Genomic DNA, 64,509 nt, shown 5'->3' with positions numbered 1-64,509 from the left:
CCAGTTGTCCACTCCCAGGATAAAGACCACCGACACCATTGCATGTTTTTCCGCCCAGAGGAGAATTATTGACACCTCTGACATTGCGGCTCTGCCCTGTTGGTTTATGTACGTCAATGCCGTCACATTGTCCGACTGGACCTGAATAGCCTGATTCTGAAAAAGAAATGCAGCTTGCTGAAGAGCGTTGTATATATCCCTAAGTTCCAGGATGTTTATTGGAAGGATGACTTCCTGACTTGACCACCTTCCCTGAAACTGTACCTCCTGGGTGACTGCGCCCCAACCTTTGAGGCTTGCTTTTGTGGTTAGCAGTATCCAATTCTGAATCCCAAACCTGCGGCTCTCGACAAGGTGAGCAGTCTGTAGCCACCACAGGAGGGAGATCCTGGTTTTAGGGGATAAAAGAATCCCCTGGTGCATGTGAAGATGTGATCCAAACCATTTGTCCAACAGATCCAGCTGAAAGCGTCTCACATGAAACCTCCCATACTGAATTGCTTCGTAAGAAGCCACAATTTTCCCCAGAAGGCGTATGCAGAGATGCACTGAGATTCAAGTCAGCTTCAAGACAGCCCGAACCATCGACTGGATTACAATCGCCTTTTCCAAGGGGAGGAATACTTTCTGAGATTCTGTGTCCAGTATCATTCTAGGAACTAAAGCCTCTGATTTGGTTCTAGGTGAGATTTTGGAAAATTCAGAATCCACCCATGAGCCAGAAGTAGTCTGGTCGAGAGGGCAATGCTCTCCAACAGTTGTTCCCTGGACAGTGCCTTTATCAGAAGATCGTCCAGGTACGGAATTATGTTCCCTCCTTGTTTGCGGAGTAGTAACATCATCTCTGCCATCACTTTGGTGAACACCCTTGGTGCCGTGGAGAGAACTGATAGTGACAGTCCTGCAGTGCAATCGAAGATAAGTCTGGTGAATCGGCCAGATCGGAATATGAAAGTACGCATCCTTGATATCCAGAGATACTAGGAATTCCCCCTCCTCCAGACATGAGATCACCGATCTCAGAGACTCCATCTTGAATTTGAGCACCCATAAGTATGGGTTCAATGACTTGAGATTCAGAATCAGTGTTACTGAACTGTCTGGCTTCGGTACTACAAACAAGCTGGAATAGTAACCCTTGTTTTGTAGATGAGGTAGAACTGGAACAATGACTTGGGTCTGTAACAGTTTTTGAATGGCATCCTGTTAGGTTATTCTTGCACCTTGTGAATCTGGTAAGCCTGATTTGAAGAATCTGTGAAGTGGGAGCTCCTGGAACTCCAGTCTGTAGCCCTGGGATATAAGGTCTATGACCCAGGGATCCTGGCACTATCTTGTCCTGATGTGACTGAAGAATTTTACCCGGGCTCCCACCTGACAGACTTCCAGGCATTGCGGTCCACCGTCATGCGGAAGGTTTTGAGGAAGCAGAGCCTGAACTCTGTTCCTGCGACCCTGAAGTAGCAGGTTTCCGTGGTTTACCTCTAGCACATCTGGCGGCGGCAGAAGAACCTCTGGCCTTGCCCCTATACTTGGCCGTCCGAAAGGACTGTAGGTTGGGTGCTGAAGAGGTCTTCCTAGCTGGGGGAGCTGCAGAAGGAAGGTATGTGTACTTACCCACAGTAGCTTTGGAGATCCATTTGTCAAGTTCATCTCCAAATAAAGCCTTGCCTGTGAAAGGTAGGCCTTCCACGCCTTTCCTGGAGTCCACTGGCGTAGCCATAAACCCCTGTGTACCGACACTGCCATAGCTGTAGTGCATGCATTAAGCAGGCCTATCTCTTTTATGGCTTCCACCATAAAGTTTGCAGAGTCCTGTATATGTTGCAGGAGCAAAATAATCTCCCCTTGAGGCAAGGTATCTAACCCCTCAATTATGTTACCTGACAATTTATCAATGGCTCGTGTAATCCACCCATATGCTATAATGGGTCTCTGGGCCACCCCTGAAGCTGTATACAAAGATTTAAGTGTAAAATCAATTTTGCAATCAGACGTTTCTTAGGGAGGCTGCACCCAGGACAGGCAATACAATTTTTCACGAGAGCATCTACTATTGGTGGATTTTCCCATTTTTTCCTATCCTCAGGAGGAAAAAGAAAAAGATGATAACAACCGTTTAGGGATTTACCCATGGTTCTTCAAACAGGGTATTTAGTTCCTTTGACACAGGAAAAGTGGCTGAGGATTTCTTCTTTATATTAAAATGAGATTCCTCAATCTCATCCGTCACCTTATCAGGGATATTCAGAACTTCTCTGATAGCTTCTATGAGAGCCTCTATTCCCTGTGACAGAGTACCCTCCACCACCTCTGAGTCCACCTCACCCTCCTCCAAGTCCGATCCCTCATCATCAGAGGCAGACTGCAGTATGTGGACCAAAGTACGTTTCTGCGGACAAATGGCAGGGGACTGAGACGCTGATTTCTCTTTTCAGAAACTCAGACATGGATTGTCTTAAGTATTGTGTCTCTTTCTCGTTCCGATGGGGTGATTCGGGTGATGTGCTAAATTTTTAGCCCAACTACGACCAGCTTCTCTGACATGCGAGGGAATGCCCAGCACAGGGCTAGTCCGCCCAGCATGTCAGGCCCGACCCTGTCATACAAGTACAAAAGCATCGCACAGCGGCGATGCTTCTGTACTGTAGGAGTAGCTCTCAGCCAGCGCAGTTCCCGCGCACTGGCTGGGAGTTACTCATCGCTGCTCGGGTCGCAGCGGTTGCGTATGACATCACGCAGCTGCCACTGCCCGCCCACGGCACGATCCGGGCATGCCTGCGTTGCACGGACCACACCCCCTAAATGGCTGCTAAATGCCGCTGGCCCGCACAGCGACCGCCTCTGCCTGTCAGTCTCTGGGCAGTTCAGGCCTGATCGCTGCTGTGTCAACATGCACATCACCGATCAGGACTGAATTAGTCCCCGAGATAACTTCGTATAAATGGAAGAAATCATTCCCCTATAAAGTCCAGCCATGCTGGTTCAGCCCCACTAGCCTGGGAAGGGACACTACACTGAGTGCACACTATTGACCCCTGGGAAAGAGGAGCACTGTGCCTTACATATAACACACTCTTTGCCTGACATACTGTATAGTGACAGCATACACACACACACACACACACACACACACACACACACAGGAAAAGGTTAAATGCACAATTAACCCACAAAGAGCCCTTCCAGGGAGACACAGAGATTATGGAACCAGCACACGGCGCCCTTATCGCTGATGTCAAGCTTAGCCGGGTCGCAGACTAATAACCTAGATTAGGGACTTCGTACACTAATAATCGCTTCACCCTGCTATAACCCCCGGGTACCGCTGAAGTAATCTGTAGTCTCTCCAGAGGAGCTGCGCTTCCCTGTCAGTCAGCGTCTGTATAGCTGCAGTAGGGAAAATGGCGCCTGTGAGCTGCTGGATCCGCTCATGCTGAAGCCCCGCCCCTTCAATGGCACGCGGTCTTCCCGTTCTTCTTTATACTAGCTGTATGTCTTATGTGCATAAAATGGATACCAACTCCTTTTATATCTTTGTTGCCAGTCTAGGTACTGTGTCCGCTGCTCAGCCATAATGGCCGGCGAACCACTAACTAGGACGCAGGCTTAGTACTCACCACTCTTCATTCTTCTGGCTCTGTTAGGGGTGGCGTCATGCTGCGGGAATGTACGCTCATCGTGGTGGGGCTTGCAAATAGTTCCCTCAGGAGCTAGTGTCCTGTCAGCGGGGAACGGGACCATTAACCCTGAGAGAGGTTGGGCCATTAACCCCCCTAAATCCCACGAAGCAGGCAGGCTGGTGCCAACCAGTCCTGCCTGAAAATAACAAACTCAGAAACTAAATGTAGAAAACTCTTCAGGAGCTTCCAGAGATGTGACCGTCTCCTTCGGGCACATTTTCTAAACTGAGTCTGGTAGGAGGAGCATAGAGGGAGGAGCCAGTGCACACTATCATTTTCTTAAAGTGCCCAAGGCTCCTAGTGAACCCGTCTATACCCCATGGTACTAATGTGGATCCCACTATCCTCTAGGACGTAAGAGAAATCAGTTCCGCTATTACGTCTGTGAAGACCCTCGGGGCTGTCGAGAGGTCAAAGGGCGGTGCCTGGATCCGACACTGAGAGTTCTTTGGGGCAAACCGTAGGAGTACCTGATGTGTAGGTCAGATTGGGAAGTGGAGCTATGCGCTCTTAAAATCAAATGACACCAAGAACTCAGACTCTTCCAAGGCCACGATTACCACCGTTAGTGAATCCTCTTGAATCCGTAGACTATTAGGTATGGATTCAGGGAATTCAGTTGCAGGATGTGACTGACCGAGTTGTCCGTCATTAGGGACCACCAATAAATTTGAGAAGAACAGTTCCTTTGATGTGTTGGAACTGGAATAATGACTTCTGCTTCCAGGAGCCTATGAATAGCCGCTTGCAGAGTTACCTGTTTTTCTAGGGAAGCTGCCAACCTGAGTGGAAAATTCTGAGAGGAGGAGTATCGAGCTCTAGTTTGTAACCCCCCCAGATCAGGTCCGAGGCATCTCAGCAGGTGCCTTCCCAGATGTGACTGAAAATTCTGGGACACGCTCCCACCTTGGGATCCCTGAGAATAGGGGAGGGAGTCCTGCTGCAGGTTCTGATGGGTAGTAGTGGCTCCCCGACCTCTATGACCTCTGGCACCTCTGCGTTTGAGGCTCCCCTGGCTCTACCTCTAAACCCTGTAAGCTGAAAAGGACCAGTGTATGTGCTCTTGGAGGTGGAACTGCAGAAGGGAGATAAGCAGACTTACCTACCATGACCTGTGATAGCCACTTATTCAATTTTGATCCAAACAGGGCATCTCCTGCGTATGGAAAGCCTGCTCCACCTCTCTTTGACTCTGCATCCGCTGTCCATTGATAGTCACAAAATCCTATGCGCCGAAAATGCTTTCGAGGATCACCTGGAGTGAGCAGTCCTACATCCCTGGAAGCCTCAGAGATAGACTGCTGATTTTATGTATAAGGATTTCTTTAAGGAAGAGAGTTCCTGGGATCAAAAGTACGATCGGCTTTGATAACTGGGTAACCGAAGGATCCACTGTTGGTGGATTTTTCCCTAGTTCCCTACTGTCAAAAGGAAAAGGAAAAGAAAGTAGAATTGTCCTAGGGATTTGAACTTCTTATCCGACTTTGAACTGTGGCTATCTAGTTCCAGTGATACCAGAAAGGTCACACAGGGACTCTCTTGTCTACCAAATAGGAAGGCTGCTGCAGCTCACCTTTCTTCTTGGGTAATTGTGAGACTCCCATCACAGTCTCTAGTAGAGATTCAAGCCCTTGTGAGGAAGATTCAATCTGTTTTCTCCTCAGCTTCCACAAATGTGCCTCTCTCTAGAGGTGGCATATCACCACGATTTTAGTACTGCAGGGAGTGACCGTTCTTTTGTTACCCTGTCCATGACTAAAAACCAAAACTCTTTGCCGCATTCTGCTCCCAGATAGGCTCAGGGGTGTGTAATGTGTGCGAATGAAAGATTTCCCTATCTCTCCTGGCAATTGCCAATTCTGAGGATAGGTCAGCCATAAATCCTGTTAAAGCAGACACCCAAATCGGTATGGTCTCCTGAGTTGTGATGGCTGGCTGTGAAGCAGACTGCTGCCGACACTGCTCAGTCTGATGATATATCTGCATTGGCTGGCTGTGAAGCAGACTGCTGCCGACACTGCTCAATTTGATGATATATCTGCAGTGACTGTGAAGCAGACTGCTGCCGACACTGCTCAGACTGATGATATATCTGCAGTGGCTGGCTGTGAAACCGACTGCTGCCGACACTGCTCAGTCTGATGATATATCTGCAGTGACTGTGAAGCAGACTGCTGCCGACACTGCTCAGTCGGTTGATATATCTGCAGTGGCTGACTGTGAAGCAGATTGCTGCCGACACTGCTCAGTCGGTTGATATATCTGCAGTGGCTGACTGTGAAGCAGATTGCTGACAACACTGCTCAGTCTGGATTCCACAGGGAATAACATTGGGGTGCAGGTAAAAGAGATGACAACAGTAAGTAGCCACAGACACCACATTCTCACGACAGGAGAAAGTACCAGCAGCTAATGCCATACAAACCCAAAGAAGCTAAGTGCGTCAGGGTGGGTGCCTTGTGGAATCCAGTGTACCTCGCAGAAAGAGATTAAACAAAGGTAAGTTCTTACTATAAACCTCCTTTTCTGCAGCGGGGTACACTGAATACCACAGGGAATAACATCGGGGATGTCCTAAAGCAGTTCCTCATGGGAGGGGATGCACTGTAGTGGGCACAAGAACCCGGCGTCCAAAGGAAGCATCCTGGGAGGCAGAATATAAAAGGCATAGAACCTAATGAACATGTTCACTGAGGACCACGTAGGCGCTTTGCACAATTGTTCGAGGGACGTGCCACGGCGGGCCGTCCAAGAAGGTCCAACAGACCGAGTAGAATGGGCCTTGATAGTAGAAGGAGCTGGAAGTCCAATCTGTAAATAAGCTTGTGCAATCACCATACTAATCAATCTAGCCAAGGTCTGCTTATTCGCAGGCCAGCCATGTTTGTGAAAACCAAAAAGAACAAAGAGAGAATCAGATCTCCTAAGGTAGCGGTTCTCTTCACATAGATACGGAGAACCCATACCACATCCAAAGACCGCTTTTTGGAGGACAAATCAGGAGAGATAAAGGCCGGAACCACAATATCTTGGTTAAGGTGGAAAGATGACACCACCTTAGGTAGATAACCAGGGCGAGTTCTTAGAACCGCACGGTCACAGTGAAAAATCAGGAAGGGAGACCTACAGGATAAGGCACCCAAGTCTGAAACCCATCTAGCAGAGGCAATAGCCAGCAAAAACAAGACCTTAAGTGTAAGCCATTTAAGGTCCACAGGCTCAAGAGGTTCAAACGGAGACTCTTGTAGGGCATCCAGAACAACCAACAAATCCCAAGGAACCACAGGAGGAACATAGGGAGGTTGAATCCGTAAAACACCCTGAGTGAAGGTATGAACGTCAGGCACAGTCGCAATTTTTTCTCTGAAACCACACCGACAAGGCTGAGACATGAACCTTGAGAGAGGCCAGACAAAGGCCTGATTCCAGGCCCTGTTGCAGAAATGCCAAAAGGTTCGCAGTACTGAACTTGTATGCATCAAAATTCTTAGCCGCGCACAGGGTGAAGAATTCCAGACTCTATAATAAATCCAAGCCGAAGCCGGTTTACGGGCTTTCAACATCATTTGAATGACCGCCTCAGGAAAAACCTTTGGCCCTCAGAACTGAAGCTTCAAGAGCCACGCCGTCAAAGCCAGTCGGGCCAAATCCTGGTAGAGACAGGGGCCCTGAATGAGGTGGTCTGGGCGTTGCGGAAGCAGAAGAGGATGCTCTATCGAGAGACCCTGTAGGTCTAAGAACCAATGCCGTCTGGGCCACGCTGGAGCGATCTGAAGTAGTATTCCTCCTTCTTGCTTGAACTTCCTTATCACCCTGGGCAGAAGTGACACCGGAGGGAAAACGTACGGCAGTCGAAAGTTCCATGGAATTGCCAGTGCATCCATGAACGCTGCTTGAAGATCCCTTGTTCTTGCACCGAAGACCGGAACCTTGTGATTGTGTCGAGACACCATCAGGTCTACATATGGTAGGCCCCACTTGTACACTAGGAGTTGAAATACTTCTGACTGAAGGGCTCCACTCTCCGGTGTGTACATCCTGACGACTGAGGACGTCCGCTTCCCAGTTGAGGACCCAGGAATGAACACTGCCAATATGGCTGGCAGATGGTGTTCCACCCATTGAAGAATCTTTGACACTTCCATCATTGCCATGTGGCTTCGCATGCTGCCTTGATGATTTATGTACACCACTGTGGTGGCATTGTCCGACCTTACTTGAACAGGCCTGTTCTGTAACAGAGGCAGGGCCAGTATCAAAGCATCTCTAGAATATTTATTGGAAGAAGAGATTCCTCCCTGTTCCACCGACCCTGAAGAGAGTGTTGCTATAACACCGCGCCCCAACCCCGCAGACTGGCATTCATCTTTAGAAGGACCCAGTTGGAGATCCAGAAGGAATGACCCCTGCTCAATTGTTGGTCCTCTAGCCACCAGCTCAGTGGCAGATAAAGTTCCGGAATCAAGGAGATCGTGTTAGATCTGATCCGGTGAGGTAGGCCATCCCACTTGACCAGGATTAGCTTCTGCAGAGGACGAGAGTGAAATTGAGCGTACTCTACCATGTCGAAAGCCAACTCCATGAGGCCAAGTACTTGCATCGCCGAGTGTACCGACACTCACGGACAAGAAAGGAAGTATCTTATCTTGTCCTGAAGCTGCAGGACCTTCTCTTGGGACAAGAACAACCGTTGGTTGTGTGTGTCCAACAATGCCCCCAGGTGCACCATGCTCTGAGCAGGCACCAGGGAGGATTTCTTCCAGTTGATGAGCCACCCATGTTCTTGTAGGAATTGGACCGTCAGTTCCAGATGATGGAGGAGAACCTCTGGGGAGTTTGCCAGGATCAACAAGTCGTCCAGATACGGCAGGATCCCGATACCCTGACGGCGGAGCAGAGCCGTCATAACCGCCATGACCATGGTGAAGATTCGCGGAGCCGTGGTCAGTCCAGAAGGTAAGGCCTGGAATTGATAATGTAGGTTGCCAATAGAAAACTGCAGGTATTGCTGATGTGACATGGCAATAGGTATATGTAGGTAAGCATCCTGTATGCCCAGGGATACCATATAGTCCATGGGCTCCAAGGCCAGAACAATAGAGCGAAGAGTTTCCATACGGAACTTGGATACCTACACAAATTTGTTCAAAGACTTGAGGTTGAGAATGGGCTGGGAGGAACCATTCTGTTTCGGAACTAGGAACAATGTTGAATAGTACCCCCTGCCTCTCTGAGCCAGAGGCACAGGCACTATCACTCCTGTGTCCAGGAGGGATTGTACCACCAAATGGAGAGTTTTTGCTTCACCGGATCCGAAGGTATATTTGTCTAGGAAAACTGGCGAGGGGACGTTTCTTGAAAGAGATGGCGTATCCATGAGTGACGACTTCCCTTACCCAGGAGTCCTAAGTGGTCTGTAACCATACCTGGGCAAACCGTAGTAGTCGGCCTCCCACCCTGGGATCCCCCAAGGGGAGGCCCGCCCCGTCATGCAGCAGGCTTATCTGGTTTGGAAGCAGGCTGATGGGAAGCCCAGGAACGTTTAGGTTTGGGCTTAGAGGTTTTGGAAGTGCGTGCCTGTTTCGGGTACGCCTGACCCTTTACTTTACTTAGAGGTCGAAAGGAACGAAAGATGGTACTTTTAGCCTTCGGAACCAAAGGATTAGTACGACGCAGACATGCAGTTTTAGCAGACGCTAAGTCAGCAACAATCTTGTTCAGATCTTCCCCAAAAAGGATGTCTCCTTTAAAAGGGATAACCTCCAAGGTATTTTTAGAGTCCAGATCCACAGACCAGGACCACAACCACAGAACCCTGCGTGCCATAATGGACGTAGTAGACGCTTTGGCCGCCAGGACACCGGCATCAGAGGCCACCTCCTGAATATAATGAGAGGCTGTGATAATATATGAAAGACACTGTCTGGCAATATCAGAAAAATTAGAAGGTAGCTTCACTTCAACTTCTTGAATCCAGGCTTTAATAGCCTTCGCAGCCCAAGAAGCCACTACAGTATGCACAGCACCCGCAAGAGTGCAAATAGACTTTAAGCAAACCTCCATGCACTTATCCGTCGGTTCCTTCAGAGAGGTGACAGAAGTGACAGGCAGAATAAATAACACCACCAGACGCGCCACTTGTGAATCTACCGGCGGCGGTGTTTCCCAATTTTTACTTAACTCTGCAGCTGTCACGATCCGGGTTATTAGCCCCCATTATTTACCTGCTAAGTGCCTTCTGAGACTGGCCCAGCGTTCCAGGCCTGGGTTCTACCTGCGCTGTCTGCGGGCAGCGCGCTGCATATCTGTATCTCAAGGTGCTCCTCGGGTGATCGCAGCAGCGCTGACATGGCAACATTATATTAAACATCCATCTGTTTAAAGTATGGCGTCTCCTGCCCTCTGCGGCCTCCGCCGCCATTACTGCCGATTCTCACACATTAAATACAAACAGACTTTCCCTCCAGTTTCAAACATGGGCGCAGCCATGTTTGTTTTGCATCACATGTTGTTTTCAGCCTATCCACTGCAGTCTGGGCTCTGTATAATTATCCAGCCAATCCCTGCTCACCAGCTGGTATAAATATCCTGCTCCAGGGCTGGGTAAGGGTCAGTGCTTTGGTTGTCAATCCTGCATACATGCCTGTCCTGTTTGGTGAATTCTCAGCTTGACTTTCCAGGGATTCCAGCTCCTGTGATTCAGCTTCTCCAAGAGACCGGCACCAATCCCCATCTTGCGGTGCAGCCTGACTCCTGCAGTGTTCCAGCTCTGCTTCCTGGCTTTCTACTGCGGTCCTGACATTGGCTTCCAGCGTTGGTTCTATTCTGCCTCCAGCTTCCAGCGGTATCCTGGTATCGTTATTGCTTCCATTATCTACAGCATCGCTCACTAGCTTCTGTGGTGAAGTGTCACTGGCTTCCAGCTTCCAGCGCGTCACTTACATCACCCTCAGCTTCCAGCAGTGATTGGTGTTACCATCTGCCTACAGCGGTGCTTCACGTCATCTCCAACGGTATTCATATATCGCTCTGCATATTATTCCACACAACATCGGACCACAGTATCCATCGATGCTCACCATTGAACTGTTGCTCCAGTGGTGAGTTCAGCACATCTTTCCTCACACCGGGTCCGTCCAGTAGTCTATGGCAATCCTATCTACATCTCTTCAGCCTCAGTGTATCAGTGCCTATCCCAGTCTTCTGTCTACCACCTACTGGGCGGTACTTGCTCGTTCCTCATTACAGCGGTTAGCTGTGGCCACAGACTTTCCAACTCCGGATTTTGGCAAGGACTTTACCATCTTGTTCTGCATAGCCACAGTCACAAATACCAGTTGCATTCCCAGGAATGTTGAAGATATCTCATTGCCAAGAGTTATACTGTGTGTTCAATAAACTGACTGTTATATTTTACTCCGTTGTTGTGATCACGCCTTTGGGTTCTAACATCATGTATGTCTAGGAACCAAATCTCACCTCCATGGTTCACTTACACGCCAGCCCCTACATCTGAGGGTTCATGGTGTTCTAATCATCCAGTATGTCTAGGAACCTAATCTCACCTCCATGGTTCACTTACATGCCAGCCCCTACATCTGAGGGTTCCCTCAGTCAGCCTCAGCCCTCAGTTGTGACAGCAGCGAGGGGATAATGAGCTAGTATTTTCTTAGACAGAGAGAATTTCTTTCCTGGAGACTCCTAGGATACCTGACGTATGTCAACGAAATGGTCAGAATGGGGCAAAATTAATTTAGTGACCTTCTGACGTTTGAACTTATCAGGTTTCTTAGACGTATGCGGAGGTTCAGATTCATCATCAATCTGAAGAATCAGTTTGATAGCCTCCAAGTGGTCAGGAACATCCTCCTGTGTAATAGATTCCCCATCAGAAGCATCTGCATCAGTGTCTGAGGGGTCAGTGTATACGCCATCTTCATCGGATGAAGTACCCGAAACATGCGTGGATTGTGAGGTAGTAATGGCCCGCTTAGATGACCCTTTGGTCCTAGGAGGGTGAGGGTTAGGTTTATATTTAACCAAAGACTGATTTAATTGCTGTAACTGAATTGACAGAGTATCTGCCCATGGCGTACTAACTGCAGGGACAATATGTGGCTGCAATAGCACAGGAGGTCCCATAGGGGGCTTAAGTCTCGTTACTAGCGTAATCAGTAATTGGAAAAAGCAGACCAAGGTGGGTTTTCGTGTGCCCCCAGTGCTGCAGGCTGACTGGGGGGTATAGAACCCCCAATACCTGAACCCTCAGCTGCAACGTTTTCCTCCGAGCAATCCGTGGCATCAGCTTAAGGACATCCCACCTACCACTAACTTTGTCGTTGGTGCCAACGTGCACCAAGACCACCGGGTTGTTCCCGGCCCCTCCCAACAATCTTTCTACCCGGTCTGCAATGTGCCGTACCCGAGCACCCAGGAGACAACAGACTGTACGACGATCCCGGTCCCGGTAGCAGATTGCCCTATCCTGTGAAACACTATATAGGACCCTGACGCACTTAGCCCCCCTCAGGGTACAGAATATAGTGATAGCAATGTGTGTGAGATACACAGAATTGGAACCACACAGCAGCTATAGGCACACACAGTCACATGTGCAATGCAGGAATTATTACAAACAATAATAAAACTGCACTGGACTAGCAATACTAAGTAAAGCTATGTATGTACGTATACAGATACAGGTTGAGTATCCCATATCCACATATTCCGAAATACAGACTTTTTTGAGTGAGTGTGAGATAGTGAAACCTTTGTTTTCTGATAGATGAATGTACACAAACTTTGTTTAATACACAAAGTGATTAAATATATTGTATTAAATGACCTTCAGGCTGTGTGTATAAGGTGTATATGAAACATACATGCATTCTGTGCTTAGACTTAGCTCCCATCGCAATGATATCTCATTATGGTATGCAATTATTCCAAAATACGGGAAAATCCATATCCAAAATACCTCTGGTCCCAAGCAGTTTGGATAAGGGAGACTCAACCTGTATAACAATGCACAGTAACCACTGGGTGTATATCACAGGATACTTGTATTAAATATCCCTGAATGTATGCACTGTCTAAACGACTTGTAGAATACTTAAGTGTCTGTAAATGGACAGCGCTGATGAGACAGGCGGCTTTACAGAGAAGACATCGCCCAGCAGTCCCAGAATCAGCGCAGCTCTGTGTAATGGCGCCCAAACGCTGACAGGGAGTGAGGGAGACAGAGAGATGCAGCTCCGGGGCGGGAACATTTACTCTTAATGGCGCCTGGGGCTGGGGCTACAGGTCAGAGCATTATCCCCTTGCTGGAATTCACCACCGGTACTGCGGGGCCTATACTAAACGGATTTAGTAAATCCGACCTGTGCCTCTTGCCCTGGTGGATATAGTGGGGTCCCTGCACGGCCACAGTGTCCACACCAGCAGTGCAGACTGTCTCCGGAGACTGCGCTGGATCGTGATTTCGGTGGGTCCAGCCTCGGGGACCCTCTTACCTCCTCCCGATGATGCTGCCACGCGATCCAGGAGTGCAACGGCGGTATGTGTGCCTGATGGGACGGGAGCGCCCCCGCTGTAAGTACCCGGCAACCAGGGCACAGGAGTATACAGCGCCGCTGGGGGAGGTGAGGGAGCCGCAGCACGGAAGGTCAGCATGACATATAGCACCAAGTGCCTGTGCTGCGGACCTTGAAGTCTTCTTTCTTCTTAAAAAGCTCTTTTCAGGCTGCCTAGCGCAGCCCCCCCCCCCGTTAGCTGCCTGCACTGCAGGCACCAACTTACAGACTGCACTCCAATGCCTGGAGGCGGGGTTATAGAGGAGGTGGCGCTATGCATCCTGGGAACAGTCAAAGCTTTAGCCTGTTGGTGCCTCACATCAAGATCCAACTCTACACCCCAATGTTATTCCCTGTGGAATACCAGTGTACCCCGCTGCAGAAAGGGAAGATCTTTAATAGCCTCGCTCATAAAATTTGCAGCATCCTGTATATGTTGGAGCAGAGTAATGACCAGAGAGTATAAACTCAATAACCATATCAGACCACTTGACTACCGCCCTGGAATTCCACCCCTGGAGTGTTGTGCTGCGCCTGCTGCTGTATAAATTGCCTTGAGCATGGTCTCAATGTTATGGTCAGCCGGCTCGTTCAGGTATATAGCCCCTGGATACCGACTGACGGGAGGAGGGGGGGGGGGGGTGTTCCATAACTTCTTGTCCTCAGCTGGGAGGGGAAACGTAGTTAAAAACCTCTGAGTAATTTTACATTTCTTAGTGAAACCACTAGAGGGAGCTGAGAAGCCTTCTTGGTATCTGTCTCTCTCTTTTAGCTACCGATAAAATCTTGCCGTGTGTACACACCATTAGCCCCATGAAGCAGGTGGTCTGTCTGCCAACCAGAGCTACCTGAACATAATAAAATACAAGAAAAATAAAGGAAACTCTCTGGAGCTCCAGAGAAAATAACCTGGTTCCTTGGGCACATTTTTCTACACTGAATCTGGTGGAAGGGGCAAAGAGGGGAGGAGCCAGCACACACATACACACTAAAAGTTTTTAAGTGCCAGGCTAGAGTGCACAGGTTCTCAAACTCGGTCCTCAGGACCCCCACACAGTGCATGTTTTGCAAGTCTCCTCACAGAATCACAAGTGACATACTTAACTCCACCAGTGGACCTTTTAAAAGGTGTCAGTGATTAATTAATACACCTGTGCACCTGCTGGGTTACCTGCAAAACATGCACTGCGTGGGGTCCTGAGGACCAAGATTGAGAACCACTGCTACAGTGGAACCGATCTATACCCCATGGTACTAAAGTAATAGACCCCAGTATCCACTAGGACGCAAGAGAAAAGCTTTTCAGGGCTGCCCAGTGCTGCCCTCCTGTTCGGTGACCTGCTACTGCAGGCACCAACTCGAAACTGAGATGATCCCCCTGTATACTATGACAGCACAGGCCACTCCACCTGTATATAATGACAACACAGGCCGCTCCCCCTGTATATCATAACAAAACAGTCCACTCCCCCTGTATACTGTGACAGCACAGGATGCTACCCCTGTATATTATACTGTATATTATGACACATTGGCCACTCCCCCCTGTATATTATAACACTGGCCACTCCCTCTGTATATTATGACAACACATGCCACTCCACCTGTATATAATGACAACACAGGTCGCTCCCCCTGTATATTATAACAAAACAGTCCGCTCCCCCTGTATATTATAACAAAACAGTCCGCTCCCCCTGTATACTGTGACAGCACAGGATGCTACCCATGTATATTATGACAGCACAGGATGCTACCCATGTATATCATGAAAACACAGTCCACTCCTCCTGTATATTATGACAGCACTGGCCACTCCCCCTGTACATTATAACACTGGCCGCTCCATCTGTATATTATACTACATATCATGAAAACACAGGCCACTCCTCCTGTATATTATGACAGCACAGGCCACTCCCCTTGTATATTATAACACTGGCCGCTCCCTCTGTATATTATGACAACACAGGCCACTCTACCTGTATATTATGACAACACAGGCCACTCTCCCTGTATATTATGACAACACAGGCTGATCCCCCTGTATACTATGACAGCCCAGGATGCTACCCCTGTATATTATGACAACTCAGACCACTCTCCCTGTATATTATGACAACACAGGCCGCTCCCAATTATTATGACAACAGAGGATGTTACCCCTGTATATTATAACAACTCAGACCACTCCTCCTGTATACTATGACAGCACAGGATACTACCCCTGTATATTATGACAACACAGGCCGCTCCCCCTGTATACTATGACAGCACAGGCCCCTCCACCTGTATATTATGACAGCACAGGTCGCTCCCCCTGTATATTATAACAAAACAGTCCGCTCCCCCTGTATATTATAACAAAACAGTCCGCTCCCCCTGTATATTATGACAGCACAGGAAGCTACCCCTGTATATCATGAAAACACAGGCCACTCCTCCTGTATACTATGACAGCACAGGCCACTCCGCCTGTATATTATAACACTTGCCGCTCACTCTGTATATTATACTGTATATCATGAAAACACAGGCCACTCCTCCTGTATATTATGACAGCACAGGCCACTCCCCCTGTATATTATAACAGTGGACACTCCCCCTGCATATTATGACAACACAGGCCACTCTCCCTGTATACAATGACGGCACAGGATGCTACCCCTGTATATTATGACAACACAGGCCGCACCACCTGTATACTATGACAGCAGATGATGCTACCCCTGTATATTATGTTAATACAGACCGCTCCCCCTGTATACTATGACAACACATTATGCTACCCTTGTATATTATGAAAACACAGGCCGCTCCTCCTGTATACTATGACAACACAGGCTGCTACCCCTGTATATTTTAGCAACACAGGTCGCTCCCCCTGTATACTATGACAGCACAGGATGCTACCCCTGTATACAATGACAGCACAGGCCACTCCTTCTGTATAGAATGCCAATACATGCTGCTCTCCCTATATAATAACAGTAACAAGACACCACAGGGCCCTCCCCCTGTATACTATGACAGCACAGGCCGCTCCCCCTATATTCAATGACGGCACAGAATGATACCCCTGTATATTATGACAATACAGGCCGCTCCCCCTGTATACTATGACAGCACAGGATGCTACCCCTGTATATAATGAAAACACAGGCCGCTCCCCCTGTATACCATGACAGCACAGGATGACAACACAGGCCGCTCCTCCTGTATACTATGACAGCACAGGATGCTACCCCTGTATATTATGACAATACAGGCCGCTCCCCCTGTATACGATGACAGCACAGGATGCTACCCCTGTATATTATGACAACGCAGGCCGCTCCCCCTGTATAGTATGACAGCACAGCATGCTATCCCTGTATATTATGACAACACAGGCCACTCCCCCTGTATACTATGACAGAACAGGCCGCTCCCCTGTATACAATGACGGCATAGGATGCTATCCCTGTATATTATGGCAATACAGGCCGCTCCCCCTGTATACTATGACAGCACAGGATGACAACACAGGCCGCTTCTCCTGTATACTATGACAGCACAGGACGCTACCCCTGTATATTATGACAATACAGGCCGCTCCCCCTGTATACGATGACAGCACAGGATGCTACCCCTGTATATTATGACAACACAGGCCGCTCCCGCTGTATACTATGACAGCACAGGATGCTATCCCTGTATATTATGACAACACAGGCCGCTCCCCCTGTATACTATGACAGAACAGGCCGCTCCCCCTGTATACGATGACAGCACAGGATGCTACCCCTGTATATTATGACAACACAGGCCGCTCCCGCTGTATACTATGACAGCACAGGATGCTATCCCTGTATATTATGACAACACAGGCCACTCCCCCTGTATACTATGACAGAACAGGCCGCTCCCCTGTATACAATGACGGCATAGGATGCTATCCCTGTATATTATGGCAATACAGGCCGCTCCCCCTGTATACTATGACAGCACAGGATGACAACACAGGCCGCTTCTCCTGTATACTATGACAGCACAGGACGTTACCCCTGTATATTATGACAATACAGGCCGCTCCCCCTGTATACGATGACAGCACAGGATGCTATCCCTGTATATTATGACAACACAGGCCACTCCCCCTGTATACTATGACAGAACAGGCCGCTCCCCTGTATACAATGACGGCATAGGATGCTATCCCTGTATTTTATGGCAATACAGGCCGCTCCCCCTGTATACTATGACAGCACAGGATGACAACACAGGCCGCTTCTCCTGTATACTATGACAGCACAGGACGTTACCCCTGTATATTATGACAATACAGGCCGCTCCCCCTGTATACGATGACAGCACAGGATGCTACCCCTGTATATTATGACAACACAGGCCGCTCCCGCTGTATACTATGACAGCACAGGATGCCATACCTGTATATTATGACAACACAGGCCGCTCCCGCTGTATACGATGACAGCACAGGATGCTACCCCTGTATATTATGACAACACAGGCCGCTCCCGCTGTATACTATGACAGCACATGATGCTATCCCTGTATATTATGACAACACAGGCCGCTCCCCCTGTATACTAGGACAGCACAGGATGCTAATATAGAAAGCCAATACTTGCCGCTCACCCTATATAATAATAATAAGACACCACAGGACCCTGCCCCTGTATATTATGACAGTACAGGCCGCTACCCCTGTATATTATGACAAAACATGCTGCTCCCCTGAATATTAATACAACACAGGCCGCTCCCCCTGTATAGTACAATGCCAAAGGACACAACACCTGTAATGTTCCGTTTATGGAAATACAGTAACGGCGGAGTCTGCTCCACCCGTATTACGGCAACGGCGGGGTCTGCGCCACCTGTATTACGGTAACGGCGGGGTCTGCGTCACCTGTATTGCGGTAACGGCGGGCTCTGCGCCACCTGTATTACGGTAACGGCAGGGGCTGCGCCACCTTTATTACGGTAACATCAGGGGCTGCGTCACCTGTATTACGGTAACGGCGGTGTCTGTGACGCCTGTATTACGAAAACGGCTGGGTCTGCGCCACCTGTATTAAGGTAACTCCGGGGTCTGCGCCACCTGTATTACGGTAACTACGGGGTCTGCGCCACCTGTATTACGGTAACTACGGGGTCTGCGCCACCTGTATTACGGTAACGCCGGGGTCTGCGCCGAATGTATTATGGTAACGGCGGGGTCGCGCCACTGTATTGCGGTAACGGCGGGGTCTGCGCCACCTGTATTACGGTAACGGCAGGGGCTGCGTCACCTTTATTACGGTAACGGCGGGGTCTGCGACGCCTGTATTACTGTAACGGCGGGGTCTGCGACACCTGTATTATGGTAACGGCGGGGTCTGCGCCTCCTGTATTACTGTAACGGCGGGGTCTGCACCACCTGTATTACGGTAACGGCGGGGTCTGCACCACCTGTATTACGGTAACGGCGGGGTCTGAGCCACCTGTATTACAGTAATAGGACACTAGAGTGTCAGCCACCTGTACAGGGATAATGCAGCACCAGAGGCTGCTCCAGCTGCACTATAACAAGGCACCAGAGGCTGCTCCCCCTGTAGTACAGAACCTGACACCAGAGCTGCTCAGCCTATAGAATAATAATAATAATAATATCATTACCTGCTGCCAGACACAGCAATGGCTGCTCTCTGCTCCTGCTGCCTTGTGGGAATGATAGAAGGAAGGAGCTTAGACCAGGGGAAAATGGCCGCCGCTCCTGACGTCACTACACGGCCAGGAACCTATTGCTGCTGCCTGACTGGTCTACAAGAAAATGGCCACCGGCCTCCTGCACTGAGGACTTTTATAGTTTTAATAATTATTGGGGGCGGAGCTGCGGGCGTGTTGTAGAGGGGAGGGGCCAATAACAAGGAAGCAGCCTTTGCCAATCATGCCCTACTTTCTGCCTGTGCGTTCCACCTTACTTCCGGACTGTGCGTTCCACGTACAGGAAGTGAGTTTTCATCGACTGCTGCAGCCTCCCAGTGTCCTTGGAAATCAGGTAATGGCGTCTTACTATACAGGGGGAGCAGCCTGTGGTGACCTGTTATTATTATTATACAGGGGGAGCAGTCTGTGGTGACTTGTTGTTATTACTATACAGGGGGAGCAGCCTGTGGTGACCTGTTATTATTATTATACAGGGGGAGCAGTCTGTGGTGACTTGTTGTTATTATTATTATACAGGGGGGAGCAGCCTTTGGTGTCCAGTTATTATTACTCTACAGGAGGAGCAGCCTATGGTGTCCTGTTATTATTACTATACAGGGGGAGCAGCCTGTGGTGTATTGTTATTATTACTATACAGGAGGAGCAGCCTATGGTGTCCTGTTATTATTACTATACAGGGGGAGCAGCCTGTGGTGTCCTGTTTTTATTATTATACAGGGGGAGCGGCATGTGGTGTCCTGTTATTATTATACAGGGGGAGCGACTTGTAGTGTCCTATTATATTTTTTCAGGGGGAGCAGCCTATTGTGTGATTTTATTATTAATATAAAGGGAGAGCAGAATGGGGTGTGTTGTTATTAGTGTTATACAGGGGGAGCAGGTTTTTGTGTATGGTTATTATTATACAGGGACAGCAGCTTGTGGTGTCCTGGTATTATTATTATACATTAGGAGTGGTGGTGATTTCCTACAATACAGGAGGAATGGTCTGTGGTGTCCTGCTTTTAAATACATTTGTTATTATTGTTATACTGGTGTGCAGCCTTTAGTGTCATTATTATTACTACAGGTTGAGTATCCCATATCCAAATATTCCGAAATACTGACTTTTTTGAGTGAGAGTGAGATAGTGAAACCTTTGTTTTTTTGATGGCTCAGTGTACACAAACTTTGTTCAATGCACAAAGTTATAAAACAATATTGGCTAAAATGTTCTGGCTGTGTGTATAAGGTGTATATGTAACATAAATGCATTCTGTGCTTAGACTTGGGTCCCATCACCATGATATCTCATTATAGTATGCAATTATTCCAAAATACGGAATAATCCGATATCCAAAATACCTCTGGTCCCAAGCATATTGGATAAGGGATACTGTGGGGATTGAAAATATTGCTCAAAATCTAGGATGTATTAAAGCAGAGACCATAATATCCCTGGCATGTGTATCAGATGATAATTGGAGCAGTATGAAGCAAATGTATATCAGACTCCTGGGAGTGTCACAGTGACATAACATATCTATAATAATAATACAGGAACATGACTGGGGAGGTGAGGGGGATCTGGGAGTATCACAGTGACGTCACTTATATCTATAGTAATAATACAGGGACATGACTGGGGAGGTGAGGGGGATCTGGGAGTATCACAGTGACGTCACTTATATCTATAGTAATAATACAGGGACATGACTGGGGAGGTGATGGGATCTGGGAGTGTCACTATGACATCACTTATATCTATAGTTATAATACAGAGATATCACTGGGGAGGTGAGGGGATCTGTGAGCATCACAGTGACATCACTTATATCTCTAGTAATAATACAGGGACGTGACTGGGGAAGAGAGGGGATCTGGGAGTATTTGCAGCGAAATTGATGTCTCCCCATTTCGCAGGGTTACACAGTAGTGAAGAAGATCTCTGGTGAGTGTGAGACACCCAGCAGCCATCCTCGTGTGTCAGGCGGACTAAGCAGGACCCACAGCCCCATCACAGTGCCTCCACCTCACTCACTAATACATGAGAGACACAGTGACCAGAAGATCCTGGAACTCACCAACAAGATCATTCAGCTGCTGACTGGAGAGGTGACTGCTGGGAATGGAACATTATACAGTAACACCAGGGGATGTGACTGGGTGATGACTGGAGAGGTGACTGCTGGGAATGGAACATTATACAGTAACACTGGGGGATGTGACTGGGTGATGACTGGAGAGGTGACTGCTGGGAATGGGACATTATACAGTAGCAACAGGTGATGTGTCTGGGTGATGACTGGAGAGGTGACTGCTGGGAATGGGGCATTATACAGTAACACCAGGGGATGTGACTGGGTGATGACTGGAGAGGTGACTGCTGGGAATGGAACATTATACAGTAACACCAGGGGATGTGTCTGGGTGATGACTGGAGAGGTGACTGCTGGGAATGAGACATTATACAGTAACACCAGGGGACGTGTCTGGGTGATGACTGGAGAGGTGACTGCTGGGAATGGAACATTATACAGTAACACTGGGGGATGTGACTGGGTGATGACTGGAGAGGTGACTGCTGGGAATGGGACATTATACAGTAGCAACAGGTGATGTGTCTGGGTGATGACTGGAGAGGTGACTGCTGGGAATGGGGCATTATACAGTAACACCAGGGGATGTGACTGGGTGATGACTGGAGAGGTGACTGCCGGGAGTGGAACATTATACAGTAACACCAGGGGATGTGACTGGGTGATGACTGGAGAGGTGACTGCTGGGAATGGAACATTATACAGTAACACCAGGGGATGTGTCTGGGTGATGACTGGAGAGGTGACTGCTGGGAATGGGACATTATACAGGAACACCAGGGGACGTGTCTGGGTGATGACTGGAGAGGTGACTGCTGAGAATGGGACATTATACAGTAACACTGGGGGATGTGTCTGGGTGATGACTGGAGAGGTGACTGCTGGGAATGGGACATTATACAGTAACACCGGGGACATGTCTGGGTGATGACTGGAGAGGTGACTGCTGGGAATGGGGCATTATACAGTAACACCAGGGGATGTGTCTGGGTGATGACTGGAGAGGTGGCTGCTGGGAATGGGGCATTATACAGTAACACCAGGGGATGTGTCTGGGTGATGACTGGAGAAGTGACTGCTGGGAATGGGGCATTATACAGTAACACCAGGGGATGTGTCTGGGTGATGACTGGAGAGGTGACTGCTGGGAATGGGGCATTATACAGTAACACTGGGGGATGTGTCAGGTTGATGACTGGAGAGGTGACTACTGGAAATGGGACATTATACAGTAACACCAGGGAATGTGTCTGGGTGATGACTGGAGAGGTGACTGCTGGGAATGGGGCATTATACAGTAACACCAGGGAATGTGCCTGGGTGATGACTGGAGAGGTGACTGCTGGGAATGGGACATTATACAGTAACACCAGGGGACGTGACTGGGTGATGACTGGAGAGGTGACTGCTGGGAATGGGACATTATACAGTAACACCGGGGGACGTGTCTGGGTGATGACTGGAGAGGTGACTGCTGGGAATTGGGCATTATACAGTAACACCGGGGATGTGTCTGGGTGATGACTGGAGAGGTGACTGCTGGGAATGGGGCATTATACAGTAACACCAGGGGATGTGTCTGGGTGATGACTGGAGAGGTGACTGCTGGGAATGGGGCATTATACAGTAACACCAGGGGATGTGTCTGGGTGATGACTGGAGAGGTGACTGCTGGGAATGGGACACTATACAGTAACACCAGGGGTCGTGTCTGGGTGATGACTGTATCACTGTGTGTGTCAGGTTCCTATGAGGTGTCAGGATGTCACTGTCTATGTCTCCATGCAGGAGGAGGAGTATATAGAGGAACACAGGGGTCTGTACAAGGACGTGATGATGGAGAATCACCGGCCCCTCACATCACTGGGTAAGAGGAGACTGTCATGTATTGTACAGGGGAGAGCAGGTATGGGGCCCCCTATATACACACATCATCTGATAATCACATATATACACTGTACTCAGTCACTGTGTGTCTCCTACAGATGGGCCCAGTAACAGAGATACCCCAGAGAGATGTCCCTGTCCTCTGTATTCCCAGGATTGTACAGAGGAGAATCACAGGATCCCACAGGAGGATCAGGTAGGTGGGCTATGGGTTCTCCCCAATAAACCTAAGTGACTGTCACTATATGATCTGTAGAGGAGCTGTGTGTGTATTATACACTGATATTATACTGTTTCACCTCCGTTTAATCACTATGTAAATGCCATTGGATTTTCTGCAGCGGGATACACTGGGCTCCACAAGGATTAACATCGGGTGTAGAGTAGGATCTTGATCCGAGGCACCAACAGGCTCAAAGCTTTTGACTGTTCCCAAGATGCTCAGTGCCGCCTCCTCTATAGCCCCGCCTCCTCTATAGCCCCGCCTCCTCTATAGCCCCGCCTCCGTGCACAGGAGCTCAGTCAGTAAGTTGGTGTCTTGCAGTAAGCAGGCACATAACAGGGGTGCTGCATTAGGCAGCCTATTGATGGGTTTATTGTAAAGGAAAAGACTGAAGATTCTTCTGACAGAGTAACAGGGCTGCAGCCGGCAACATCTCACAGACGTCCCTGACTGCAGCTCCATCACTTCCAGCGGCGCTGTATACTCCCGTGCCCTGGTTGCCGGGTCACTGCAGCGGAGGCTCCGGTTCTTTCACAACATCAGTCACACACTCGCCGCCGTCCTCCCGGATCGTGGGGCCGCAGGTACGGGGGAGGTAAGGGGTCTCTCTGGCCGCACTTTACCGCGATCCAGTGATCTAGTAAAGGGTATTTCACTCAGCGGGCTATTCCTATATTGCTGTACCTGAGGGACTAAGTGTATCAGATTTCTTTCTGTATAATATAGGATTGTATCACAAGATATAGTTGCTGTGTATTTTTCCTTGTGATTTATAGTCACCATATTGATTTATATCTCTTGAACTCCCGGTTTGTGCTGTCATAGTCACATCACCAAGTGTTCTTGCTGGGTATATTCCTGCTACACCTTGTGACTGTTGATTTAAAAGGAAGGAAGGACCAGACAGGAGGCATACTTACACCTTGACAAAGACCCCAGTTAGGGGAAGAAACGCGTTGGTGGTGGAGGAGGCGACCCGATCTTTGCCACACAGGAGAACTGCCGAAAGCTCTGACGATCCTTGAGGAGGGATACCGTGGGATTATTTGTTCTGAGCGTGATTTGAACTGTCTACACCACAGTTCAGATTATACTGGTAATTATCCGCTGTTAACTATTGACGGGAAAGCCACCTCCCTAAAAAGGAACTATATTATGCCATGCACTGCACTTTTATGTTCATCATAGAACCAGTTTACTTGTTGTCTGTCTATTTGTGTATATTAAAACGATGTTACACTATATACTTTCCATTTTTTTCTTTTTGCATACCTTGTATATCCTAAACGGAAAGGGTTAATGCGAATGAGCCACCTAATACCCTGATTTATACCCTAATGGGGGCTGTGCATAGGCCAACCATTGCAGCAACTTGGGCTGCTGAAGCTGTTGAGGCGTGGGCTCAGGAGCTTGAGGCGGAACTGCCTTCCATGCTCCACAATGTCTCTCGTATATTACCACGGCTTCTCTATACCTTAAGGAGGTGGCCTCCGATGCCAGGGTGCTCGAGACCAAGGCTGCTACTACGTCTGTCTTGGCAAGACTTATCCTTTGGTTGAGATTCTGGTCGGTGGATGTGGATTCCAAGAAAACCCTGGAGGTGCTTCCTTTCAAGGGAGACATTCTCTTCGGAGAAGACCTCAATAAGATTGTGGCTGATCTGGCTACTGCTAAAACTGCTTGCCTACCTAGTACGACTCCTTCCGCACAGAAGGCTAAAAGTACTTTCCCTCTGCCCTTTCGTCCTCCAGGAAAAGCAAAAGGTCAGGTGTACCCAAAGCAAGCTCGTGCTTCCAGACCTGCCAAGCCCAGACCGAAGAGTGCCTGGGCCGCCCATCAGCCTGCTTCCATAACTGAAAAGCCTGCCACATGATGGGGCGGGCCTCCCACTGGGGGATCCCAAGGTGGGGGGCCGACTTCTAGCTTTTGCCCAGGAATGGTTGCAGACCACTTCGGATAACTGGGAAAGGGAAGTCGTCACTCGAGGTTACGCCATACCCTTCAAGAATCTTCCCCCTCATTGATTTTGTTTGACAGATGCGCCTCTGGATCCGGCAAAAGCAAACACTTTGTATTCGGTGGTGCGCTCCCTCCTGTCCACCGGAGTGGTGATACAGGTGCCTCTAGCTCAAAGGGGCAACGGGTACTATTCAACGCTGTTCCTAGTCCCGAAACCGGACGGGTCCTCACGGCCCATTCTCAATCTGAAGTCCTTAAACAAGCATGTGCGGGTCTCCAAGTTTCGTATGGAAACTCTGCACTCTATTGGGGTTCACTACGGTATGCCGGCGGCCGGGATCCCGGCGGCGGTATACTGTGCGCCGGGATCCCGACAGCCGGCATACTGAAGACAACCCCTCTATTGTTCTGGCCTTGGAGCCTGGGGACTTTATGGTCTCCCTGGACATACAGGATGCCTTCCTGCATATTCCTATTGCGGTATCTCATCAGCAGTACCTGAGGTTTGCGGTGGGCAACCTACATTACCAATTTCGGGTGTTACCCTTTGGTTTGACAACGGCTCCCCAAGTTTTCACCAAAGTTATGGCGGTCATGACAGCTTCACTCTGCCGTCAAGGGGTCAAGATCCTGCCGTATTTGGATGAATTTTTGATCCTGGCGAATTCCCCAGATCTTCTCCTGTGTCATCTCGATCTGACGGTCCAGTGCATGAAAGCCCACAGGTGGCTGATCAACTGGAAGAAATCCTCCCTGGTTCCTGCTCGGAGTATGGTACACCTGGGAGCGTTATTGGACACTCACAACCAGCGGTTGTTCCTGTCTCAGAAGAAAGTCCTGAAACTTCAAGACAGGATTCAATGCTTCCTATCACGTCCGCAAGTGTTGATTCATTCGGCAGTGCAAGTGCTAGGTCTCATGGTGTCGGCTTTCGACATGGTGGAGTATGCTCAATTCCATACTCGCCCTCTGCAGAATTTGATTCTGTCAAAGTGGGACGGCCTGCCTCACTGGATCAGGTTTCACATGATCTCCTTGTCTCCGGGGGTCCGCCTGTCACTGAGCTGGTGGCTCCAGGACCAATGGTTGTGCAGGGGCCGTTCCTTCTGGATATCCAACTAGGTCCTGCTAACGACGGATGCCAGTCTAAGAGGTTGGGGAGCAGTGTTGGAACAGCACTCTCTTCAGGGTCAGTGGACCAAGGAGGAGTCTCTACTCCCGATAAATATTCTGGAACTGCGGGCAGTGTTCAATGCATTGACAATGGCCCAGCATCTCATACAGAACAGACCTGTTGAAGTACAATCGGACGCCACCACGGTGGCGTACAGCAATCAGGGCTGCACTCGAAGCCGCATGCCATTGAGGGAAGTATCACAGATTCTTCAGTGTGTGGAACGTCATCTGCCAGCCATATCGGCAGTGTTCATTCTGGGGGTCCTAAACTGGGAAGCAAACTTTCTCATTCGTCAGGACGTACATGCCAGAGAGTGAAGCCTCCATCAAGAAGTGTTTCAACTCCTCGTGGACAAGTGGGGCCTTCCAGATGTGGACCTGATGGCATTTCAACACAATCACAAGGTTCTGGTCTTCAGAGCAAGGACAAGGAATGCTCAAGCTGCGCTCGTGGACGTTCTTTCAATACCATGGAACTTTCAGCTACCGTATGTGTTCCCTCCGGTGTCACTCGTGCCCAGAGCAATACAGAAGTTCAAGTAAGAAGGCGGAAACCTGCTTCTGGTTGCTCTAGCGTGGCCCAGATGGCACTGGTTCTCCGATCTACTGGGTCTCTCGTGGGATCGTCCCCTTCTACTTCCACAACGACTGGACCTCCTCGTTCAGGATCCTTGTGTTTACCAGGATTTGGCCTGTCTGTCTTCGACAGCGTGGCTCTTGAAGCTTTCGTCCTGAGGGCCAAGGGTTTTTCTGAGGTGGTCGTTCAAACTGTGTTGAAGGCCCGTAAGCCGGCTTCTGCTCGGAACTACCATAGGGTCTGGAATGCTTACTTCACTTGGTGTGCGTCTCATAATCATGACGTTTTCAAATTTAGTGCGGCCAAACTATTGGCCTTTCTACAACAGGTCCTGGACTTAGGCCTGCGTCTAGCCTCTCTCAAGGTTCAAATCTCTGCCATCCCTCAAGGTTCACATCTCTGCTTTGTTGGTTTGGTTTCAGAGAAAGATAGCTACCCTACCAGATGTCCATACATTCTCTCAGGGTGTGCTGCGGATTCAGCCTCCATATGTGCCACCTGTGGCCCCTTGGTTTTGGAGGCCTTGCAGGAGTCTCCGTTGAGCCTCTTGCCTCTGCTGACCTTAAGTGGCTGTCCCTTAAGGTCCTCTTCTTGCTGGCGATTGTTTCAGATAGAAGGGTATCGGACTTGGGTGCCTTATCCTGTAAGTCTCCCTATTTCATTTTTCACTGTGACCGGCCGGGTTATTTGCCTATGGTGGTGTCTTCCTTCCACCTTAACCAGGAGATTGTGGTTCCGGCTTTTAATTCTCCTGAGTTGTCTTCCAAAGAGCGGTCTTTGGATGTGGTACGGGGTCTCCGTATCTATGTGAAGAGAACTGCCTCTTTTAGGAAATCTGATTCTCTTTTTGTGTTGTTTGGTTTTCACAAACGTGGCTGGCCTGTTTCCAAGCAGACTTTGGCCAGGTGGATTAGAATGGTGATTGTAAATGCTTATGTACAGGCTGGTCGTCCGGTTCCTGCTACTATTAAAGCCCATTCTACTCGGTCGGTTGGACCTTCTTGGGCGGCCCACCATGGTGCGACCCTTGAACAGTTTTGCAAGGCGGCAACGTGGTTCTCTGGGAACACGTTTATAAGGTTCTATGCTTTCGATTCTACCGCCTCCCAGGATGCTTCCTTTGGACACCGGGCTCTTGTGCCCACTACAGTGCTTCCCTCACATAAGGAACTGCTTTAGGACATCCCCGATGTTAATCCTTGTGGAGCCCAGTGTATCCCGCAGCAGAAAACAAGATTCATGGTAAGAACTTACCGTTGTTAAATTTGTTTCTGCGAGATACACTGGGCTCCGCAAGGCGCCCACCCTGACACACTTAGCTTCTTTGGGTTGGTATTGGCATAGCCGCTGTCACCCTTTCCTGTGGTGAGTGTGCGGTGTACTTGGCTACGAGCGATTGTCGTCTCTGATACCTGCTACTGCATTGAGCTGATTAACAAAACTGAGCTCCTGTGCACGGAGGCGGGGCATATAGAGGAGGCGGCGCAGTGCATCTTGGGAACAGTCAAAAGCTTTAAGCCTGTTGGTGCCCCGGATCAAGATCCTACTCTACACCCGATGTTATCCTTGTGGAGCCCAGTGTACCGCGCAGAAAGAGATTTAACAACGGTAAGTTCTTACCATAAATCTCGTTATTTCTCTGACGTCCTAGTGGATGCTGGGAACTCCGAAAGGACCATGGGGAATAGCGGCTCCGCAGGAGACTGGGCACAACTAAAGAAAGCTTTAGGTCACCTGGTGTGCACTGGCTCCTCCCACTATGACCCTCCTCCAAGCCTCAGTTAGATTTCTGTGCCCGGCCGAGCTGTGCGCCATTGCTCCTCATACACACTTCACACTCCGGTCACTGAGGGTGCAGGGCGCTGGGGGGGGGGGCGCCCTGAGCAGCAATAAAAACACCTTGGCTGGCAAATATATCACAATATATAGCCCCAGAGGCTATATATGTGATAAATACCCCTGCCAGAATCCATAAAAAAGCGGGAGAAAAGTCTGCAAAAAAGGGGCGGAGCTATCTCCCTCAGCACACTGGCGCCATTTTTCCCTCACAGCTCCGCTGGAGGGAAGCTCCCTGGCTCTCCCCTGAGAGATATTGCGCCAGGTCAAGGGACCCTCAGGCGATAGCTGTGGACGCTCTAGTGACACCGTGGGTGTACCAGTCAAGTTATGTGTTCCCTCCTCTGCCTCTCATACTAAAGGTACTGAGAATAATAAGAAAACGAGGAGTAAGAACAATACTCGTGGTTCCGGATTGGCCAAGACGAGCGTGGTACACGGAACTTCAAGAGATGATCTCAGAGGACCCATGGCCTCTGCCGCTCAGACAGGACCTGCTGCTGCAGGGTCCCTGTCTGTTCCTAGACTTACCGCGGCTGCGTTTGACGGCATGGCGGTTGACCGCCGGATCCTAAAGGAAAAGGGCATTCCGGAGGAAGTCATTCCTACACTGATTAAAGCCAGGAAAGATGTAACTGCAAAACATTATCACCGCATATGGCGGAAATATGTTGCTTGGTGTGAGGCCAGAAAGGCCCCAACAGAGGAATTTCAACTGGGTCGATTTCTGCACTTCCTACAGGCAGGAGTGACTATGGGCCTGAAATTAGGCTCCATTAAGGTACAGATCTCGGCTCTGTCGATTTTCTTCCAGAAGGAACTAGCTTCACTACCTGAAGTTCAGACATTTGTAAAAGGAGTGCTGCATATTCAGCCCCCGTTTGTGCCTCCAGTGGCACCTTGGGATCTCAACGTGGTGTTGAGTTTCCTAAAATCACATTGGTTTGAGCCACTAAAAACCGTGGATCTAAAATATCTCACGTGGAAAGTGGTCATGTTATTGGCCTTGGCTTCGGCCAGGCGTGTATCAGAATTGGCGGCTTTGTCATGTAAAAGCCCTTATCTGATTTTCCATATGGATAGGGCGGAATTGAGGACTCGTCCCCAGTTTCTCCCTAAGGTGGTATCAGCCTTTCACTTGAACCAACCTATTGTAGTGCCTGCGGCTACTAGAGACTTGGAGGATACCACGTTACTGGACGTAGTCAGGGCCTTGAAAAGTTATGTTTCCAGGACTACTGGAGTCAGGAAAACTGACTCGCTATTTATCCTGTATGCACCCAACAAGATGGGTGCTCCTGCTTCTAAGCAGACTATTGCTCGCTGGATTTGTAGCACAATTCAGCTGGCGCATACTGCGGCTGGACTGCCGCATCCTAAATCAGTAAAAGCCCATTCCACAAGGAAGGTGGGTTCATCTTGGGCGGCTGCCCGAGGGGTTTCGGCTTTACAACTTTGCCGAGCTGCTACTTGGTCAGGGGCAAACACGTTTGCAAAATTCTACAAATCTCTCATTCGGTGCTGCAGAGTCATCCGCACTCTCCCACCCATTTGGGAGCTTTGGTATAATCCCCATGGTCCTTTCGGAGTTCCCAGCATCCACTAGGACGTCAGCGAAAATAAGATTTTACTCACCGGTAAATCTATTTCTTGTAGTCCGTAGTGGATGCTGGGCGCCCATCCCAAGTGCGGATTGTCTGCAATGCTTGTACATAGTTATTGTTAACTAAAGGGTTATTGTTGAGCCATCTGTTGAGAGGCTCAGTTGTGTTTCATACTGTTAAACTGGGTATAGTATCACGAGTTATACGGTGTGATTGGTGTGACTGGTATGAGTCTTACCCGGGATTCAAAATCCTTCCTTATTATGTCAGCTCTTCTGGGCACAGTATCCTAACTGAGGCTTGTAGGAGGGTCATAGTGGGAGGAGCCAGTGCACACCAGGTGACCTAAAGCTTTCTTTAGTTGTGCCCAGTCTCCTGCGGAGCCGCTATTCCCCATGGTCCTTTCGGAGTTCCCAGCATCCACTACGGACTACGAGAAATAGATTTACCGGTGAGTAAAATCTTATTTTTTTTGGGTTATTTAGGTAGAACGTCTGTCTGATATTAAGGCAGAAGATATAGATGAAGAAGAAGAGATGTATGTGACGGATATAAAGGCAGAAGATATAGAGGAAGAAGAAGAGACGTATGTGACTGAAATAAAGGCAGAAGATATAGATGAAGAAGAAGAGATGTATGTGACGGATATAAAGGCAGAAGATATAGAGGAAGAAGAAGAGACGTATGTGACTGAAATAAAGGCAGAAGATATAGAGGGAGAAGAAGAGATGTATGTGACTGATATAAAGGCAGAAGATATAGAGGAAGAAGAAGAGACGTATGTGACTGAAATAAAGGCAGAAGATATAGAGGGAGAAGAAGAGACGTATGTGACTGATATAAAGGCAGAAGATATAGCGGGAGAAGAAGACATGTATGTGTCTGATATAAAGGCAGAAGATATAGAGGGAGAAGAAGAGACGTATGTGACTGATATAAAGGCAGAAGATATAGCGGGAGAAGAAGACACGTATGTGTCTGATATAAAGGCAGAAGATATAGATGGAGAAGAAGAGACGTATGTGACTGATATGAAGGCAGAAGATATAGCGGGAGAAGAAGAGACGTATGTGACTGATATGAAGGGAGAAGAAGAGACGTATGTGAGGGGTGATCAGCAGTGTAAGGAGGAGGAGATGCCTACAGATATCAGCACAGGTGAGTAATAAACACTTATTACAGAAGTCACATATTCTCATTGCTCAGTCACTACAGCAATCTCTTATCCTACACCCTCCTCCGCCATCAGCCCTGTTCTCAGTTGGGTGTTTCTAACACAAGGCTATCCATGACAAATATCACATGTAGAGAGTTATTACACACAACACTATAATGTTATTAAAAGTAACAAGCAGAAGTTTATTATTAGTGATTATATATAATGTGTATATATGTATGTATATAATTAGTATTATTTTTTGTGGAGTGTCTAATTTATATGCATTTTGTTAGATGATGCAGGTATGAAATATTTCCTGCTATACAGTAGACCTGAGCTCACCAAATACAATTCGTATAAGATTCAGAAATAAAATGAAATTTGAATCTAGGACTTCAAGTAAAACAGATTAAAAGCTTATCACAAGTACATATCTGTATAATCATAAGACAAGCGTTTTGCACTTGTTGTCACCCTTGCATGGGCAGGCTTGCTCTTATCCACTCCAATTCACTCTAAATACAAATTGTGTATTCCCAACGCGTTTCATCAATAGTGACTTCTTCAGGGGTGTTTTCTGTTAAAGGCTTTATCCTCAAATATCAATTGTGTAGACTTGAAATAATTGTGTAAACTTCAGACTGTAATTGTGGACTTGTTCATGATGAACACATTCCTAATTACTTGTGAATAGTTTCTGCTCTATGCAGGTTTGAGGTTAGGACTTTAGGGAATGTAATGGTCAGATCCAATATTGCTCAATCTAAGGTCTCCAGTAGCCTTACTATATATATAAATGTGTCTTACACTCACTATATTAACTAACAATAATAAACAGTGGAGTTTTAATTCATGTATTGCTCAGTGCATTTAAGTCTTCAGCTCCCGACAAGGAACCCCACTATACTGCAGGCCCTACTCTATTGCTCAAAACAATTACCATAAAAACAGCTATCACATTAGTGTTAAACTTAAGGTATGCTCTCAGCGGTGTAACAGTGGCTGAAAGGCTTGGATTGTTTTTCAGAGCACCAGTCTGATGTACCACATCTCACGTGGCCCTCCAATTCACCAGATCTGGGACTGTGGGACTGTTTGGCTGGGTCCGGCATTGTACTGTTGGTGCAGTTCCTGATGTGTTTGTAACGATTGGTGGTTGCTAGGGGTCCTAAATGCCTGTGGTCCCGATTTGTCATGATCTACTTTCACGACCACTGTTCCGCCGCTGAGATTCTTGGTGTCCATTCTTCTTCCACTGTAGATGGATACTACTCACTGTCTACAAGGGATCACCAACAAACAAATGCCGGTCTCTGCCAAAACCAATGGCTCCCTTATGTGTTGTTGAACTTTATTTTTATATATTTATATATCTATATCTATAAAATATTTTTTTTTTGGGGGGGGGGGTTAAGCGGCACTCCTCAAGAAGACCTGAAGTAAATATTAAAGAATCAATAGCCGGTGCCCTCCAAACCAGGCTGCATGAGTTGGTGCAACGTAATATAGAATCCATACAAGGCAGCACTCAGAATAAATAGACCGGGCAGGTTTAGTGTACCAACGTTTCAATGCTCTGTTTGTGGCATTTTCATCAGAGTGCAGAACAAAAAGAGACATACAACCACTCACCTAATATACCCTGTGGAACCATCCATGTCGCCGTCCGTCGCACGCTCCAGTGCATCAAAGTGACGTCATCTGACACACGCTACTTCTGGAGACACGGAGAGAACCTCATCTACATGACCTAACAACACCGATCAAATTCTATCCTCTTAGATATATATATCTTTTCTCCGCCAGGGTCCACAGGTTATCCACAGGATAACATTGGGATATGAAGACGTGACAGCGGATTTGTACCAAACGGTCAAAGCTTTCGGCCTCCCAGCATGCAACGTGCCTGTCCATATATCCCCACCTCCTGGCTCAGGCAAATCAGTTTTTTGTTTGGTGTGGCAGGAGCCGGACCATGGTCAGGGGGTTGCTGTTTTTTAGTAACCATGAGCTTTCTTATTTTTTTTTTAGTATTACTGTTTTGTTTTTTTGTGATCTTTCTAAAAAGCGTCTTAGATGCACCTCAGAGTCGCTCCAACAACTCCCCGCCGGGTCGCGACAACGCTTACCCACGTGTACAGTGTAGTTTCGGCGGACGTCTGTGTAGAATGTACTAGCAAGCAGCGAGGAAGGCACAGGTTCTGGTGAACCTTCATGGGCTACTTTGCAGACATTATCTAATGTAGCTCAGCAGTTTATACCAGCTCCTATACCAGTGATAGGTTTCCCTATTAACCCTTACATGCAACATTCATTCTGAAGTTTATACACCTAGGGAATTGTCAGCCTCTCAAAAAAGCAGGCTGAAACGCTAGTGGTAAGTAAATCACATAGACATGATACATCTTCACAGTCTACACATGTTTTAGATGAGGATTCGTTGGAGGATGAGGACTCATTGCACTTCAGAAGGTCTCAGCTCAGTGGACATATCATCTGAGCTAATTAGTGCTATGTAAGCCATTCTATCCTTAGAAGAGGCAGCAGAGTAGGCAACTGTGTTTAAACATCCCAAAACAGCTGATGGAAATTATGGGTTACGCCCAGTAGGAAGTTAGAATTCCAAGAAATGGAATTTTAATTATCCTTGTCCAGCTGGGGACTGTTAAAAAAAAAAAAAAAGGGAGGTGGCTCCCAAAGTAGATTCGCAGGTCTTAGATTGGAACAAAACTCTACATTACTTTTGTTTTCAACATTAATAAATTATGTCACGGGGTGTGTGGCCTGACTGGAAAGGCAGCTCCTGCTTATATTGGTCCTTTCTGCCTTTTACAGCTGTCCTATGGGCTCTTTCTGGCCCCTCTGATTGTTTTGACACTCTGGTGTGTAGGCTGCGGACCCGGGGAGCCATTCATTTGGCTTTTGCAAGTTGCGGCCTACAACCAGATTCGAAGCTGCGGACTGAAGTTGTGCAGTGATCCCACCACGGACCGGACCTCAGCGAGGTAGCGCTGCTACTCACCGAGGATTGTGCGCCCTGTCCACTCTTGTGCCTAGCCATGCTGTTGGAGTCGTGTGGAGTGGCTGACTGGGGAACAGCGGTGGCATCGGCTGGAGACACGGAGCGGAGCTGCTATCCCGGCATCTGATGCAGCGCATACTACGGGGATTGGTGGCCCCAGCAGGGATGCATTGGGTTAGTCAGCTCACCAGCCCGCAGCCTGCCTTCTACTGTCAGGCCGTTGGAACCCGTAGTCGTGGCAGTGGGGAATACACGGAGCGCTTGCCTATCATCACTCCAGCGTGTCCCAGCATCTCCTCCTCTCCTCCTAATTTATGGTGCTACGGGGGAATCTGGCAGAGCTGTGAATTATAGAGGACATACATGTGGGGTTCCTATGCAGCCAGATACGCTACCCTGTGCCACTGCATCCTAGTACCCTCTCCTCTCCTGCCTTATTACTGACCTGGTTCACCCGCCATAGCCGAACAGTTTCTTCTGATCTAGGCTTCCCTGCCAGAAGTGGCCATCTTGAAAACTGGCTATATAGCCACATGCCCTCCTGAAACCAGCCGCTTCTCTGGGAGCTACAGACACTGACAGCCCATGATCAGTGCCCTTCACTACAGCCTCAGTGATTTCCGGCAGGGACTTCTGTCGCTGCGGCCCTACCTGGGCAGTAAGTGGTCGCCTGGACTGCTTTTATTATTATTATTGCCTGGCCTCCACTCCTGCTCTGTCGACTCCCTCTGATGGCTCCTGTGCGACAATGCCCCCAATTCTGACACACATCTGGCAGAAGCCAAGGCCAATAACGTGACCGCCTTTCAAGTAAGAAACTTTACGTCCACCTCCTGTAAAAGTTCGAACCAATCCGATTGCAGGAACTGCAGCACCACATTAAGATCCCAAGGTGTCATAGGAGGCACAAAGGGTGGTTGGATGTGCAGAACTTTCAAGAAAGTCTAAACCTCAGGGATAGCAGCCAATTGTTGCTGGAAGAAAATAGACAAGGCCGAAATCTGGACATTGATTGAGCCCAAGCATAGGCCAACATCCACACCTGCTTGCAGAAAGAGGAGAAAATGTCCAGTTGAAACTCCACCGTAGGAAACTTCTTGGATTTACACCAGGACACATACTTTTTTCAAATCCGATGGTAATGCTTAGACATTACCCCTTCCTAGCTTGGATCAGAGTAGGAATAACCTTATTTGGATGGCCCTTCCGGGCTAAGATCTGGCGTTCAACCTCCATGCCGTCAAACGTAGCCTTGGTACGTCTTGATAGGCAAACGGCCCCTGCAGTAGAAGGTCTTCGTGAAGAGGAAGAGGCCTCGGATCATCTAGCAGTAATGCCAGAAGATCCGCGTACCAAGGCCGCCTTGGCCAGTCCAGAGCGATGAGGATCGCTGGAACTCTTGATCTTTTTATTAGTTTGAGAATCCTTGGGATGAGTGGAAGTGGAGGGAACACATACACTGACTGGAACACCCTTGGAGTCACTGCCTGTGGGTCTCGTGACCTGGAACAGTACCTCTGAAGCTTCCTGTTGAGGCGAGAGGCAATCATGTCTATCTGAGGTACATCCCATCGGCGTGTTACCTCTGTGAATACCTCCAGGTGGAGGCCCCATTCTTCTGGATGGAGATCGTGTCTGCTGAGGAAGTCCGCTTCCCAGTTGTCCACTCCCTGAATGAAGATCGCTGACAGCGCCAGCGCATGTCTTTCTGTCCAGAGGAGGATTCTTGTTACCTCTGACATTGCAGCCCTGCTCTTCGTTCCACCCTGCTTGTTTATGTAGGGCACCGTTGTGACGTTGTCCGACTAAACCTGAATGGCTCGATCTTGCAGAAGATGAGCCACTTGTAGAAGGCCATTGTATATGGCCCTTAGTTCCAGAATGTTTATTGGAAAGACCGATTCCTGGCTTGACCACTTTCCTTGGAAGGTTTCCCCCTGGGTGACTACTCCCCAACCTTTGAGGCTTGCATCCGTGGTTAGAAGAATCCAATTCTGAATCCCGAACCTGCGGCCCTCGAGCAGGTGAGAAATTTGCAGCCACCAGAGTAGTGAAATTCTGGCTTTCGGCGACAGGCATATCCGCCGGTGCATGTGAATATGCGATCCTGACCACTTGTCTAGGAGATCCAGCTGGAAGAACGGTGCATGGGATCTACTGTATTGTAGAGCCTTGTAGGAGGCTACCATCTTCCCCAGAAGGCGAATGCACTGATGAACCGATACCCGGGGGGGGGCTGGGGTTTCAAGACATCCCGGACCATTGATTGGATCACCAATGCTTTTTCCTCCGGTAGAGACACCCTCTGCATTTCTGTGTTGAGTATCATCCCCAGGAAGGGCAGTCTCCTTGTTGGTTCCAAATGTGACTTTGGAAGGTTCAGAATCCACCCATGATCCCAGAGTACTTGAGTTGAGAGCGCAATACTCTGCAACAGCTTCTCCTTGGAAGATGCCTCTATCAGCAGATCATCCAGATATGGAATTATGTTCACTCCCTGTTTGCGTAGGAGGAGCATCATCTCCGCCATGACCTTGGTGAACACCCTCGGTTCTGTGGAGAGGCCAAATGGCAACGTCTGGAACTGATAGTGACAGTCCTGTAGTGCAAACCGTAGATAAGCCTGGTGAGGTGGCCAGATCGGAATGTGATAGTACGCATCCTTGATATCCAGGGATACTAGGATTTCCCCCTCCTCCAGACCTGAGATCACCGCTCTCAGAGACTCCATCTTGAATTGGAAAACCCTCAAGTTAGCGGTTCAACGACTTCAGGTTCAATATAGGCCTTACCGAACCGTCCGGTTTTGGTACCACAAACAGGTTTGAGTAATAACCCTTAGTTTTTGGGTGAGGTGGAACTGGAACAATGACATTTGTTTGTGCCAGTTTTTGAATGGCTTCCTGTAGGATAGCACTTTCTGTCAGTGAAGTTGGTAAGCCTGATTTGAAGAATCTGTGAGGTGGGAGTTCCTGAAACTCCAGTATGTACCCCTGGCTAACAATATCTGTCACCCAGGGGTCTAGACATGATGATGCCCAGACGTAACTGAAATCTTTTAGTCTCGCTCCCACCTGCCTGATCTCCAGGCTGAGAGGTCCACCGTCATGCTTAATGTTTGGAGGAAGCAGAACCTGGTTTCTGTTCCTGGGAACCTGTTGGTGCAGGTTTTTTGGATCTTCCCCGACCTCGTTTAAAGAAGGTGGGAGGCGGTTTGGATTTTTAAAATTTTGCGGTCCAAGAGGACTGCAGTGTAGGTGTAGGTGTAGGATAAGATTTCCTAGCTGGGGCTGCTGTGGAGGGAAGAAATGTCAACTTACCCGCAGTCATCATGGAAATCCACGCATCCAATGCATCCCCAAATAGTGCCTGTCCTGTGAATGGCAGGTTCTCCACACTTTTCTTGGATTCTGCATCCGCAGTCCATTGGCGTATCTGGAGTCCTCTGCGTGCCGAGACAGCTATGGAAGTAACAGGCCAATATCCTTCATGGCCTCCACCATGAAACCTGCAGAATCCTGTATGTGACGTAAAAATATGTCTATGTCACTCCTATCCATAGTATCTAAGTCCTCTTAGGTGCCTGATCACTTTACTATGGCTTTAGGAATCCATGCACAAGCAATAGTGGGCCTTAAAGCCACGCCTGTAGCTGTGTATAGTGATTTGAGCGTAGTCTCAGTCTTGCGATCAGCTGGCTCCTTTCAGGCGGTTGAAGCAGGGACAGGTAAAACCACCTTTTTAGACATCCTAGATACTGAAGCGTTTACTGTAAGTGGGTTTTCCCACTTCTTCCTATCCTCTTCAGGGAAAGGGAAAGCAATGAGAATTCTTTTAGGGATCTGGAATTTTCTCTGGGTTTTCCCAGGATTTTTTAAACAAGGAGTTTAACTCCTTAGAAGCAGGGAAGGTAAGCGAGGACTCTGCAGCACAGGACACAGAGTCCTTAGACAAGGTAATGTGGATATACACACACACACACACACACACACACACACACACACACAGGAAAATGTCAGATACAGTTTCCCCCAGAGTACCTTCAGAGAGTCATAGAGTATAAGGAGCCAGCCACACAGCGCCCCTGTAGGCAGTTATTATGATAAAAGCCCGGCGCTGACTAACTCACCTTAATAGGGAGGGCAGCGCTCCCTGTCAGTGTCCTAGTTCCTATGATCTGCAGGGAGAAAATAAGAATTTACTTACCGATAATTCTATTTCTCGTAGTCCGTAGTGGATGCTGGGACTTCCTTAAGGACCATGGGGATAGCGGCTCCGCAGGAGACTGGGCACATCTAAAGAAAGCTTTAGGACTATCTGGTGTGCACTGGCTCCTCCCCCCATGACCCTCCTCTAAGCCTCAGTTAGGATACTGTGCCCGGACGAGCGTACACAATAAGGAAGGATTTTGAATCCCGGGTAAGACTCATACCAGCCACACCAATCACACCGTACAACTAGTGATCTGAACCCAGTTAACAGTATGATAACAGAGGAGCCTCTGAAAAGATGGCTCACTACAGCAATAACCCGATTTTTGTAACAATAACTATGTACCAGTATTGCAGACAATCCGCACTTGGGATGGGCGCCCAGCATCCACTACGGACTACGAGAAATAGAATTATCGGTAAGTAAATTCTTATTTTCTCTGACGTCCTAAGTGGATGCTGGGGACTCCGTAAGGACCATGGGGATTATACCAAAGCTCCCAAACGGGCGGGAGAGTGCGGATGACTCTGCAGCACCGAATGAGAGAACTCCAGGTCCTCCTCAGCCAGGGTATCGAATTTGTAAAATTTTGCAAACGTGTTTGCCCCTGACCAAGTAGCTGCTCGGCAAAGTTGTAAAGCCGAGACCCCTCGGGCAGCCGCCCAAGATGAGCCCACTTTCCTTGTGGAATGGGCTTTAACAGATTTTGACTGTGGCAGTCCTGCCACAGAATGCGCAAGCTGAATTGTACTACAAATCCAACGAGCAATAGACTGCTTAGAAGCAGGAGCACCCAGCTTGTTGGGTGCATACAGGATAAACAGCGAGTCAGATTTTCTGACTCCAGCCGTCCTGGAAACATATTTTCAGGGCCCTGACTACGTCCAGTAACTTGGAGTCCTCCAAGTCCCTAGTAGCCGCAGGTACCACAATAGGTTGGTTCATGTGAAACGCTGAAACCACCTTAGGGAGAAATTGAGGACGAGTCCTCAATTCTGCCCTGTCTGAATGAAAAATTAGGTAAGGGCTTTTATATGATAAAGCCGCCAATTCTGAGACACGCCTGGCTGAAGCCAGGGCTAACAGCATTACCACTTTCCATGTGAGATATTTCAAGTCCACAGTGGTGAGTGGTTCAAACCAATGTGATTTTAGGAACCCTAAAACTACATTGAGATCCCAAGGTGCCACTGGTGGCACAAAAGGAGGCTGTATATGCAGCACCCCCTTGACAAACGTCTGAACTTCAGGCACTGAAGCCAGTTCTTTCTGGAAGAAGATCGACAGGGCCGAAATTTGAACCTTAATGGATCCTAATTTTAGGCCCATAGACAGTCCTGCTTGCAGGAAATGTAAGAAACGACCCAGTTGAAATTCCTCTGTGGGGGCCTTCTTGGCCTCACACCACGCAACATATTTTCGCCAAATGCGGTGATAATGTTTCGCGGTTACATCCTTCCTGGCTTTAATCAGGGTAGGGATGACTTCATCTGGAATGCCTTTTTCCATCAGGATCCGGCGTTCAACCGCCATGCCGTCAAACGCAGCCGCGGTAAGTCTTGGAACAGACAAGGTCCCTGCTGGAGCAGGTCCTTTCTTAGAGGTAGAGGCCACGGATCCTCCGTGAGTATCTCTTGCAGTTCCGGGTACCAAGTTCTTGGCCAATCCGGAGCCACGAGTATAGTTCTTACTCCTCTCTTTCTTATGATTCTCAGTACTTTCGGTATGAGAGGCAGAGGAGGGAACACATACACCGACTGGTACACCCACGGTGTTACCAGAGCGTCCACTGCTATTGCCTGAGGGTCCCTTGACCTTGCGCAATATCTGTCCAGTTTTTGTTGAGACGGGACGCCATCATGTCCACCTTTGGTTTTTCCCAATGGTTTACAATCAGTTGGAAGACTTCTGGGTGAAGTCCCCACTCCCCCGGGTGGAGGTCGTGTCTGCTGAGGAAGTCTGCTTCCCAGTTGTCCACTCCCGGAATGAACACTGCTGACAGTGCTACCACATGATTTTCCGCCCAGCGGAGAATCCTTGCAGCTTCTGCCATTGCCCTCCTGCTTCTTGTGCCGCCCTGTCTGTTGACGTGGGCGACTGCCGTGATGTTGTCCGATTGGATCAATACCGACTGACCCTGAAGCAGAGGCCTTGCTTGACTTAGGGCATTGTAAATGGCCCTTAGTTCCAGGATATTTATGTGAAGAGACGTTTCCATGCTTGACCACAAGCCCTGGAAATTTCTTCCCTGTGTGACTGCTCCCCAGCCTCTCAGGCTGGCATCCGTGGTCACCAGCATCCAATCCTGAATGCCGTATCTGCGGCCCTCTAGAAGATGAGCACTCTGTAACCACCACAGGAGAGACACCCTTGTCCTTGGAGATAGGGTTATCCGCTGATGCATCTGAAGATGCGATCCGGACCATTTGTCCAGCAGATCCCATTGAAAAGTTCTTGCATGGAATCTTCCGAATGGAATCGCTTCGTAAGAAGCCACCATTTTTCCCAGGACTCTCGTGCATTGATGCACTGACACTTGGCCTGGTTTTAGGAGGTTCCTGACTAGCTCGGATAACTCCCTGGCCTTCTCCTCCGGGAGAAACACCTTTTTCTGGACTGTGTCCAGAATCATCCCTAGGAACAGTAGACGTGTTGTTGGAATCAGCTGTGATTTTGGGATATTTAGAATCCACCCGTGCTGGCGTAGCACTACCTGAGATAGTGCTACTCCGACCTCTAACTGCTCCCTGGACCTTGCCCTTATCAGGAGATCGTCCAAGTAAGGGATAATTAAGACGCCTTTTCTTCGAAGAAGAATCATAATTTCGGCCATTACCTTGGTAAAGACCCGGGGTGCCGTGGACAATCCAAACGGCAGCGTCTGAAACTGATAATGACAGTTTTGTACCACAAACCTGAGGTACCCTTGGTGAGAAGGGTAGATTGGGACATGGAGATAAGCATCTTTGATGTCTAGAGATACCATAAAGTCCCCTTCTTCCAGGTTCGCTATCACTGCTCTGAGTGACTCCATCTTGAATTTGAACCTTTTTATGTAAGTGTTCAAAGATTTTAGATTTAAAATTGGTCTCACCGAGCCGTCCGGCTTCGGTACCACAAACAGCGTGGAATAATACCCCTTTCCCTGTTGTAGGAGGGGTACCTTGATTATCACCTGCTGGGAATACAGCTTGTGAATAGCTTCCAATACTGCCTCCCTGTCGGAGGGAGACGTTGGTAGAGCAGACTTCAGGAACCGGCGAGGGGGAGACGTCTCGAATTCCAATTTGTACCCCTGTGATACTACCTGCAGAATCCAGGGGTCCACTTGCGAGTGAGCCCACTGCGCGCTGAAATTTTTGAGACGGGCCCCCACCGTGCCTGAGTCCGCTTGTAAAGCCGCAGCGTCATGCTTAAGACTTGGCAGAAGCAGGGGAGGGCTTCTGCTCCTGGGAGGAGGCTGTCTGATGCAGTCTTTTTCCTCTTCCTCTGCCCCGGGGCAGAAATGAGTGGCCTTTTGCTCGCTTGTTCTTATGGGAACGAAAGGACTGAGTTTGAAAAGACGGTGTCTTTTTCTGCTGGAAGGTGACCTGGGGTAAAAAGGTGAACTTTCCAGCCGTTGCCGTGGCCACCAGGTCCGATAGACCGACCCCAAATAACTCCTCCCCTTTATACGGCAATACTTCCATATGTCGTTTGGAATCCGCATCACCTGACCACTGTCGCGTCCATAACGCTCTTCTGGCAGAAATGGACATAGCACTCACTCTCGATGCCAGGGTGCAAATATCCCTCTGTGCATCTCGCATATATAGTAATGCATCTTTCAAATGCTCTATAGTTAATAATATACTGTCCCTATCCAGGGTATCAATATTTTCAGTCAGGAAATCCGACCACGCCACTCCAGCGCTGCACATCCAGGCTGAGGCGATTGCAGGTCGCAGTATAACACCAGTATGTGTGTATATACCTTTTAGGATATTTTCCAGCCTTCTGTCAGCTGGTTCTTTGAGGGCGGCCGTATCAGGAGACGGTAACGCTACTTGTTTTGATAAACGTGTGAGCGCCTTATCTACCCTATGGGGTGTTTCCTAACGCGCCCTAACTTCTGGCGGGAAAGGATATAGTGCCAATAATTTATTAGAAATTTGCTGTTTTTTATCGGGGGAAACCCACGCTTTACACACCTCATTTAATTCATCTGACTCAGGAAAAACTACTGGTAGTTTTTTCACACCCCACATAATACCCTTTTTTGTGGTACTTGTAGTGTCAGAAATGTTCAATGCCTCCTTCATTGCCGTGATCATGTAACGTGTGGCCCTACTGGACATTACGTTTGTCTCCTCACCGTCGACAGTAGACTCAGTATCTGTGTCTGGGTCTGTGTCGACCCACTGAGGTAACGGGCGTTTTAGGGCCCCTGACGGTGCCTGAGACGCCTGGACAGGCACTATTTGATTTGCCGGCTGTCTCATGTCGTCAACAGTTTTTTGCAAGTTGCTGACATTGTCACGTAATTCTTTAAATACGATCATCCAGTCAGGTGTCGACTCCCTAGGGGGTGACATCACTAACACAGGCAATTGCTCTGCTTCCACATCATTTTCCTCCTCATACATGTCGACACAATCGTACCGACACCCAGCACACACACAGGGAATGCTCTGATAGAGGACAGGACCCCACGAGCCCTTTGGGGAGACAGAGGGAGAGTTTGCCAGCACACACCAGAGCGCTATATATATACAGGGATAACCTTATATAAGTGTTTCTCCCTTTTATAGCTGCTGTTTTATATTAGCTGCCAATAGTGCCCCCCCTCTCTTGTTTTACCCTGTTTCTGTAGTGTAGTCTGCAGGGGAGAGTCAGGGAGCCGTCCTTCCAGCGGAGCTGTGAGGGAAAATGGCGCTTGTGTGCTGAGGAGATAGGCTCCGCCCCTTCACGGCGGCCTTTTCTCCCGCTTTTTTCTGGAAAACTGGCAGGGGTTAAATACATCCATATAGCCCAGGAGCTATATGTGATGTATTTCTTTTGCCATCCTAAGGTATTTATGTGTTTTATTGCGTCTCAGGGCGCTCCCCCCCAGCGCCCTGCACCCTCAGTGACCGGAGTGTGAAGTGTGCTGAGAGCAATGGCACACAGCTGCGGTGCTGTGCGCTACCTTATCTGAAGACAGGACCGTCTTCTGCCGCCGCTTTCACCGGACCTCTTCGCTCTTCTGGCTCTGTAAGGGGGGCGGCGGCGCGGCTCCGGGACCCATCCAGGCTGAACCTGTGATCGTCCCTCTGGAGCTAATGTCCAGTAGCCTAAGAAGCCCAATCCACTCTGCACGCAGGTGAGTTCGCTTCTTCTCCCCTTAGTCCCTCGATGCAGTGAGCCTGTTGCCAGCAGTACTCACTGAAAATAAAAAACCTAAATATACTTTTACTTCTAAGCAGCTCAGGAGAGCCACCTAGATTGCAACCTTCTCGGCCGGGCACAAAAATCTAACTGAGGCTTGGAGGAGGGTCATAGGGGGAGGTGCCAGTGCACACCACCTGATCCTAAAGCTTTTATTCTTGTGCCCTGTCTCCTGCGGAGCCGCTATTCCCCATGGTCCTTACGGAAGTCCCAGCATCCACTAGGACGTCAGAGAAAATGGCGCTGGTGAGTGCTGGATCCGCTCTGAGGAAGCCCCGCCCCTTGTAATGGTGTACGGTTTCCTCCACTAATTGTTTATACTGGCCTGAGGATTAGCCCCTGTTAGCTGTGTGACCAGTGTAGGGTTTATCCGCGCTGGCTCAGGACGCCCCTCAAAGCGCCTACACTGTGTTGCTGAGCCTTCCTGGAGCGCAGCCTGTCAGAGCTGCGCTTCCACCCTTGCGCCGGCAACCTGCTAACTGGGACGCCGGCGCTGTACTCACCACTTTCTTCTGGCTTTGTTAGGGAGTGGCGGCCGTGCTGCGGGAGAGAGCAGTTGCCTCGTGGACTTGCGATCAGCAACCTCAGGAGCTCAGTGTCCTGTCAGTAGAGTAGAGAACCGTTAACTCTTCAGTAGTGATGAGCAGGTTCGGTTTCTCGGAATCCGAACCCCCCCCCCCCGAACTTCACGCCTTTTACACGGTTCCGACGCAGACTCTGATCCTCCCGCCTTGCTCGGTTAACCCGAGCGCACCCGAACGTCATCATCCCGCTGTCGGATTCTCGCGAGATTCGTATTCTATATAAGGAGCCACGCATCGCCGCCATTTTCACTTGTGCATTGGAGATGATAGGGAGAGGAAGTGCAGCGTTCTCTCAGTTTCTGTGTTCAGTGTGCTGCAAATATCTACGTTCTCTGCCTGAAAAACGCTCCATATCTGTGCTGCATTGTAGTATAGGAGGACAGTGCAGAATTTTGCTGACCAGTGACCACCAGTATTATATAGCAGTACGGTACAGTAGGCCACTGCTCTACCTACCTCTGTGTCGTCAAGTATACTATCCATCCATACCTGTGGTGCATTTTAGTTGTGCGCAGTATATATAGTAGGAGGACAGTGCAGAATTTTGCTGACCACCAGTATATAATATATAGCAGTACGGTACAGTAGGCCACTGCTCTACCTACATCTGTGTCGTCAAGTATACCATCCATCCATACCTGTGGTGCATTTTAGTTGTGCGCAGTATATATAGTAGGAGGACAGTGCAGAATTTTGGTGACCACCAGTATATAATATATAGCAGTACGGTACAGTAGTCCACTGCACTACCTACCTCTGTGTCGTCAAGTATACCATCCATCCATACCTGTGGTGCATTTTAGTTGTGCGCAGTATATATAGTAGGAGGACAGTGCAGAATTTTGGTGACCACCAGTATATATATATATATATATATATATATATATATATAGCAGTATGGTACAGTAGTCCATTGCTCTACCTCTGTGTTGTCAAGCATACTACAAAAGTTCAGTAAAATGACCTAAAAATCTAAATTAAAAGCATCTGATGAGAAGCGTAAACTTGCCTATATGTCATTTACGACACGGAGTGGCAAGGAATGGCTGAGGCCCTGGCCTATGTTTATGGCTAGTGGTTCAGATTCACATGAGGATGGAAGCACTCATCCTCTCGCTAGAAAACTGCAGTGCCACTCCTAGGTGGGCCAGGTGTTTGTGTTGGCCACTTGGGTCGCTTAGCTTAGCCATCCAGCGACCTTGGTGCACCTCTTTTTTTCTTTGCATCATGTGCTGTTTGGGGACTATTTTTTAAATCAGCCATCCTGGCTGACACTGCAGTGCCACTCCTAGATGGGCCAGGTGTTTGTGTCGGCCACTTGGGTCGCTTAGTTTAGTCATCCAGTGACCTTGGTGCAAATTTTAGGACTAAAAATAATATTGTGAGGTGTTCAGAATAGACTGGAAATTAGTGGAAATTATGGTTATTGAGGTTAATAATACTATGGGATCAAAATGACCCCCAGATTCTATGATTTAAGCTGTTTTTTAGAGTTTTTTTTTTTTTAAAAAACACCCGAATCCAAAGCACACCTGAATCCGACAAAATATTTTCGGTGAGGTTTTGCCAAAACGCGTTCGAATCCAAAACACGCCCGCGGAACCGAAACCAAAACACAAAACCCGAAAAATTTCCAGTACACATCACTACTCTTCAGGAAGTTGGTCCCACGAAGCAGGGAGGCTGTTGCCAGCAGCCTTCCTGTAACCTATCTCTAGAAAATAAAAAGCTAAGAAAACTCCTAGGAGCTCCCCTAGCTGTGACCGGCTCCTCCGGGCACATTTTCTAAACTGAGTCTGGTAGGAGGGGCATAGAGGGAGGGGCCAGCCCACACTATTAAACTTTTAAAGTGCCAGTGGCTCCCAAAGGACCCGTCTATACCCTATGGTACTAAATGGACTCAAGTGTCCTCTAGGACTTAAGAGAAAGTGGATTATAACCTAGCAGATGATGATGATTACAGGGTATCATATGGTGTATTGCATGTAAAGTACCTTGTACCACACCTACTCTGCTGTAGGAATATACCTTTATATAAGGGAGAGTAACACTTGTACAGGCTTACCAGCGTATGAGCACACACGTAAAGGAATACTACCTTACCAATGCTTCCAGGAGTAACGTTAGGAGACATTTCTCTGATCCATCAGCTCATACGCCTGAGGTTATTGTTCATCTAGAATCTCCAATTCATACGATATGTTTCCCATCCATTGTTTTACATCGGTGCTGACATAGGACTTGCCGAGTGACTACATCTCCATTTATACTTCATGGTTAGTTACCAGTACAAGAGAGAGAGATATCTAAGTCTTATTATAATATTACATTTGTTATTGTGAGTGTTCTCAGGAGGGTGGACACAATGATTGTCTGAGACACAATATTATAAAGCCTTCATTAAAAGTTATGTTTTATTATACACACATTTACAATTAAGTGTCCCAGAGAGTCGTCTTCTCCTATTGTTTACAAGATAAATATTGTTACAGAAAATGTCACATTTCCATAATGTATTTTATTTCCAGCAGATGGACACACAAGCAGGAATATCTCAGAAGGACATCTAATGTTATCCCCGGATTGTGACATAAAAGATGACAGTAGACCGGGTTCTCCAGGAGATAACCCCATTACCCCAATTATACATCCAGCTCTATCAGCTGATCCCTCTGATCCTGGGAAATGTTCTCCTGATCACTCTGATATTGGTGCATCTGTTACAGCTCTGACAGTAGATACAGTGTTTCAGTGTTCTGTAGATGCCAAATGTTTTACGAAGAACACAAAGCCTAATAACCCATACACAGGTAAGGCAGGTGAGAGGCCACTGATATGTTCTGAGTGTGGGAAATGTTTTACATACAAATCACAACTTGTTATACATCAGAGAAGTCACACAGGTGAGAAGCCATTTTCTTGCTCTGAGTGTGGGAAATCTTATTTAACTAAATCACATCTTGTTATACATAACAGAAGTCACACAGGTGAGAAACCATTTCCATGTTCTGAGTGTGGGAAATGTTTTGCACACAAATCGCAACTTGCTACCCATCAGCAAAGTCACACAGGTGAGAAGGCATTTCCATGTTCTGAGTGCGGGAAATGTTTTGCACACAAATCAGTTCTTGTTAAACATCAGAGAAGTCACACAGGTGAGAAGCCATTTTCTTGCTCTGAGTGTGGGAAATGTTTTACACAGAAATCACATCTTGTTATACATCAGAGAAGTCACACAGGTGAGAAGCCATTTTCTTGCTCTGAGTGTGGGAAATCTTATTTAACTAAATCACATCTTGTTATACATAACAGAAGTCACACAGGTGAGAAACCATTTCCATGTTCTGAGTGTGGGAAATGTTTTGCACACAAATCGCAACTTGCTACCCATCAGCAAAGTCACACAGGTGAGAAGGCATTTCCATGTTCTGAGTGCGGGAAATGTTTTGCACACAAATCAGTTCTTGTTAAACATCAGAGAAGTCACACAGGTGAGAAGCCATTTTCTTGCTCTGAGTGTGGGAAATGTTTTACACAGAAATCACATCTTGTTATACATCAGAGAAGTCACACAGGTGAGAAGCCATTTCCATGTTCTGAGTGTGGGAAATGTTTTGCACTTAAATCATATCTTGTTAAACATCATAGAAGTCACACAGGTGAGAAGCCATTTTCTTGCTCTGAGTGCGGGAAAAGTTTTACCTGGAAATCCAAACTTGTTATACATCAGAGAAGTCACACAGGTGAGAAGCCATTTCCATGTTCTGAGTGTGGGAAATGTTGTGTAAGTAAATCACAACTTGTTAGACATCTGCGCAGTCACACAGGTGAGAAACCTTTTCCATGTTCTGAGTGTGGGAAATGTTTTGCATGTAAATCAGATCTTGTTATACATCAGAGAAGTCACACAGGTGAGAAGCCATTTCCATGTTCTGAGTGTGGTAAATGTTTTGCACTTAAATCATATCTTGTTAGACATAACAGAAGTCACACAGGTGAGAAGCCATTTTCTTGCGCTGAGTGCGGGAAATGTTTTACACAAGAATCAAATCTTCTTAGACATCAGCAAAGTCACACAGGTGAGAAACCATTTCTATACTCTGAGAAATAATTCCGCTCTTGTTGCACACATTAGACATCACTCAGGTGAGGAACCATTTTAATCTTCTGGAGTATACTTATCATTGCCATGCGTTGTTCTTCATGGTTCTTATCCTATCTCCTATGCTTTTTGCAATATACATGTTACCACTGGGTGAAATAATCAGATGTCATGCCATCATCTACCACTGCTATGCAGATGACCTGTCTTTGCTCTAGGTACTGAGAACCCAGTACCAATCCTAAATGGTTGTCTAGCTGAGCTCCAGGTGTGGGTGATGCCAGTTGGCTGTGATTCAGTCCTGGTGAAACAGGTCTTTAAGCTCACCAACAAAGGGCAGGGCTACAGTTCAGCTTTGCTACCAACCAGGCTTACGCTTGGGGGTTCAGAGTTACAAAATGCTGATCATGTGCGGAATCTTGGTGTCCTAGGTGGTGGAGTGACACTTAGATATCGGTATCTGCCACAATTAGATCCTCATTTGAGGAACATAGCCAGACTCCAGCACTTTATTCCCTCAGAAAATCTACCTACAGCAGGGGTGGGCAATTATTTCAGCTGGGGGGCCGCTTAACACTTCCAGCGAATATTCGAGGGCCACACACAAAATACTCAAAAAGAGTCCCCTTTTTACACATTACAGCAGACATCGTCCCCCTTTTTACACATTACAGCAGACAGCGCCCCCATTTTTACACATTACGGCAGACATCGTCCTCTTTTTACACATTACAGCAGACAGCGCCCCCGTTTTTACACATTACGGCAGACATTGTCCCCCTTTTTACACATTATGGCAGACTGCGTCCCCTTTTTACACATTACGGCAGACATCGTCCCCCTTTTTACACATTACAGCAGACAGATCCCCCGTTTTACACATTACGGCAGACATCGTCCCCTTTTTACACATTATGGCAGACATCGTCCCCTTTTTACACATTACAGCAGACAGCGCCCCCGTTTTTACACATTACGGCAGACATTGTCCCCCTTTTTACACATTACAGCAGACAGCGCCCCCGGGTACTAATGGTTCCCTGAAGGAGGTCTATTATTGGGATCCCGGTGCCCTCTGGAGGGGACTTTACTTCTAATCAACGGTTGTGCTGCCCGTGTCCAGTGTATGTATGTATGTATGTATGTATATATATATATATATATATATATATAAACACACACATATTATATATATATATATATATATATACAGTATATGTTTACAAATACTCACACACACACATATATATATATATATACACACACATATTATATATATATATATATATATATATATATATATAAACAGACAATGTGACCCGGCACTCACAGCTCCTTGATAAGGCTTCCTTGGCTCACGGTGCCCTCCCTCGGGTGACGACCCGACAATACAGCGAAACAGACGGGCGGCACTCAGAGCATGTAATCAGGTGAAAGCGTGCAGTGAATTTATTATCATAAAGACATCAACGTTTCGGGGTCGCAGCCCCGTCGTCAGGATTAGTGTACATAAGCAAATAAAGTGTTTAAATACCTTAACTTCAGGAGGCACTCCTCCCACTCGTGGAGTCCACGCCGCCCGGATCCCGGTCGAGACGTCCCTCACTTCCGGAAGTGACGTAATGCCGGTCCGTCCAGCTGACGTGTTGCCAGTGAGGGGGAGATCGCCATGGTAACTGAGCACACAAATGAGAAAACAGCGTGAACTGAATTTACATAAGTAAAAAAAGTCAAAAAAAATAAAAAAAGTGATTACTTATACATTGCTTTTGATAGTACTAATAATCGTGTAGTGTGTAGGTAAAAAATCATAAAAATACAAACAGCGTGTTACAAAACAGTGATCACAAACAAATATATACACATAGCAATGTATCGTGTGTAAAAATGAATAAATAAAGCATATCAGTAGATCTGTGACATTACTATAAGAACATGTTGAAAAGTTAATCTATAAAAATTCGTTAAAAAATAAGAGAGCACATATAAACTCTCTTCGTAATTAACCATGGTGCTATAATCATACAAACTTGTTGTCTGGAACTTGTGAATCAATCTGATCCATAGAGATGCTTATCAACAGTAAAAAATGTGAACAATGCGACTAAACAGAAACCTACTGTCTAGTGGAAATACATAAATAAAACAGAGTGTAAAAAAAAAAAAAAAACTCTGTGTTAATTAATCTACAGGAAACATCTCAAGTTCATATATTCATTTAAACCTTTCGGATAGATGGTGTTTAATCTGTGTATCCATCTGGATTCTAGTTGCAGTAGTTTCTTAGAACGATCACCTCCTCGTAGTGATTGGGGTACATGATCTATTATTTTGTACCTCAGCGTAGCCATGCCATGTTTGGCTTGGGCAAAGTGCCTGGCTACAGGTTGTTCACTGTCGCCTGTTTTAATGGCCTCCCGGATTGCATACCTATGTTGCGCCATACGTGTTTTAAACGTGCAATCCGTTTTGCCCACGTATGCTAGTCCACATGGGTAAATAATAAGGTATATGACAAATTTAGACTCGCAGGTAAGTGGATATTGTATGGTGAATGTCTTACCTGTATGTGGATGTCTAAATTTGTCACCCGGAGTAAGATAGCTGCAGGTTGTGCAGCCACTACAACGGAAACAACCCGATTTCCTACTGAGAAAGTGTCGTTTGTGCGTTTCAAAGTTAGATATGTCGGTTTTGACCACATAATCCCTAATACTTTTGTTTCTGGTATGACTGACAAGGAGTTTAGAGTCAAAGACTTCACCAAGATCCTTGTCCGATGCCACTATAGGCCACAGTTGTTTCATTTTTTTAGTGAGATGTGTACTACTGGTGTTATACTGTGTGACCCATGGAAATCTCCCAGACAGCGTTTTTTTCTCTTTAGGGACTAACAGTTGTTCCCGTGTGTATTCAAGAGCTTGTGTCCTGGCCCGTTGCAGCTCATTGAGTGGATAACCTCGCTCTTGAAATTTTTTTAACATCATATCAAGATCAAGATCTCTTTTTTCTGGTGTGTTATCAATGCGACACACCCTAAGAAACTGGGAAAAAGGTAAGCTACCTGTAGTTGATCTAGGGTGAAAACTATCGTGTTTGAGAAGGTTGTTTCTGTCTGTGGGTTTAACATAGAGTGACGTATTGATTCTGCCATTCTGTAGGGTAATCTGTACATCCAAAAAAGTAATTGTGTTTGGATGGGAGACAATGGTAAATTTAACCGGACTTGATGTCAAATTGTGTGTCCGTATCAATGTGTGTAATTGTTCCAATGGCCCTGTCCAGAAAATTAACACGTCATCAATGTACCTAGTGTATAACTTAAGATGACAATTGATGTATTGGTCTTGTAGAAATAAATCTTTTTCTACTTCCCACATGTAAATATTTGCAAAGGCTGGGGCTACCGCTGACCCCATCGCACAACCTGTGCGCTGGATGTAATATTTTTTATCATGTAAGAAGTAGTTATGTGTCAGAGTGTACCTGAGAAGTTGTAAGAAAAACTCAGTCTCTGGGCCTTTATACAGAGGATTATTGGTAATTAGGCGTCGTACCGCTAGTAATCCTGCTTCATGCGGTATGCATGTATATAGACTCGTGACGTCAATTGATGCTAGTATCGTATCTGGGGGAAGTGTATCAATCATCTGTAACATCCTTAGTAACGAGGATGTATCTTTTAAGTGAGTACTGGTTTGTTGGATGCAGGGTTGTAGAAAGGTATCACAGTAAACAGCCAACGGTTCACACAATGATCCCCTTGCCGAGATAATCGGCCGGCCGGGGGGCTTAATGGGGTCCTTGTGTATCTTTGGAATGCAATAGAAAATAGGTACAATGGGATTTTCTCTACTTAAGGCTTTAGATGTAGATGTAGAGATAATCCCCACAGAAACAGCTTCAGATAAAATGGTGTCTAATTCACGTTTAAAAATCTTAGTAGGATCATTCTGTAGACTTCCATATGTGTTAAGATCAGACAATAAACGTGTGCATTCAGTTTTATATACATCAGTATCAAGAACCACAATACCACCCCCTTTATCCGCACCCCTGATTATAATGTCCTGCCTTTTACTTAGTCCCTTCAGGGCAGTAAACTCGTCCTTGGACATATTAGGGTGTGGACAGAAATGGGGTTCTTCATCCAAATGTTCCATCATCCTGCTAAAAGTCCTGATGGAAGGATTAAGTGAGGTAGGTTCAAATGTAGATTTATTGAGTTTACTCACCTGAGAGGGGATTTCCCAGGAAGCCGTGTTGTTATATCCCGGTGGTTGTTTGTGAAAAAATTCCTTTAGTTTGAGGGATCTGGATAGTTTATAAGTCTCTATTTTCCATTGAAAAGGATCAATGGACTTGGTGGGGACAAATCCAAGTCCTTTGCTTAACACCTTAGTTTCCACAGGAGTTAGCAATTTTGTGGATAAATTGAATATCAATTGCGTCCCCTCCTCGGTGGCTTTGAGTTGTTCTTGGGTCCTCTTCTTCCTCCTCGTTTGTCCCCCTCTCCTCGTGAACGTGCTCCTCTGCCTGCGATGATGGCCCTGGTACGAACCCCTAAAGGGGCCTCTCCTGTCTGTTGTGTATTTGTGGGGGTCTCATCAATTTCGCTGGCTGATGTACTGGAATATGGTTGGCGTAGTTCACGGCGTCTGGCATATTGCTGTCTTGCTGGAGTAAATCTGGTGTTGCTGTTATAGAGCCATGAGTATACTCTATGTTGAGCATAATCTTGTTGCACTTTGATCAGTTTCTGTTTTTTAAACTTGATCAGATTGATCTTATATTGTTCAACTTCTCCTTCCAGTTTTATCATCCAGTCTGGCGGTGGGGAGAGTGGTATGGCATGCTCTGTGTTGAATGCTCCAATTTTTTGTTTGGTGATATTCATCTCCCGTGTAGCTTCTTCAATCACAAGGAGTAGTAGATCCATGGAGCATTTATTCAACACAGAGATCCATTTTCTGCAAAATGTCACATCATATCTCCCAATTGTGGGCATATTATGGATGCGAAATCCTCGTGGGATTTGCTTAGCCCTGAAGTAGTCTGACAGCGTCATGCCATGATAGAGATAATCGATTTCTCGTTTGCGTAATTTAAGTAAATCTCTATATAGATCATCACTTGAGGTTCCTGCCTCCGTTTCAAAAGCCGAGGTTTTAAAAAGAATATTCTCTGCTTCAGCCTCAGAGAAACTGAGTGTATCAGAGTTGTCACATTGCAAAAAGTGTGTAGCACCATCAGCTACTTGCTCATCCAGTGCAGCCATGTTACACTAATAGAATGTCCAGATAAAGTGCTGAGTGCTGTGCAAAATAGAATAAAGTGCAAATCCGCAACCTGTGCGTGTGTTGCGGGTGAAAAGAGTCCTCCTGAGCAAATGAAATATAGGATGTACGTGGTGCCCTGGTCGACAAATGGTTAACCCCTGCCAGGAACCAATTTGTAATGTAAACAGACAATGTGACCCGGCACTCACAGCTCCTTGATAAGGCTTCCTTGGCTCACGGTGCCCTCCCTCGGGTGACGACCCGACAATACAGCGAAACAGACGGGCGGCACTCAGAGCATGTAATCAGGTGAAAGCGTGCAGTGAATTTATTATCATAAAGACATCAACGTTTCGGGGTCGCAGCCCCGTCGTCAGGATTAGTGTACATAAGCAAATAAAGTGTTTAAATACCTTAACTTCAGGAGGCACTCCTCCCACTCGTGGAGTCCACGCCGCCCGGATCCCGGTCGAGACGTCCCTCACTTCCGGAAGTGACGTAATGCCGGTCCGTCCAGCTGACGTGTTGCCAGTGAGGGGGAGATCGCCATGGTAACTGAGCACACAAATGAGAAAACAGCGTGAACTGAATTTACATAAGTAAAAAAAGTCAAAAAAAATAAGAGGGAAAATCCCCTCTCAGGTGAGTAAACTCAATAAATCTACATTTGAACCTACCTCACTTAATCCTTCCATCAGGACTTTTAGCAGGATGATGGAACATTTGGATGAAGAACCCCATTTCTGTCCACACCCTAATATGTCCAAGGACGAGTTTACTGCCCTGAAGGGACTAAGTAAAAGGCAGGACATTATAATCAGGGGTGCGGATAAAGGGGGTGGTATTGTGGTTCTTGATACTGATGTATATAAAACTGAATGCACACGTTTATTGTCTGATCTTAACACATATGGAAGTCTACAGAATGATCCTACTAAGATTTTTAAACGTGAATTAGACACCATTTTATCTGAAGCTGTTTCTGTGGGGATTATCTCTACATCTACATCTAAAGCCTTAAGTAGAGAAAATCCCATTGTACCTATTTTCTATTGCATTCCAAAGATACACAAGGACCCCATTAAGCCCCCCGGCCGGCCGATTATCTCGGCAAGGGGATCATTGTGTGAACCGTTGGCTGTTTACTGTGATACCTTTCTACAACCCTGCATCCAACAAACCAGTACTCACTTAAAAGATACATCCTCGTTACTAAGGATGTTACAGATGATTGATACACTTCCCCCAGATACGATACTAGCATCAATTGACGTCACGAGTCTATATACATGCATACCGCATGAAGCAGGATTACTAGCGGTACGACGCCTAATTACCAATAATCCTCTGTATAAAGGCCCAGAGACTGAGTTTTTCTTACAACTTCTCAGGTACACTCTGACACATAACTACTTCTTACACGATAAAAAATATTACATCCAGCGCACAGGTTGTGCGATGGGGTCAGCGGTAGCCCCAGCCTTTGCAAATATTTACATGTGGGAAGTAGAAAAAGATTTATTTCTACAAGACCAATACATCAATTGTCATCTTAAGTTATACACTAGGTACATTGATGACGTGTTAATTTTCTGGACAGGGCCATTGGAACAATTACACACATTGATACGGACACACAATTTGACATCAAGTCCGGTTAAATTTACCATTGTCTCCCATCCAAACACAATTACTTTTTTGGATGTACAGATTACCCTACAGAATGGCAGAATCAATACGTCACTCTATGTTAAACCCACAGACAGAAACAACCTTCTCAAACACGATAGTTTTCACCCTAGATCAACTACAGGTAGCTTACCTTTTTCCCAGTTTCTTAGGGTGTGTCGCATTGATAACACACCAGAAAAAAGAGATCTTGATCTTGATATGATGTTAAAAAAATTTCAAGAGCGAGGTTATCCACTCAATGAGCTGCAACGGGCCAGGACACAAGCTCTTGAATACACACGGGAACAACTGTTAGTCCCTAAAGAGAAAAAAACGCTGTCTGGGAGATTTCCATGGGTCACACAGTATAACACCAGTAGTACACATCTCACTAAAAAAATGAAACAACTGTGGCCTATAGTGGCATCGGACAAGGATCTTGGTGAAGTCTTTGACTCTAAACTCCTTGTCAGTCATACCAGAAACAAAAGTATTAGGGATTATGTGGTCAAAACCGACATATCTAACTTTGAAACGCACAAACGACACTTTCTCAGTAGGAAATCGGGTTGTTTCCGTTGTAGTGGCTGCACAACCTGCAGCTATCTTACTCCGGGTGACAAATTTAGACATCCACATACAGGTAAGACATTCACCATACAATATCCACTTACCTGCGAGTCTAAATTTGTCATATACCTTATTATTTGCCCATGTGGACTAGCATACGTGGGCAAAACGGATTGCACGTTTAAAACACGTATGGCGCAACATAGGTATGCAATCCGGGAGGCCATTAAAACAGGCGACAGTGAACAACCTGTAGCCAGGCACTTTGCCCAAGCCAAACATGGCATGGCTACGCTGAGGTACAAAATAATAGATCATGTACCCCAATCACTACGAGGAGGTGATCGTTCTAAGAAACTACTGCAACTAGAATCCAGATGGATACACAGATTAAACACCATCTATCCGAAAGGTTTAAATGAATATATGAACTTGAGATGTTTCCTGTAGATTAATTAACACAGAGTTTTTTTTTTTTTTTTTTTTTTTTTACACTCTGTTTTATTTATGTATTTCCACTAGACAGTAGGTTTCTGTTTAGTCGCATTGTTCACATTTTTTACTGTTGATAAGCATCTCTATGGATCAGATTGATTCACAAGTTCCAGACAACAAGTTTGTATGATTATAGCACCATGGTTAATTACGAAGAGAGTTTATATGTGCTCTCTTATTTTTTAACGAATTTTTATAGATTAACTTTTCAACATGTTCTTATAGTAATGTCACAGATCTACTGATATGCTTTATTTATTCATTTTTACACACGATACATTGCTATGTGTATATATTTGTTTGTGATCACTGTTTTGTAACACGCTGTTTGTATTTTTATGATTTTTTTACCTACACACTACACGATTATTAGTACTATCAAAAGCAATGTATAAGTAATCACTTTTTTTATTTTTTTTGACTTTTTTTACTTATGTAAATTCAGTTCACGCTGTTTTCTCATTTGTGTGCTCAGTTACCATGGCGATCTCCCCCTCACTGGCAACACGTCAGCTGGACGGACCGGCATTACGTCACTTCCGGAAGTGAGGGACGTCTCGACCGGGATCCGGGCGGCGTGGACTCCACGAGTGGGAGGAGTGCCTCCTGAAGTTAAGGTATTTAAACACTTTATTTGCTTATGTACACTAATCCTGACGACGGGGCTGCGACCCCGAAACGTTGATGTCTTTATGATAATAAATTCACTGCACGCTTTCACCTGATTACATGCTCTGAGTGCCGCCCGTCTGTTTCGCTATATATATATATATATATATATATATATATATATATGTGTGTGTGTGTGTGTGTGTGTGTGTGTGTGTGTATATATATATATATATATATATATATAGTACACACAAAACACGTATACACATTACGTATACACATTACACATTACGTATACACACCAAGCCAACACGATATAGAGCCAAATATTCCAATTTAATAAATAGCATTATAAAAAAAAACTAAGAAAAAAAAAATACAGCCAGCTTACTTTTGTCTCTGCTGCTGGCAGGCTACAAGTGACACAAGGGATTGACATCCGTAAGTGACAGGAGAGTGAGAGCTCGTCCCTCCACTCATGCACCCTCCGCTGGCTCCACTTTCCACGCTTCTTTGCTCTGCAGCCTGCATGCCCAGTAAATGACTGAGCCGTAGGCTGCATGTTTACTCTCCATTGGACAGCTGAGCCGTTGTGGCTGTCCTTCACTTCTACGTGGTGCTGCGGCTGTAATTAGGTTGTCAGGGCAACCCATGGGGAGCGCAGCGCCGCAGATCGGAGGTCTGATCTGTGTGCGGGCGCAGGGAGCCCTTTTAGGAAGGGGGGGCCTGGGGTGCTTCCCCCCCCCCCCCCCCGCTCCCCCCTTAATCCGGCTCTGCGCCCAGTGCAATTGCTAACAGAGGAAATCCCGGTCAGCTCACCCTGTGACGTGACCGGGATTTCCTCAGCGGCGCCTCGTCTGAGAGCAGTGCAATGACAAGCAGCCTGTCGGGCCGCTTGTCATTGCACTCTAATGAGGCACAGCGGGCCAGGCACGATCGGTCGGCCCGCGGGCCGCCTGTTGCCCACCCCTAACCTACAGTCATACATGCACTTGTATCATCACACATAGACTACTGCAATGTCCTCTACCTGGGTCTCCCAGCAATAGAATTGCACCGCTTGTAGCTTGTACAGAATGCAGCAGCCAGGCTGCTACCTAACCAGCCCGTTCCTGCCACATAACACCCATTCTCTACTCCCTTCACCGGCTGCCTGTAAGATGGTGACTCTATTACATAATCTTACTGACTCTCCCAGCTGTACATGACCAGGGTCCATGGTACCAGAAGCAGCTTCTGCCTCCTTACTGCCCTGCTTTCTTACTTCCATCTGCAGATGAAGGACTGTTACCAGCAGTACCAAGAATCCCCAAGCAGTGCTGAGAGGTCAGGAGGAAGACAGGGTGGTGGCACTAGCGGGGGCTGCTGGAGGCACTGTCTGTGGGTAATATTGTCCCCAAGCAGCGCTAAGGTGTCAGAGGGGAGACAGGGCAGTGGCAGTAGTGGGGGGAGAAGGGGTGGTGACAATAGTGGGGGGATACAGGGCGGGTGGCAGTAGTGGGGGGAGACGGGGCGGGTGGCAGTAGTGGGGGGAGACGGGGCGGGTGGTAGTAGTGGGAGGAGACGTAGGGGGAGACGGGGCGGTGACAGTAGTGGGGGGATGTAGGGCGGGTGGCAGTAGTGGAGGGAGACAGGGTGGGTAGCAGTAGTGGGGTGAGACACATAGCGCTGGCAGTAGTGGGGGGAGACAGGGCGGATGGTCACAGTGCAGTACCAGGGGATGCTGGAGGCAGTAAAGAGGTGTATGGGTCCCGCACAGAACCAGTTGATAATTAGACCTAATGATGATTATGCTTCCTTATTTCTAATTAATCCCTTGTATGTGTTACTGTTATTTGCTGTGTCAGCCTATATGTGTGTTCTGTGTAATAATCCTGAAAGTAGTGCTGCCACCGATCTCATATCATTTGTAGTAACTTGGAAAAGATGAGATATGAGGTGCACTCTGGAAGCTTATAGGGGGTTAATCAGAGATGAACGCAGATGTGACATCACGCAGCCCCCGGAAAATGGTCCCGGCCCTTCTGTGCTTTAAAGGATATTTTATCCATGTTGTGCAGAGTAAAGTATTTTTTAAGTTTAAAATATAGAGAAAAATCTGTGTATTAAAGATATGAAATAAAGTTGTTTAAAAACAAAAGATTTCCGTTGAGTCTTTTTATGTGTCTGTGTATTATCTTATTTCCAGATAATTGTCGCTATGGTGACAGAAACAATTTCCTGTTAATGTGTCATTTGTATTGTTACTTTTGTGTCCAGCGAGTGGGCTCGGAAATGTTATCCTTTTCCTCGCAGCCCCAGTTGCTGGAGAAAATGAAGGAGGAGCTGTTAACGGGTCACGTTCCGCTTGAGTTGACAATTTTCTCACCAGCAGGTCTTTCCACCTCTGCAGACTTGTGTCCGGGAAGAGAGATACAACGTAGGCTTTAAACCTAGAATCGAGCACGGTGGCCAAAATGTAGTGCTCTGATTTCAACAGATTGACCACCCTTGAATCCTGGCAAAGCGAATGAAGGGCTCCATCCACAAGTATTTCCAGGGAAGACGTTAAGTCTGAGGGACTATGCACAGGCCCAAATGATAATTGTTTTATGATCCTTCTATGTATGAACCAACCGATAGAGGGAATAATCCGAAAGTGTTAATACCAAAGATTAGCTAATCTGGTTGGAGGTGCACCATTAAGCAAATTGCAATGACTGGTTAGGGGGTTTAGAAAAAACACTAGTGGGCTTATATCTAAAGAAGCCTTAATGTGTGGCACACTCTTATTTCTTTATGTTTCATGAATAAATTAAAATATAACTTTTGAATTATTTTTATTTAAGATAGATTTGTCAATAGGCATGATATAAGGCAATTGATTGTCAAATACAGAAGGTTGTGCTGCGCTCAGTCCTATTTGTGATGGTAATGTGCTCGCACCTTAGTGAAATAAAATTGTATCGTTTGTCAGATTGAAGAACAAACTAAGTACTAAACCTACGACCCTTATGAGTATTTGATTGTCAGCCTGGAAAGACAAAAAAATGAATGAAGGATATGAAATAGATTATATTATTATTCTCCTTTATTTATATGGCGCCACAAGGGTTCAGCAGCGCCCAATTACAGAGTACATAAATAAATAATCATACAGGAAAACAGCAACTTACAGTTGATGACCGTATAGGATAAGTACAGGGTAATTAAACATAGTTACATCAGCAGATGACACTGGAATAAGTATCAGGTGGCAGAAGACTGCTGGATTTGGTGCAGTTGAAGATTATTAAAGTAAGAAAAGGATAAGCACATGAGGGAAGAGGGCCCTGCTCCTGAGAGCTTACATTCTAAAGGGGAGGGGTAGACAGACAGGGGTGACACAGATGGTGTACATAGAGAGCGTACCTATGTACCAGCACTACCTATGTATGCATAGGCGTGTGCAGCACATTTTATTAGGTGGTGCACCGTCAGAGGGGATGTGTCTACACAACCTTTTGGGCGTGCTGACGGTCAACGCAATATAAAAATATAAAATATCCACCCTTGTACCAATCCTAATAAAGCAGATACATTGTCAGATGTTATGGTGTGCACCAAACACCCCTGATGGCGCTCACTGCAATTACACTGCTCCTCAGCCTGGTCTGGCTACCCCTCTCTTTCCCCTGCAAACTGCAGCAGCTTACTTACAAGTCAGTCACTCACTGACACTGACAGTCGCAGACTAGTACTGCTGCTGCTGCTGGAAAAACGAGTGTCGTGTCCATGCTGCTGCCGACCGCCGTATTGAATTTGTCTTCCTAAGAGGAACGCTGGCTGCATGCTGATCCTCATCAGTGGCTGACGTTGGCATAGCATAGGAGAGAGGTGTGTATGTGGCAGGTGTGATGCGTGGGCGTGCGAGCAGCCTGACTTAATCACATCACATCACGCTGTTTTTGTACATGGAGGTGGAGCCGGGAGTTTGAAAGCCGGTGGCAGTGGCACCCTTGATTAAACCAGGTGTCCGGTCAGTAATGTAGTCCTGACAAGGTGCAGTGCAGAGGGGACAGTAATCAGCCTGCGTGGCGATCGCTGCATCAGGCATGTGAGATCAGGGTGCCAGAAATTATGGGGTGCCTGTGCGCACCAGGCACCCCCCCTGCGCACACCGATGTATGTATGGGTATATGGGTAGAGCAATAATTGATATAAGCAAGTGAAATATAAAAACAGGGTTTTTTTAATCAAATTTATGAGATCCTTTCACAACGGGAGTTTGATCTCAGAAAAAAAACTGTTTTAATGCTGCGCCCTGCAGAGCGTTACTACTGCATACAACCTAAGTGCTCCCTGCAGAGCGTTACTACTGCATACAGCCTTAGTGCTCCCTGCAGAGCGTTACTGCATACAACCTAAGTGCTTCCTGCAGAGCGTTACTGCATACAAACTAAGTGCTCCCTGCAGAGCGTCACTACTGCATACAACCTAAGTGCTCCCTGCAGAGCGTTACTACTGCATACAGCCTTAGTGCTCCCTGCAGAGCGTTACTGCATACAACCTAAGTGCTTCCTGCAGAGTGTTACTACTGCATACAACCTAAGTGCTCCCTGCAGAGCGTTACTACTGCATACAACCTAAGTGCTCCCTGCAGAGCGTTACTACTGCATACAGCCTTAGTGCTCCCTGCAGAGCGTTACTGCATACAACCTAAGTGCTTCCTGCAGAGCGTTACTGCATACAAACTAAGTGCTCCCTGCAGAGCGTCACTACTGCATACAACCTAAGTGCTCCCTGCAGAGCGTTACTACTGCATACAGCCTTAGTGCTCCCTGCAGAGCATTACTGCATACAACCTAAGTGCTTCCTGCAGAGTGTTACTACTGCATACAACCTAAGTGCTCCCTGCAGAGCGTTACTACTGCATACAACCTAAGTGCTCCCTGCAGAGCGTTATTATTGCATACAACCTAAGTGCTACCTGCAGAGCGTTACTACTGCATACAACCTTAGTGCTCCCTGCAGAGCGTTACTGCATGCAACCTAAGTGCTCCCTGCAGAGCGTTATTACTGCATACAACCTTAGTGCTCCCTGCAGAGCGTTACTACTGTATACAACCTAAGTAGCCTTTTCTGGTAACCACTATGTCTTACAATGACCACTTTGTTACTACCCGTAGCGTATCACACGATAAGACAGTGTTACTACCTATAATGTATAACAGTGGGATCGTTCTCACAGGCACAAAGAAACATATATGTACAATTCAGCACATATGTAATAATATTGGTATTGAGAGGAAATGTTTTCCTATAACAAGTATATCATTGTAAAACCCTGTACCAGAGCAGAATCCTCAATCACATGTGTTACCCATTCAGTACATATATAAATTGATAACTGACCACATCACAAAGATCTGCACATGGAATAAAACAATATTGTTGGTAATAAAAGGTGTTCTCCTGTGACTGAGCATATCATGTGTAACCCTGTAACACAGCACAGTTCTCTAAGGCATGCATATCCAATTCTACACATTTGTATCACTTCTGTGACAATATTGTTATTGAGAAGGGATGTTCCCTGTAACAAGGTATACACTATGAAACCCTGTCACAGAGCGAGGTATACATTATATTATCCCAAGGTTAGTACATAGATAATATCCAGCTTTCTGCCTGTTTCATTCCAAAGGCCTGCTAAGTTGTCCCAACATGCATCTACACAATACTATTGCCAATCACTGAGTGACGCCTGATATAAATATAAATCAGTCAGATAACGAGTAGTAATCAGTGACTAGTAATGACGTGTGTATGCAATGAGTCCCCAAATCAGGAGAACCACCTTTCTGTATCTCCAGCACCCGCTACAGAAATATAACATCTGAAGAATTAATGAGGCTGGGGAGAGAGTAGCAGCCTGCAATAATGATAATATATGCTGTTATATAAACAGTGCTATAACCATTCTTCTGGTAAAGATCCTTCCTATGATACAAAAACTAGCTCTGGTGTATATAGGCTGTGTGAAGACACGGATTCTCTGATCACTCAGGTAAACAGTTTAGTAAAGTGGCAAATGCCCTTTATTGTAAATATACACACACAGTACACAATAACATTAACAATTGTAAGCCAGGATGGTATCTTATTTACTAAGTCCCCACAGTAGTATAGGACCACAGTCTCCTGATGTGACATGCCAGCAGTAGTTCTGTGTCCATAATGCATCCAGACACAATCCTTACTCAGCACACTGGTAGCGCTATCCTACTAGTAGCTTTCAGAAGCAATCCACCTCATTCCTCTCAGGTCAAAAACTCCACACTCTCTGTCCCAATAGCCTCTGTTCTCCTCAAACCTTTGTCCTACCGTAAGGCGACACCTTCTGGCTCTGTATTGGGTGGGTTACATTAAAGGGGCTGATTGCAGAACACTTTTAGATAGACCTACTTTCACATGTCCCGGCATGTCCTCTATCTAGGCCACAATAGATGTTAATTAAATGAACCTTAATTAATCTGATTGTGTAGCCAGGAATCCATTGTGTGGGGAAGAATGAGGGGGGTGTATGGACTGACATCTGAGACTGGCTGTATCTCCAACAGCAAACACACAGGTTATCTGATCAGTCACATGGGACGGGGACATTATTTTACAAACTATAACACAATAACCAATACATTCATATATATACATCTTCATATGCATTCTGTACAAAACATCAGGCTAGACATATTGGCCCTCATTCCGAGTTGATCGTAGAGAGACATCGCATCGCAAATGTGCAAAACCTAACTAACTGCGCAAATGCGTAACTACGCATGCGCGAGCTCAGCCGTGCGACACCGGTGCATAAATACGACTAAAAAAGCCACACGTTACTCACAAACTAAAATGATGAGTGGCGGAGGCAAGACTTCGCAATGGTCCGACATGGGCGTGAAAGTGGGCGTACAGTGTGGGAGTATGCAACTCGCAATGGGCGTGTTTTTCGCAATAAAACATTGTCGCTGTTAAAACTAACATAGGAATCCATAGCAAGCTTCATGCAGCAGCCGAGTAGGTCTGCAGTTACTCTACATCTGCGAAGTCCTGTTACAAGTGTGTATGC

At 47.0% G+C, this 64,509-nt stretch overlaps 1 protein-coding gene across 1 annotated transcript; it reads left to right on the top strand.

The window, feature by feature from the left end:
- The first annotated feature begins 11,480 nt into the window (after positions 1-11,480).
- On the top strand, positions 11,481-49,922 carry LOC135008985 (zinc finger protein 345-like). Its single transcript, XM_063952240.1, has 6 exons — positions 11,481-11,537; positions 20,873-21,064; positions 22,837-22,915; positions 23,034-23,135; positions 30,800-31,468; positions 47,225-49,922. Exons 1-6 carry the CDS (start codon positions 11,481-11,483, stop codon positions 48,802-48,804), a joined length of 2,679 nt encoding a protein of 892 aa, XP_063808310.1. The 3' UTR covers positions 48,805-49,922.
- The last annotated feature ends 14,587 nt before the right edge of the window (positions 49,923-64,509 follow it).

The sequence above is a fragment of the Pseudophryne corroboree genome, unplaced genomic scaffold (genome assembly GCF_028390025.1).
Source record: "Pseudophryne corroboree isolate aPseCor3 unplaced genomic scaffold, aPseCor3.hap2 scaffold_2234, whole genome shotgun sequence".
Lineage (NCBI taxonomy): Eukaryota > Metazoa > Chordata > Amphibia > Anura > Myobatrachidae > Pseudophryne > Pseudophryne corroboree.
This window is presented reverse-complemented; position numbering and strand designations above follow the sequence as displayed.

Coding starts and splice junctions, on each gene's coding strand:
- LOC135008985 (XM_063952240.1), top strand. CDS start 11,481: ATGCGGAGGTTCAGATTCATCATCAATCTGAAGAATCAGTTTGATAGC. Junction 22,916..23,033: donor CCGGCCCCTCACATCACTGG/GTAAGAGGAGAC, acceptor TGTCTCCTACAG/ATGGGCCCAGTAACAGAGAT. Junction 23,136..30,799: donor CCCACAGGAGGATCAGGTAG/GTGGGCTATGGG, acceptor TTATTTAGGTAG/AACGTCTGTCTGATATTAAG.